Source organism: Lupinus angustifolius, chromosome LG16 (assembly GCF_001865875.1).
Source record: "Lupinus angustifolius cultivar Tanjil chromosome LG16, LupAngTanjil_v1.0, whole genome shotgun sequence".
NCBI classification, from domain to species: domain Eukaryota; kingdom Viridiplantae; phylum Streptophyta; class Magnoliopsida; order Fabales; family Fabaceae; genus Lupinus; species Lupinus angustifolius.
In genome coordinates, this window is record NC_032024.1 from 16906007 (window position 1) to 16978095 (window position 72089).

Here is a 72089-nt window from a genome sequence, read left to right on the forward strand (position 1 = left end):
AACATATTATTTTATTTTATTTTATTCTATTTTATTTTCTTTTCACATATTCTAACAAATTCAATTTTTCCATTTATTCAGTACAATTTTATCAAAATGATTCGGGATAGGTGTGCTCCTACAAATGTGTTTCCAAATCCGTTGCAGTCATTGAATGACGTCTATCACAACTGCAATGAGATGATGGAAGCATTTGCTCAACTAATTCCAACCGCCTTCTCCTCAACTACTTCTGAAGCTCCTCCTCCACAACAGTTCCAAATGCCTTTTGCACCTGAATATCAACAATATGATAGTCAAATCCAGACGGATACTTTTCCGCAGGCATACACTCAGACTCCTGCTCCTCAGCAACAACAACAACATTCGTTTGGGTTTGAACCTTACGGAGCAATGGGTGACTACTCATTTCCTCAATTAGCATCATCTTCACAATTTCAAGGAATGCCATCAATGTTTGGCACTACTTCAAATACTCCATTCTCGGCATTCAACTCTCAACAATATTATCAGCCGACAATGCCTTCACAAACAAACGATGACGATGAAGATGATGACGATAGTGAAGACGAAAATGAGGAGCAGCCACAACTGGTTAGAGGTGGAAGACAAAATCAATCGCAACAACAACAACAACAACTAAGAGTTCAACCACCTCGAAGGAGAAAGGCACCTGGATGTGGAACATCATCTCATAGACGTCATTAGGATTATTTTCCCGCTAATTATATGTTTTTGAAATTGAAACTTCAATTAATGAAATTTCCTTCTTTTTCGAATTCCATTTTTGTTATTACATTAAATTTAAATTAGAAATTATTCCAATTCCAAATTTCTTATTAAATTAATTTAAATTAATCATTTAACATTTTCAATTACCATACTAAAATACTAAAATAATCATTTAACTAAAATTACCATATTCAAATACATTTTTTTAATAAATTAATAAAAAAACAAATAACGTAAATGGCCCATGCAATCTCGTGTACCGGGTACACGACAGTGGAAGTCGTGTACCCTATCCACGATTTCAATGAGGAGAGAAATAAAAAAGGAAAATCGTGGATGTGAGCCACGACTTTCCTGTGAAATCGTGGCTTGGGTCCACGACTTTTCCAAACTCGTGGATGCCATCCACGAGTTTCATAAAAATCCCCCAATCCCATAATTAATTCAAAACATACACTAAAGCGGGGATAGTGTAGTCAAACTACACTATCCCCGTAATTTTTCCGCATCTAATCGGTGGATCTTCTTTTTGTTTCTCTGCCAAATCTCTCCACTCATCACTCTCTTCTTTTTTCATCTCAAACACATGAAACTTATCTCTCTCTTCATTCTTCATCTCAAACACACCAAACTCATCTCTCTCTTCTTTCTCCAAAAGTAATTGTGGTCAAACAATTATAAGGTAACAAATTTTATTTCAACATTTTTGTGCCATACGACTCTTCGCATTTTTCGTTTTGTGTCTAACTGTTATTTTGTTTTTATTTTTAGAAAAAAATATGCATTTTCATTTCTGTAAGTTATGTTTACTGTTTATCCTTAGTAGAAATGGATGCTCTGGATGGATTTTGCGTGGAGCTGGAAGGGCCACATGGGCCTCTGGCATGCTGCATTTTTTGTGCTGAGCAGCTTACACTGCAATATCCTGTTGTCCAGAAATCGGATGGTTCCAGGGGTTGGGGCAACATATGTACCTTTTCATCTAACTGCGGTAATTGATTTTGCAGTATAAAATGCATTGGAACACTGCACAAGGACTGAGTTGTTGTAGGAAGTCTAAACAACTCTTTTTTTACCATTTGATGAGTCTCCATAAGCTCTCACAAGTCTGGACGCTAAAGAAACCTGACGGACAACTGGCTTTATTTTTTTCTCTTACTGAGAACCGAATGTTCCATCCCTCTCGGATTGGTTTTCTATCACATTAATGTGTCTCTTTGTATTTTCTTCTTCATTATTCCCTTCATTAAGGGTTGTCTTAGTCATCATTTTTCTCACATTATATATCACAAGTTTCAATCTTTTCATCTAGCTTTCTCTAGGCATGTTATTTTTTCCCCTTATTCTTCTTCAACATTAAGGTCCGGAAGCAAAAGAAGAGTTGCAAGATGTTACACAGTTCATGGAAGCTCCAAAGATAGAAGATATAAATCATCTACCTACCAGTGGACCAACTTCAAGACTTAGTGTATGTATAGATTCAAGCTCAACTTGCATTTTCAGTTTTATTGATAGATTTTTTTTTTAATTTCTATCTTGGTTTTTCCTGATACTGATAGTGATATCTATATTTTGAACTGTTAATATTGGAGTCAATAGCCCTTGGTTTCCAGCATTACATTCTGGCAATAGGAACAACAGTCATAAATCCTTCTTTTCTTATGCCTTTATTGGGTGGAACTGATGTGAGCCATTCACACTTACATTTAAGTCATTTTGCTACTTCAACGGTTCAATTTGTAAATTAATTATACTGAAATTATTTGATATTGTTTTTTTTATGATTAGAATTTTTTATGTTCATAACATGAGCACGACCAATAGCTTCGGAAGCTGAAAACACATAAGAATAACAAGTTTTTAAATGAGATTATAACAAAATTATTCTACACATTGAAATAAACTTAATTTTAGTCAATACTTATTATGAATATATATTTATAACTCTTTGATCAAAATAACTCATAATGAATAAAATTCAAGTTGTATGGAATTATTACCAATTTGAAATAAAATTAAAATAACCTCTACATGTAAGCATATGAATTATTAAAACGTCCCTTTTATTTATTTCTTGAAGTGTTCTCATTGATATCTTCATTTCATTCGTTGTACTATTTTAAAGAGTTTAATATATGTGCACTGTCAGTGTAAAATTTTATACACTAATAACATATCATCTACTGTTGACTTAGATTACTTTTGTTTGACAGTCAATAATGACTAAAATATGAATGGTGAATGATATATTGATAGTGTAAAAAATAATTACACTGTCAGTGTACACATATAAATCCTATTTTAAAAATGTTATCTTTGTTTCCTTTTATTTATTTGTGTTCATTGTAATGGGGTTTTTTAAAATGTATGACATGTTACACAGTTCAATTTTCAATAAATGGTGACAATTTTTATTAGGAAAGTATGTACAATTATTCTTTAAAATATGTACATTAAATATCACATCTTTGTGTGTATTAAAAAATAATAGAAATATCATAACTTTAAATTTTGTATCAAAAAATGTATCTTACAGAAACTAGAAATGGAACTTCAAATTTTTCTAAAAGAATATAACTTTATATGTAAAAGGAATAATGTAAAAAATAGTAATAATAAGAAAGATAGATGTAAAATGCATAGTAACAATAGGAAACATAACTTTTAGAAAATGTTAATAATTTTTTATTATCTATTGGATTGTTAAAATTGTTGATATTAAAACTAATTTAAAACATACACATTTATGATAGTATAAATTCAGAATATTAAAAACAATAAATCCATATATATATATAACATAATGAACATCAATCTAAAATAAAACATAATCATTAAAAGATATATGCTATAAATATATACTTGATTAAATTTGTATGATACTTATATACAACATACAATATTATTTTATTGTATTCATTATTATATAATGACTAAATTTATATGGTACTCATATCCATATTATTTGGGGTAACGGGTAGCAAGTACCCCAAATAGTGCGAGTATTACATGTGTAAACATAATCAATCTAAAATAAAACATAATCATTATAGATCTATACTAATATTGCACGTGAAACATTCAAATATTTAAACATAATGAGCATCAATCTAAAATAAAGCATAACTACTTAAGAGATATGCTAAAAAAGACCTTATAAATTTTTTAGAAGTGCTTATAAACATAATCCAAAACTATAGTTTAGTATTTTTTTTTTTAGAAGTGCTTATACATGGAAACATGCATGTGAGGGACTAAAACTATAGTTTAGTATTTTTTATCTCCCATTTATGTTGCCCACGTCTTGGTTATCCTTCTAAGTATAAACTATTAGAATGTGGATTCACTTATTCTAAAAGTAAGTTTTTTAACTTACTCATCGTTCTAGCTATCAATTCTATGAACATATAATGATTTAATTTACTCATTAATTCAAACTATTGGTTTTTCCTATAATTAATGGCTAGAATGTGGAGTAAGTGGATCCCTCCCAAACTATTATTATAATATGAGAGGAATTGGGAGTACCTAGCTATGATGTCCTATATTTGGCACCAGAAAGCCTATTTGTTAGTATTTTTTAAATTGTCCTATTTTTATTTATCTATTAATTTAATCATGTTGTAGAATAATAGCATGCACAATGCACATTATATTTGTTCCATGATAAGTGTTCAATTACATTTAATTTCTAGATGAATAGGCTTGGGGTGGATATTCAAGTAAAAACAATCATAAAAACAATAGTAATGATAATATCGTAGATTAAATTAATTAGGAAGTGAAATTCCCTCATTATTTCATGACATCCTGCATTTATTCTCTTATCATAAAACATACTCAGGAAAAAAATGCACATATTATACAAATTTTAATATTGTACATATGCCATCAAAGATCAATATTAATATTGCACATGTAAATATTTATATATTTAAACAAAATGAACATCAATCTAAAATAAAACATAATCATTCTATAGATATGTTAAAAAAAGACCTCATAAATTTGACTTGATAAAAAAACCTAATATTGAGAGTAGTAACAATAGAAAATATAACATAAAAAATATTAATAATTTTCTATTATTAATATTGCATGTGTAAATATTGAAATGTTAAAATTATTTATAACATAAGTATAAACATAATCCCCAAAAAATATGGTTCACTATAAATGTATACTTGAATAAATTTATATAGGACTTATACAACCTTAGTTTATTGTATCCATTATTATGTAATGACTAAATTTATGTGGTACTTATACCCGCAGTATTTGGGGTAACGGGTACCCACAAGTATCTTTTCCTAAACTTATACTACATGATTATTGGATATTAACACTTCCAATTATTTGCGATTGAAGAGGTGAATAGTTAAGGCGGTGTTTATATCATAAAATCATATTTTCGATCATAAATATTAGGGTCTATTTTTTGTATAGAATTTGTTGCTTCTAGGTTGGAAACTTTAAAATTTGTTTAAGTGTATTATAGTATTTTTCTTTGGGAAACTGGTGAAATAAAAAGTAGTTTTTTCTATACGGTGTTATTATTTGCGTCTAATAAATATCCAACACAAAAGTTTTGAGAAAGTTAATCATTGGTTTCTACTACTATGAGAGGGTTTAGGTATATAATATACAAGTTTATGATATATTTTTTAATGCTACTGATTATTTGATGTTTGAGATTGTTGTTTAATGTGTTAATTGTATTTGTTATGAGTTTCTCTTATTTCCTGCTCTATATTCTAATGGTTTGGTAAGATTTGCTTAATGAAAATCTATGAAACACGGATTCGTCAAACACCTTCACGTGTCGGTGTTCGACACGGATACGTTCAGATTCGCGAAGGATACGTATCTATAGAGTATCCAAAAATTAAAATAAAATAAAATAAAATAAATAAATATTAAGACACGTATCCGATTCGTTTTCAATAAAATATATGATATATGGATTCGTTTTCAGTAAAGTATAGGATATATAGATTCGTTTCCAATAAAACATGACAAGATAGATTCGTTTCCAACAAAACATGATAAGATAGATTCGTTTTCAACAAAACATGATAAAATAGATTCGTTTCCAATAAAACATGATAAGATGGATTCATTTTCATTAAAATATGATAAGATATATTTGTTATGGAGGACAATGATTTTAGGATAGATTTGTTTTCATTAAAATAAGATAAGATAGATTTGTTATGGAGGGCAATGATTTTAAATTTCCATTATATTTTTTTACTTTGGATATTTTGATTTACACATATAATTTTATCATATTTTATGTATTTTTATTATTTTATACGCGTATCCCTGAACGTATCGTATCCTCTATTTTGGAAAAAATGTGTGTCAACGTATCAGATACGTATCGTACTCGACACACGTATCAGTATCCGTGCTTCATAGATGAAAATTATAACTAGAATACTTATTAAGGATAAGTATATTCAGAAATTGTACTTTATTTTTAAGTTAAAATTTATATTTTTTATGTTTATGTTTAGTGCTACTTCGAAAACTTATTCTTATTTTTTTTTTGCTACGTGGAAGCAGGATCAAAGTGATGTTATTGGATTTTATAGTGGTCCTTCCTAAGAAGATGAAGTATCTATGAGTGATGGACTGCATTCCATCACACACTTTTAACTAAATGATCAATTTTATTGGGATGTTACATATTACAATAAAAAATTATTTTTATGGCATCCTCTACTCCTCTTTATTTTAATTAACTCTCTTATCTACTTCAATAAGTAAGGGAGCCAAATACTATCATAAAACAACTACAGATATAGACTAATGAAGAATGTAAGAAATTCTTTGAAGTTTTAAAGCTATATTGTTGACACGTTTTAGTTATAAGGTTAAAGTCGTAATTTCTACATGTTTATTATTATTATTGTTATCTTGATAAATATAAATGTTAAAAGTTGTACTATTGGTGGAAGACACATACACATACAGCTATAAAATCGAGAAAGATTTAATGGATAAATCTTTTATTATTATTTTAAATTTTGAAAATTTAAAAGTTGTATCTTTGAGAGAAGACACACAGCTCCATGATCGTTAGACCTTATAGCTTCTAATTGTTTTATGTTTGAAGAGGTGAAGAGTTAACATCGTGTACAAGTGATAAAATCATATTTTGGATCAAGAACATTTATGATCTATTTTTGTGTATAATTTATTGGTTTTACACTAGGAACCTTATCGTTTATTTAAGTGTATTATGATATTTTTCTTAGGGATTTGGTGAAAGAAAGAGAGTAGTTTTTTCCCTGTATGGTGTTATTATTGCTATCGACAACTTGATGCTTGAGATTGTTATATATGAGGTTGCTCTTATTTCCAACTAAAAATACTGATGGTTGGGTGAATTTTGTTTAAGGAAAATGCTAACTAGAGCACATTAAGACATATTCCACCATGCTTATATTATTGATTTTTTATTTTGTACTTTTACCTATAGTTGGCTAACCAATACATTGAGAAAAACTCAAATGTGTAAAAGCCTCTTCATAGTTCATGCAATCATGTACTGTTTTTATAATACCTTTATATACTTTAGTTAGACTTATATTCTTGATTTGTTAGTTTGTACTTCTATAAATTGTATGGTTGACTATATAATATGGTTGATAACTTCAAATTGGATGCTTTAACATTTTATCACTTCAAATTATTGATCATGAGTTTTTATATACCTTTATAATCTACTATTTTTTCTTACATAGAGCTAAGATGGAGCGACCCGTGCGAATGCACGGGTATACTACTAGTACCAATTTAAAGGGAGGACAATTAAAATAAACAAGGTGTTTTATGGGGTGACCAAAATAAAAAGAATATTATTCTACTAAGAACAAAAACATATTTATAGTTTCCTTCATCCATATTTTCATCTCCTTTGTCAAACATATTTTCAAAAGTTAAAATTTTCTAAAAAAAACTTGGGAATATATGTTTTTGGACTATTTTAATTAGCATTTAGAACCAATTTTTGAAGTTATTATACAAATTGATTTGTTAAATATGTTAGGCACCAACAATATGTTAATCAAATTAAGTAACACTTTACTTGATCATCACCTATTATATAAGGTCAAAAAGCAATATTCAATTTTCAAAAAATAATAGTTGTTGAGAGAGTAATTAGGCATTCAAAGAAGATTTGTTCTTTATCTATAAAATAATGGAATACTCTTGTTTCACATTAAAAAAGGAATGTGTCATAAAAAACATATATATTTTTCTTTAACTTTTGAGAATTATTTAAAATGAGAGGTACCCCTTCACTTTTATATCTCAATTTCTCATTAAATACTGTGTTAATTTTTGGGTGTACATGGGAGGTGTTCCTCAACCTATAATTAAATCTTAGTCCTTTTTTATGTATTTAAATTATTAAAATGAATTTTATCTCTATTTGTTAAGAATGACATTCCATTGAGAGATATTAAACTAATGGAGTTAAATGAAGAATCACATAAGTAATGAAAACTTGGTTTATAAACTTTGCAGCACTTCAAATTATCTAAAATTCACTGAAGTATTCCAAACATGTAGGCATTTGCTTTGTAGTTATTAGAGTTGTGTATTAAATTTATGTAAATTACTAACTATCACCATGGTTATATAAGCTAAAGTTTCAGCAACAAAAAAAAAGTAGTTTTGCAAAAATTCAGCAAGGTTCAACTTTGTTTTTGCAACCAACAAAATAGTATACATATAAAATTATAGATAAATTAAATTCTTACTTAAACTTTAATGAGTATGATGACCCATGCCTTACACAAAGAATCCAATAATTTAAGGGGCAAATTGGGTTCACCATGTAACTATATATTTTGTTTTGAATGCCCTTCAAATTAAAGTTGCTTACAAAACTAGTAAAAATCTTCATTCACATGGCACCCATATTTTGAAATGGTTTCTATGTCAAATTTAATATTTTTTAAATACATTTGTCTATATATTTCTCAATTTTTATAATAACATTTTTCATATAATATCATATCTCTTATTGATATACTAACAATACGTTAGTCTAGTTGGCGTAAGGTTTCATTGAATCTCCAATATCAAAGATTTAATTCATATGAGCGACACTTGTTGAGAGGGGCCGTTAGAACCCAAATGCAATTAGTTCTTCTTAGTATCCATGCTTCCTAGGTCATGATAACTAAACTTCATCAACTAGAACAGATAATTGCTTGTATAATTCTATTTCACTAGTTTGTTGTAACAAAAAAATGTGATTAAAATGAATATAACATGAATTGCACCTAGGCCAAGGCCAAGCACATGTAGCATATGTGATTAGCTCAAGTGCTCAACCATAAAAATATTTATTAACTAATCTAAAAGTACATGCCCTGAATAGAAGGTACCCCTGTCCCATGAATCCAATCCCCTTTCAAGAATTCACCTACAGTGAACTTTTTAGCCTTATCCTTGTTAATAACCTTGTAACCAGGCCACTTGACCCTAGCATCTGTGCTAGCACCAGGTCCAGTGTTATTGAACTCAGCATAATACAATGTTTTTAGTGCAAAGTCACCAGCCCAAGGTGTCCACCCTTCAGGTTGAATGAAATCACCTATCTCAGATTCCATAACTATAGTCCTTGAGTATTCCTTCCAAGGCCTTCCAAGGTAGCTTCTTATTTGGTCCTTCACTGGAACCAATGTTTCATCCGCTTGGATCACACATTTTTGTAGAACAATGCCTGTGGTTTGTTGCTTGTCCATTCTTCCTTGTGCTGTCACCATGTTTTGTTGGTTGTCTAGTGGTTTTCTAACATTCATTATGCAATTCTGGAACACTACGGCCGCGTCGCCGAATATGAAATCAATGGTGCCTGAAATGACACAACTACGGTAGAATTGTCTGTGGGCTTGAGTGTATAGAGTGTCTTGGTAGCCCTCGAAGCGACAATTCGCGAATACTGCACGATCTGCTTGCACTCTAGCAGCCACTGCTTGATGCCCTTCTGGTCCAGCAGTGTTTCTGAATCCCATTGCTTTGCCTATGAATCCCTCTCCTAGTACCACTGCACCATGCATATATAGCAATAAGAGTTAAAATATATCAAACAACAGAACATAATCCATGTTTTCTGTTCTATCTTATGTCTATTTAATGCTACCTAAGCTTACCAAACATGATAGCCATGCTATAAGTATACACATATATATACATACACACACACATATATATATATATATATATATATATGTTAGTGATTTCAAAAGGGAGTTTTATACTTACCAAAAGTTGCAGTTTGGAAAGTCCTGACACCATCCCTGAAGTTTTTGCTACCAGTAATGATGCTCTTTTGTGATCCATCACCATAGAGGGTTAAATTTTGCATTTTCTTTGTTATTATCACAGTCTCATTATACACTCCTTCTTTAACAAAAACCACATAACGTCCTTCATACTTTTCAGGTATTTTTTCCAAAGCTTCAGAGATGGTTTTGAAGTCTCCACTGTCATCTTGTGCAACAGTGACATTAGGTGTAGGTTTATCATCAGCAGCCTTCAATATCCTTCTATCCTCATTGTGAAGCCATTTTGGAAACTTATCTTTGTCCAAAGGAGCAATAGGATCTTTGTCCAAATGACCAATAGGATCTTTGTCCAAAGGACCAAAAGGGGACTTAGGAATGTGTGGAAACAAACCGCCTTCAATACCAATAGTGTTAACTCTAGACACAATTGCAAGGGCATTGCTCACAAATTCTCTTGAATCCCTGAAGTGATTACTAAGAATTTTCTTCAATTTTGAGTTTTCAGGAAAACCATCAATGCATGTTTGTTGGAATGAGATAACAGCACTTAGCCAACTATTAAAATCAGGAGTCATTGTGGAAAATATATTGAAATCAATCTTTCCAATTTCATGCACAGAAGTATGCAAATCTTCCTTTGCATCATGAAGCAACTGCTTGCAATCTTCAAATGCTCCTTCCTCTTGTTCGGATTCAAGCTTCAAGTCGCGGCTCTTGTCTGAGGCCTTCGAAACAGCCTCAGCAGCAAATTTAAGATAGTTTTTGAGAATGTCTTTAGGGGTTGTGATTTTTGGTTCCTTTCCAATTAACTCACTTAGTGGCTCTTCACATTTATCCTTGTAAATTGCTGTGCTACATAGCAACTTTAGAACCCCATCAACTCCACATTTGACATCTAATGGGTTGCAACTAGGAACCAATGATGTTAAGGGAGGAACACATGTTTGAGAATGATGGGTTTGATCACATATTGGACCAACCGAATCATCTTCTCTTTCTACATTATGAGGTTCATGACATTGACCCAACAAAGCAAAACAACTCATTACTAACAATGATAGAAACATCATTTGATTAAAAGATTTTCCTCTTGATGCCATCTTTTGTTGCCTGAGATTGTTGTTATGTACAAAGCTAGAAACTTAACTAATAGATAGATATACAAATGTATGTATATAAAATCTTAAACAAATGTTTGCCTGCTATTGAGACATTTAACTAATGAACAATGTGGAAACTAAGTTTGGTTGCAAATAGAGTGAGACTTGTTTTTATTGTTATCATACCAATGAATTTAAAGGAGTGATGTTTCCATGGGAATGAAGGGTGCAGAAAATTAGTGGTTGAGAGTCATTCAAGCTTCATCAGTGCAAAAATAGAAGAAGGAAGTGTTGGTTGTGCTTTCATTATGCAGAATTTGTGGAATGAATAAGAGAGAGTAGAAACTGAAGATCACAAACTCCTTCCAATAAGGAAAATGTTTCTTTGATATTAACATAGGAACAATGGTCATATACTTATTTCTTCTTTAAATGGATATACATAAAAAGAAAAGGAATATAAAGCAGTTATAAATATTCAACACTATCTTTTGATTAAATGGTGTGACATAATATGAGTGTCATGAGTGTTTCTACTCTTCTATTTCTTTCTTGCATGTCCCCATTCTTATAAGATCTTTAGCATATTCTAAGACCAAAACTTTATGTTTGACTTATAATATGATATTTGTCATTACACTGCTGACTTTGCATATTGGCTCATTATAAATTTTGCTTGCACCAAATTGATTATGCAAAAGTAAGAATGAGTCAACATAATTTATGAAACACATATATATATATATATATATTAAAAATAACTAATTTAATTTATATTTAACATTTTTAAGACTATTTTAAAATTTTCAATTTTACGCACCAAATTGGTAGCTCTAATTTTTTTTAGTGGTAGCATTTTCATATAAATATCTCTCATAAAATCGACAGAGATGTCTTCCACTCTCATCTTCCCAAACTCATCATTATCAATGGGAGCAGTATTTAGTATTTACTACGGTTATCATGTCTGTGTGCATGGATTTGCATGAAGTCAAAACGATTCATAAAAATAGAACAAAAGTAATTAAAATTCAAAAGGAAATAAAATTACAAAAATGAAAAGTTTTAAATACAAAACGCTTAAGTCCTCTCCCACAAGCTCACATCAATTGTAACAATACTGGTCATTTAGCCTCTACAATGTGGACAAGGGTACTCTATCCTATAATTTTTTTGTCCTCATATCTCTAACAAATTAAACTTTATAAATAATAATAAAATATTTATTTCTGTTTTTTAATTTTTCTTTTTAATTGAATAAAACTTTTTAATTGGCTTGAGAGTTGAGACACAAATAAGAAATGTGATCCACATCCCTACCATGCAATACTTATGAGAGAGAATTTCCTTTCTTTTAATTTATTAAAAAAAATACATTTGAGTAAAAAACTGTTATTGCACCAATACCAATGATTAATAGGGGTTATAAATAAAAAATATATTATATATTTTGTATTAGAAATAACTAATTATTCATCTCTATTAGTAGGAAGATAGTTTTTTAAGTTAGTAACTAGTTAGTATAAATAGTAGGTTTACACGTGTATTGTTTTTACATTGAAGTAATAATATACATTCAATTCATTCCTTCTTCTTCTTTGGTGTGCTGTGTTACTTTCTTTTCTCCAACATTTTGGAGGTCGATTATTTTCCACATTTTCAAATATAATGGTCTAAGATATTTTTTTGCTTAATATAATAATATAGGATCTAAATCATTAAAAGAAATCTTAGAGTTATGACATGCCAGATTTTGTAATGTTTATTTGAAGATTCCGTAGTTTAATTAACAAAATTGATGTACAAAAGATATGATAGGAAAAAAACCTCTATGCACAAAGTATCAAATGAACGTGAATATCCTAAACTCGAATTCAAATTGTAATCCCTACTCAGTCAATATGTAATGATAATTTTAGTATAAAGATTATTTACCCTTTTTCCCATAAGATCATGAAGTGTTTCCATATCTAAAAATGTATTTCAGAAATTTTAATAGGCATATTAGCTTTGCTCACAAGGTAACTTTAAAGAATGGTATGGTTCCTAAAAATGTCTATAAATTTTATGTACATTATTACTAATTTTACCACCGTTATAAGAGTTAAAGTTTAAAAAATGTTTGCTCTCAAAAAAAAAGTCAGTAGCATTCAATTTTTATGTTCATAACTAACATAAGACCTAATAAGGTGGTTTGTGCTGAGATTTGAAGAAGCAAAAATTTGTATTGCTAAAATTTAAGAAATTGCATTAGAAAATTTTGGGCACAATATGTTGTTTTAAAAGATAAGATTTAGTTTCCTTGACATCAATTTGTACAGAGATACGATTTATCAGCTAGAACAAATATCTTTTTGTATAATTCTATGTAGTATGTACTTCAACATTTTGTGAAACATAGGTAGAATAAATTTTCATCAAAGTGATTAACACCAATTACAACAAGGCCAAGAACATGTAACATATGTTACTAGCGAACAAAGATCGGTTGTCCCAAATCTTATTACACATCAATGGCGATAAAACTAGAATAGAAAAAATAATAAAGGTTTAAAATTGTATGTTTTCATTGATGAGAGACAACCCATTTTTATTCTTTGTTAGCTACCATTCATCGAAAGCCAAGCCACGTGATATTAATTAATAGTACAAGCCTTGAATAGAAGGTACACCAGTGCCTTGGACCCAAGTACCTTTCAAGAATTGATCTACTGTGAACTTAGTAGCATCCTCCTTGTTAATAACCTTATAGCCAGGCCAATTGATCCTAGCTTTGGTGCTAGCACCAGGTCCAGTGTTATTGAACTCAGCATAATACAATGTTTCTAGTGCAAAGTCACCAGCCCAAGGTGTCCACCCATCAGGGTGAATGAAATCTTCTATCTCAGATTCCATAACAATGGTTCTTGAGAACTCTTTCCAAGGCCTTCCAAGGTAGCTTCTGATTTTATCCTTCACTGGAACCAACGTGTTATCAGCTTTGATAAGACATTTTTGAAGAACAGTGCCAGTGGTTTGTTGCTTGTCCATTCTTCCTTGAGCTGTGACCATGTTTTGTTGGTTGTCCATTGGTTTTCTAACATTCATGATGCAATTCTGGAACACAACGGCTGCATCGCCGAAGATGAAATCAATGGTGCCTGTGATGATGCAACTACGGTAGAATTGTCTGTGGGTTTGAGTATATAAAGTGTCTTGGTAGCCCTCGAATCGACAATTCGCGAAAACTGCGCGATCTGCTTGTACTCTAGCAGCCACTGCTTGATGGCCTTCTGGTCCAGCAGTGTTTCTGAATCCCATTGCTTTGCCTATAAATCCCTCTCCTAGTACCACTGCACCATACATGTATAGCAATTATAGTATAGAATATTAGTATCTATGTGCACCATGCATGTAATGTAAGTTTTTGTTGTGTGTGTGAATTATAAAGGGCATTCTATACTTACCAAAACTTGCAGTTAGGAAAGTACGGACACCATCCCTAAAGTTTTTGTTGCCAGTGATGATACTCTTTTGTGATCCTTCACCATAAAGGGTTATATTTTGCATTTTCTTTGTTATTGTCACAGTCTCATCATACACTCCTTCTTTAACAAAAACTACATAACGTCCCTTATATTTTTCAGGTATTTTTTCCAAAGCTTCAGAGATGGTTTTGAAATCTCCACTGCCATCTTTTGCAACAGTAACATTAGGTGTAGGTTTGTCATCAGCAGCCTTCAAAACCCTCCTATCCTCATGCTTAATCCATTCAGGGTAACCTTCTTTGTCCAAAGAAAAAACATGAGAATCATGATTCTCTGATAACAAACGACCACCAATTGATTGGAATGTAGAAAGTAATGATCCAACTTTTTTCACAATAGCAAGTGAGTTACTAATGAATTCCCTAGAATCTTGGAAGAGGGTATTAAGATCTTTCTTTAACTTTGAATTCTCAGGAAAACCATCAATACATGTTTGTTGATAAGAGATAACAGCACTTAGCCAGTTATTAAAATCAGGAGTTTTTGATGAAAATTTATTGAAATCAATCCTGCCAAGTTCTGATATAGAGGCTGCTAAATCTTCCTTAGCATCCTGAAACAATTGCTTACAATCTTCAAATGCACCTTTCTCTTCTTTAGACTCAAACTTCAATGTTTTGGTCTTGTTAAAAGCCTTACTAACCTCTTCATCAGCAAATTTAACATATAGTTTAAGAATATCCTTAGGGTGTGTGAGTTCAGGATCCTTCTTCACAGCCTCACTCAATGGCCCTTCACATTTTTGCTTATAATCTGCTGAACTACACACCATCTTCACAACCCTTTCAGAATGTGCAATATTGTTGTTGCTTTCAGGAGAAGGTTCATTTTGTTTCTGACCAAAACCATATTTTGTTGTAGCAACAAAGAATGCACAACCTATGAGACCAACAAGGAGAATGGCAGAAACAACACCAATGATGATTCTCTTCTTGGTCTTTTGTTTCTTCTCATTTTTACGCCTTTCAGTAATGAGTTCAAAATCCTGAAAGGCCATTTGTAAATTGTTCTAAGGCAGATATGAGAAACCTGCCTTAGTGTGCAAAGTTGAAAACAAGGCACGGAGAACAAAGAGATAGTTCCTCTTTCTCTCTTTTTTCTCTATGCATGGTTGCTTTCTTTTATTGTTTAGAACCTTTGCGGTTTGCATGGGGAAAAACAAGGAATAGTGGACATGCAACATTTTCGGTTTTTCTATTTTTAGAAAGTTTGTTTGTGAAGAATTCCAAATGAACATATTTTAGGTATTCATTTTCAACCTTATTTCATGTGAACTTATTATATCCTTTAACCAGCTTTTAATATCATTCTCTCATTTTTCTGAGGGTTTGACTTAGATTTCCCAAAAATAGAACATACTAGTAAATAAAACCAACCCATCATCTTATATGCAAGCCATGCTAAAATATTTAAAATTAGAACATTATTGTGCAAGAATATAACATTATTCTAAATAAAAAAATGGGTTTTCCTAATGCGTTTTTTATTGTCTTTAAGACTATTGGTTAAGAACAGCTAATATCTTTGAGAAAAATGTAGAAATAAATATATGAGAGGATATATAGATATAGAAAATGATTTGAATGTGAAGATACAAAGAAAATGGTTGAGTTTAATGAGGGATAGTAAAATCAGATACAGTCATACAGCATATTATATTGAAAGATGACAAAATGAATCAGAAAGAATAAAAGAAAGTAAAATACGTGAGTTGGTATGTCTTATATATTTTCCATTAACCTACTCATCAAAGAGGCTTTATTCCATAACAACAAAAAAAAGTGGCTTTATTCATGATTTGGTTTTGCTTTTCATTTTCCTCTTTCTTGGGGGTTGTTTATTCATCTTACTATTTTTATATCACCTTACATAATAAAAACTTGTTTCTCCTGATTCATAAGCATGTGTTCATGTGCAGGTACAATATAGAAAAACATTTAAAAATAAGTATTTCACTAACCACATTCATTTAAAAAAAAACTCTACAAACACAAGTTTCAATGTGAATTTGCACCTCTTTTGCACTGTGTCTAATTTCTCTTTTATCACTGAGATCCCTGATCTCTTTGGTAGTTGGTGTGAATCTATCAAGATGGTTTGGATTCAAGTGCTGCTACCATCCAAACAACCAAAAAATACTAATTCACTAGAGTGAAACATCATTACATCTTCACTTTTTATTTTTTTCTTCTTTTGATATAAAGAACAACTTCAATAATAGCTTTATATAAGTATAAAGAACCCATGATGAGAAAGTTCTATCTAACCACTCAACTCAATCCAGCAGTGAAGGTCACACCTGTGGAAGGTAACCATAGATTCCCTTCAATAAATTGTGCCACAGTGAAGTTACTAGCTAGACTAGAATCATTTAATATATGGTACCCTGTCCAATTCACTCTATTAAATAATCCAGCACTTGGTCCAAAATTCATGTACTCAGCATAGTACAATGTGTCCAAAAATAAATTACCATTCCATTCCAACCACCCTTCTGGTCTTATAACACTACTCAAATATGATTGCATGAAAATGGTACGTGAATATGTCTTCCATGGTCTACCTAGATAAGTTTGTGTAGTGTTAATAAATGGTACAAGGTCAGAATCTGCAGTTATGTTGCTGAATTGGATTGAGAAACCAGTTGGTTCATTAGGGTCTTTTCTACCTTGTGCTGTGATTGTGTTCTTTTGATTTGGCAACCCTTTTTTTGCTAGGATTTGACAGTTTTGAAACACTGCAGTTGCATCACCAAATATGAAATCAACAGTGCCACTTATTTTGCATTCTCTATAGAATTGGCGCATTGTGTGAGTATAGAGGCTATCTTGGTAACCAAAAATGCCACATTTGTAGAAAACTGAGAGGTCTGAGTCTGATCTTAGTGCTACTGCTTGATGCTTCTCTGGTCCTGCAGTGTTTTGGAAAGTGATGTCTCGTGCTATGAATCCTCTTCCACTGACAGCTTCACATGATTACATACATAAAGAAGGAAAAGAATGATGTTAACATGAGAAATTTTGTCAGATATGTCAGCTACTTAAGAAGACTTGAACTTGAAGCATTTTAAAGATTATAGTTGCGGCACATGCTCATTTAATTATCAGTTAGTTGCAGATTTGTGTTATGTTAGTTAATGCTAGGTACTAAGGCCCTACATAGTGTTGAAAGTAGAAGCTTTATTTAAGCATATTTTTAATACTCTGAAGTGATTCCTCATCAAAACAGATTTGGCCATTGCATTCATTTCATCATGCTTGTCCATTTAGAGTGAACAGTTATTGAAGACATGCACTATGTTGGTGATTAGTCCCTACCCACAGTTGAAATTAGACTTTTTTTTATTCTAGCAAGGGTATTTATTCTTTTACCCTTTTTTGGTAAGGGATTAATTCCTTTCGGGGTTCGTAGCTGCCCCTTCCAACAAATGTCGTTCCCAGGAATTGAACCATTGACCTTTTGATCATCATAAAGATCTAGCAGAGCCTTACACCACTGAACCAACATTTTTTTAGTTGAATACAGTAAAGTTAAAATAATGGTTGTTATCACTTCATATTTTTATGAGGTGTCCCAATCAGAATGTAAGTCTATAAAGTTTTTGTAATTTTGTCAACATATTACTAAAAGATAAAAATTGTATAAATATGTGATATTACACCACATCTCATCAAATAGAAGATTATAGTAACCACAACCAAAATTAATTAATTGTCACAATATATAATGATGTCATTCGATTTATCTACTCTCCACTTAGTAAGATTAAAAGTTAATTGTTGGATATGTTGAAGTGAAAATAAATAGATAGGTAAAAAGAGAAAGAGTAACATGCTCTTACCAAATGTAGCTGATCTAAAAGTGGTCCAACCATCAATAAAACTCCTATTACCAGAGATAACAGTTGCATCAGTACCATCTCCAATAATCATAATATTCCATTTCTTCTTCTTAATCTCAACATATTCATTATAAACACCCTTCTTAATATATATCACATATCTTTTCATACTATAATCAGGTGCTGCTAACACAGCATCCATCACATTAGTAAAATTTCCACTTCCATCTATAGCCACAACAGCATCAACAGCTACACCATTTGATTGGATCAGGTGTCTGTCACGTGGTTTTATCCAAGAAGGAAATTGGTCCTTGTTAAAGTGATGATCCTCTGTGGTTGGATGCACTTGTGCTAGGAGCTGCTTCACCAATGAGGTTACTTGGCCTAAACCAGCAGATACTAGACCTTTTACAATGCTGTTGGTTCCTTCAAATCCCTCCAAACATGTTTCTGGATTTGCAAGGACAGCACTTAACCATGTCCTTAAATCTGAACTAAGGTTTCCTGTACTGTTATGCTTCCCTACAACATTAGTAATATCAACTTCAGTACTCATATATGAATCAGGCTCATCTCCAATACTAAACCAAGATGATGGCACAAAATAATCAACCAATTTTGATTTTAACTTATTTTTTAATGAAATAAATTTAAAAATTAAGAAAATAATTTGCATTGTACTACTGGTCTCTTCCGTACTGGAGAGGAGGTTGACACCTGTTATATATATTACTTCTCTTCCTAACAAATAAAATTATTTTTATCTCCTATTTTTAAGTAAATGGAAATGTTTCCTGTACCCCATGCAGTAATATTTTTACTACACTTTTCAAGCTTATAGAATAGAGTACTTAATGTATGAATAAAAAATATACATTGTTTTTAAATGTGAGTGTAATAAAATAGCTCACAACAAAGTGAATTACCAATTATGGGGGAAGACCCAGTGTTTTCAATTTCCAAGAACAGAGGAAAAAACAGAGTAATAAAATATTGAAGGAACTCATAAATTAGATTAATGGGTACATAACATGATAGCAAAGATTCATAGTAGGATGCTTTTGCATAAGATTCATACATTTAACTGTTAAATGAATAATATAAAGTTTGTTAGAGAAAATTATAACAGAGAAAATTATTTGTGGTTGATTGGTTTCATAAGTGTTTGATAAGAAAGCAAATAGAATGGAGAATGGTACCTTTGGGATCTTGTGTAGCAGATTCAGACCAAGTGAGTTCATCAGATGACAAATCAAGCAAATCAAGGCAATCAGAAATAGCATGAGAAAGACGAAAATCTCCTAAGCCACTACTAAACTTGGACAAAATGGAAGAAACTTGTTTCAGAATATCAATAACTTCCCTCACTAACCCAACAAATTCAGAAGATGAAACTTTAAGACATGCTGATCCTGATAAATGAGTGGTTCCAATACTAGAACTCAATGGGGGGAAGAATCCAACAAAAAGCATAAGCATAAATATTAAGGTGATGAGAGGCATTTTGGAACAAGTGTAAGAGTGTGAAGCCATGACACAAACTACTATAGTATGGTGTTTGTTTGTCTAAGGAGAAGGGAAAGAAGATGAATATTTAAAGGGAAAAAAGAGAGAATAGAATGTGGAGTATTTGGTTTGTTAAGCAGGTGAGGGAATTTAAGAAGGTTGCTAAGTAAAATTTCTCACAGGGTCTGCATTGATTAATGGAAGAAAAATATACTTTACTTGGATACTAGTACTACTCTTATTATTTTAGCAAACATTTAATTAAAGTATAATTGCATTTTTGTGTAATTAGGATTTTCTTTATTACCGGAGAGAAAAATTCTTTTTCCTTTTGATTTTAAGTTGTATAAATATGTTTCATTATATATAAAAGGATGTAAATGTTACATCATGTTATTTTTTGCTGTTTTTTTTAGTATTTATATTTTATTACTCGAGATGATCTTATTCATTTTTGTCACTTATCTTTCTTTCATGTGACTTTAGTTTTTTCACTTTACTTTGATAATTTTAATCTCTAAATTTTCAGGTCTTATACTATATTTCAGGTCTACTACTACTCACCATAATATTTCAGGTTACAAACATACAATGCATATAGTAAGTTATTAAACTTTCCTTCCTTATTACAAAAACCAACCTTTAGTTGACAACTTATACAAAATGTTGCAACATAAAAAATTCATATCAATAATGTAAGATGACATTAGGTGAAAGATGACATTAGGTGGAAGATTCATCAACTTTTTTTGGAGTGGCATAACACACTCAAAATGTATAAAGATGTATTTATAAAACAGAAAAAGTTGTATACACTGATAGTGTAAGAGTTTTGTACATTATTATTGTATTATCTAACATTCATTTTCAATCATCATTAACTTTTCAGAAAAAATAATCCAAATAAATGGTAGATAATACACTAATTATATATATATCTTTGCACTGTCAGTGCATAAATTTAATCCTCTTATAAAAAGGAATGGGATGTGTCTAATATCCAGGTGTCTGTGGTAACTACGCATGTCACTCACTCTTACTATGTGTCTACCAAATCCAACGTGCAAATTCATGACCCATCTTTTCACCCACCAACACTCTTACATCTTCCAATAAAGTGGATTTGCTATCTGAATGTTGAATATCTATGTCTTCTCTATACTCAATTTATGAGGAATGTGTCTATATTGTTATCCCACTTAATTTATATGTTCAACTAAAAAATATCAATTATAAAAAAAATTATAAAAATATAAACTAATATTTATATATTATTTTATAAAGTTTAATCGATTAAGTATATAGAAATAGAATTCTTTTGTAACCAAGGATGTTTGTTCACTTATTTAAGATTAAAAGAGGTTAAATACATCTAAGTGTGTGACACGTGTTCTTTTTTATTTATAAAATTTATTAGAGTAATTACTTCTAACTCATAAATGCTACTACTTAAGCCTTATAATCATATTTCTACTTTGACATGTGAGAAAGGATTGATATCAGAAAATTGAGACTCAAAATACAACTGATAATTTAATAACTTATATTAGAGGGTCTATATAAGTGAAAATGGACGGCTCTATAAATTCTTTTATCTTCTGTCTTGTAATAAATAAATTTCCGATATATTTTATTATTTCACCATACAAGAAAAGAAAAGCTTGTTTTTTTATGCAAGCGACCATGCTTGTCATGTTCTTGGCAATTAGACAAAGGAATATGGCATAACATTAATATGTTGTTTTTCTTCTTATCCTTTTCCTAGTCCAATCCCTCTAGGCAGGCCAACATTTTGAATTTCATTACATGTTCCGGTATTCTGAGCAAATCAATTTCATTTAAATAATATAAAAATATTAATTTATGTTTTTATAATTTAATAACTTTTCTTTTTAATTCAATAATATATTTTCATTAAATTTGGACAAGAAAGTAAAACAGGAATTATGACAGTTAATTTTCATCCATTTTTTTAATAACTTTGGTGATCGATTCAGATTTTAAAGTTTGAAAATATAAAATTTAGACAAATTCTTCTCTCTCACATATCTCATGATATCCACCTACCCTATTTTGGTGTCTAAAGTGATATTATTAATTTTGTTTATACGTATCAAAATATATGCAAGTATCTTTCAATATTTTAAATTGTTTTATAGAGAATATCTAAAAGATATTTGGATATCGAAAGAATGTCATTACTATAAATGTTAATGTTATGTTTTAATTTTTTTTTTTTTTTGCATAAAACAAAAACACAATTTCATTACATGATCATTTATACTACTTATCAATATAATTTACTATTTTGATTATCTTTTTTCATTTCATACATCAATCGTATATTTAATTTTGACAATACACATTAAATTAATCCTTAAATATGATAGCTGCATTTTTTAAATATAAGAATTTGAGAGGAAATGTAAATTATAGGGACTGGATTGGATTTTTCTTATATTTAAATTTATCTATAGATAACCCCTTTTTGTTATCAAATGATTTGCTGTGGGGTGCTAACAAAATAATATTTGCTTTCGAAGTTATATTTCAATCCAAAATCTTAAGATAGCAAGTCCATATATATTTTCACTTCTATACTAATAGTGTTGTTCACTTAACTCAGGCTTCAAACAATCATATCAATGATCAGTACTATAACAATTAAATTTGTAAACTTAGCACAAGTTTATTTTTTTTTAAAACTGCATGACTACAAATCTTGCATTACTAAAATAAACTTATAAGATGTCATAGTTTTGGTAAATTAAAAGCCTGCCGTCCGAAGAAATAAATAAAGAGAACATGACAAATATATTGAGTCCTATTTTTTTATTCAGTTTTAACTGTCAAAATTTAATCCCTGCTGGTTTATATTTTCTAATTAGTCACATAGATGGAATTCATGTTCTTATGATATATTCTACATGTTTCTAACTATCCTCTATTATTTGGGACGACCATCTTAAACATAAGCTAATAAACATAGTGAATATAAATGTTAATCTATATATGTTAAGTTTTTTATATATAGAGTGTAATATCTACTCACACATGTTCTTTATTCATGTTTTTATGATATACTACATGTTTCTAACTCTCCTACACTCACACATGTTTATGTGATTTAGACGTTTTGCACTTGAATCAATATGGGTTGATAAATCAACTAAACTTTAATAGCAGTGTATTATTAACTTACGATATAAGATTATATGAAAGATATGGTATCTCAATCAATTTGCTATATTCCAGAAACATCAACGTCTGAATACTTTTGATTCTGAGGGAATTAAAGCACATCCTCATCCCAACGAAGAACAAACCTAAAGGGAAAAGGTCTCAACCAGAACATTTATGTTTGGGATGAGGATCTATAAAACACGCTTTGAAATTGTGTCGGTGTCTAATATGCTTTCATATTAGACATTTCATACACACTATTAGATGTTTTAAATTATATTTTAAAATTTCTGTTATTTTTAGTTACTTAATTTCGGTAATGGGATAATCAAATAAATGTTAACATTTTATTATACTCTATGATTTTATGCAAATTTTTAGAATATGTTTTTTCGTTTTTTATATAGAAAACGTTTTTTTGACAAAGTAGGGAGGAAAAATTGTGTAGGTATCTCCATTTTAACTCAAAATACTCACACTTTATGTTTATAACTCTTCCGACTAAGTTGACTTTTGAGATTTATTCAATTTTGAATTTGTGTTTATGTAATCTTATATTGATTTTATATCTTATAATTGTGTGTATATTATAGTTTTAAAAAAATTATTGCACCTGTGTCATATTATATCCAGATCATATATATCAATTTGGATTCACTGAAAATGCTGATAAAAGACTTTCGATAAAATCCCAAATATTGTTGGCCAATTTTGGACCTAATCAATTGTCATTAACCTTGCGAATATTTGACCAATATAAAATAAGTTACAAAATCACTAAATTGGAATTGAATGAATGTTATAATTGATCAATTATATTTAATATTTTTTTCCAAAATCACGGAAATCACTTATCATTAAAGGCAATCAATTCAATTCTTATATATGCTTCCTACATGTAGATGGTAGAGAAAGATTTGTTCATATCTATCCGTATCTTTAAAACTAAGACAATATTGATAATTAATTTTACAATTTTATCCTTATTTAATTAGTAAGAGAGATAATGAGTGAAAAAAATAACTATAATTATCACATAGAGGTGAAGGACAAATTAAACAAATGATACATAATTTAAAACAAATATAGACACCTTAGTTATATTTCTTAAGGGAAATGTTAATAAATGTCATAAACATTATTTAAGCAAGGGAAAATGAATTCTTACCTTGAAAAAAATGATGTTTTCACACTTCCAAACATGCTGGACTTAGTTTTTCAATATTAGTCTTCTTTTACATTTCTTAAATAAGATTATTAGGACATTTGTTAAAACAATCCATTTCTTAATATTTGCACTATAACCTTATTAAAAGAAGTGGAGGTGGTGTGTATTTTTATTATCCTTATTTTGTGCATATAATCAAAGTTATTAAGCAATTTTCAATCTTTTTTGCATATGCCTGCTTATGGTCCCAAATGCATCTTTGACAAAAGCAATAAAGACTAAAGCAAGTTCCTTTTCAGAAGTGCTAATGCTACAAATCCAAAACGCGTTTACAGCTTGCTTAAATGCCATTTTTTGCTTTAGGATCTCTAGATATATATTAATTATATACACTATTATATATGCTAAAGGAAAAAAGAAGAAAAAAAATACCAACTTTATAAAGAAGATAAAAACGCGGAATATAAGAAGATGGATGGGTGATGTGTCAGGCAAAATTCATTTCAAATTTTAATATTTATGTATTGACAATATAATAATCTTATATATATTATTTCATTGTTTATCACTCATGTCTTGATTATTATTAACTTTTAAATAAAAATAATACACATGAATAATACATGATGTATTTATTGTATAAAATTTGCAAATATTAAATTCTTAGTTTTATAAGGCAAGAATCTCTTGGAATCAAAATCAATGGGTGGCCATATATTGGTTTTGGACTGTGAAGAAGTTGGGCATTTTCAAAGGAAGAAACTTATTTGGGAGGTTAATTGGCCTTTCATGCGCATTTATGACAATCTTAATCAAGTTGGGCACGTATTCTATCTTCAAGAATGCTACACCTGACTTTCACAATAGTAAACGACAGTGCAAATTCTCCTTAACCAAGGTTTTGGGTTTGTGAATAAAGAAAATGTCTGTTAAGAGAGTTAGCCCACGTACCTGTGAATGTTTCTGACTCAGATAGGATTGCCTCCAGTGCGAGGATACCTGTAGGAAATAGAAAAACGATACTACAAATTATAATACTTTCATATAAAATTATGCTGCAAATTCTCGTCACCATGTATAAGACTCAATTAACTTCTTGGTAGAAATTGATCAGGAGTTGCAAATAATTTTATAATTAGTACTTTCATAGAGAAATATAAGCATTCATTTAAATAATTTATAATTAGATTAGGGTTGATAACACAAATAGACTATAGGTAGTTGGGTCGAAAGAGTTAAATTGGCGCTCCCATCTAGAACATAATTGTCACATATGAAGAAAATAGTTGTAAACAAATAAAATAAAATATTAATATCAGAAGGTTAGTTGGAATGTAAAACTTGTGAGACATTAAATCAGAAGATGTCTCATATTATGTTTAATTTGTTTAAACAGTTAAACGATCCGGTCAGACGAGTAATTTCATATAGAAATTTATAAATATATAGTTATGTATAAATGCGAAATTTTACATAACTAATAATTATATTAAAGTAACATTTCTATATCTTTTTTACAAAGTAAAACAAAACACTATACTAATGTTTCATTTTTAAAAGTGAACTATTTCGTTCAATTATTGGGTTATTCCGATTTAACTAAATTTAATAAGGTTAGATTATAATTTCTCCAGTTCAAAGTGTTCTAACCCCTCATTTGATTATGACTATAAATTAAAGTTGATTTTAAGTCTAGTCAGTGATCAACCTGTCCAGTTCAGTCCAGATCTCCCGATAGTAATATGAGTAGTTGAATTATTTTTTATATTTAAAAATAATTTTCCTAAGCAACATCTATCACAAAGATACAAACAACAAATATATAAAAGTATTTTTAGTATGGAGGTACATTTAATAATTATATCTAAGAACTTGTATTGTACTATGGTGGATTAAAATGAAATTAATTTATAAACATGACCATCTAAAACCGCGTGTTTAAATATTGCAGTCTATCTAATTTCCTATTTTTTTTGGTAATAGGTGATTGATCAGGACGGAATAAACATCATATTAATGAAGGTGCATCATCCATGTGCTTTTGTTTGCTTGCTTTATCACTGAAGTTTGGCTTGAACCACTAACACTAATGTCAACATTAATTGGGTTTACTCAGCTAAAAATAAACACATTGATTATGTGCAACTTTCTGTTCGTTAAATCGCAGTCCTAATATCCTACGGTATAGGAGTATTAATAATATAGAAATGAAAAATTAAAGTGCTAATACTATATATAGGGGTATTAGTATTACTAATAATCTAATGGGTTATGGTATCCATCACTCTTTAAGCATTCTAAAGAAGAAAACTCAATATTCAAAATATAGAATTATTATCTCATCATATATATTTGATTAAATATATTACAACACTTTTCAATATATAATTTATGGAGTTGAAAGTCTCGTGGAATTGAAAACCCTTTTGTATTATCGAGTTGATTAAATATTATCTCAGGACGAAGGTTTACAAACCTATATTAATATATAGAATAAGTTTCTTTTGTGACCTATAGAACTAATTTTAGATCAAAGTACAAATAAAAATCATTATATTTTCTATTTTTCGTTAATATCATTTATCCGAGACACGTTTTAGGACATCATTTGAGAGAGCAAATCGTTGTCTACTTCTATGGACATTTTTCTAGATTGTTTTATAATCTTTTTCAATCAGAGTCTCAACAGTGTTGAAGATTACTTACGGGACATGCATCTGTTGCATGATTTTCACAACACAACAAGGAAATGTCACCAAATAACATTTGTCATATTACAACCTTCTTAGTTAGCTTGCAACCGACCCTTGTTATGATAAAGAATTTCAAGTTACTTAATGAAGTGTGATTGTAAGAAGAGCCCCTACGTTTTTATTGGGTGGTGTGTTGGTAACTTAGTTTTTCTGTTTGTATCTGATAATTGTTGGGTTCTATAAAATAATGACACTGCTAATTATCTAAGAGAGACACTTCACCTTGAGGTCCACTTCACCTATCACCTACTTTTCTTTTTAATCAAAATCATATTTTCGAGTTATTTTTGGACCCAAATTTAAATTTTGGACCCCAAATTTTATCATACTTCCAATAATACATTTTTCTCCATTTGGGCTATTCCTCTAATCATACCCCTTTTCATCATCACTATAGTCTTCTCATATGAAAATTTATATGGCACTACACATCTTCACCAAGACCATACTCATTCTTGCTACAATTGAACAAAGTATTCTTAGAATTGAAACTTAACATTCCTATTTGAGACTATGGTAAATTGAAAATATAACATTCAGACATGTACTAGTCTAAATGTAAAAAATACATTTCGATAAGTACAGGCAAAATGTGTAATTTAATGTAAAAAGAGGAATGAGGGAATAAGTTTGTGGTAAATTAAATCAATGGTATTATGACACTATAAAAAACAAGGGGGACAAATTTACATTTTTGGGATCCAGAAAAATAATTCTATTTTCGAAAAAAGCTATTTACTTCATCAAGGTGCTTTCTTCCAAAGTCTAATTTCTTTAATAGTTCATTTGCCTATATCGTGTGAATGGATTAAGTTGGGCCTTTGGCATCATTTCATTAGACTCCCCAATGATAATACCTTTCTCGGCCTTTTGACTGAGATCTAGCTGTCTATTTATTTACACCAAATTTTTAATGAGAAAAAGATACATACAAATAATGTAAAAATTATTTATATTGTCATTATATTATTCATCATTTATATTTAATTATTATTGATAGACAATATATACGTATACATTGATGTTGCATATATATTACACTCGTTCTCAATACACACCAAATGTTTATGTAAAGGTGAAATATTTTCTCATAAATATTTAAAAATAATTAAAAACACATTTTAAATTGTACACATTATGAGAGGTCATACAATTTGGATTGAACATCTTCTATCTCAGAATCTATATCACTTCATGTACCACTGTTTGTGATTAGTCAGAAAAATACTTAATTATTAAATTTTTAACTTAAATACAATTTTTTTAACCAATCATAAAAGTGGCACATGGACTGACATACTCCATACAATTTGAGTGTCAAGATTGAACCATAACATTGTACAACCCTATGATTCAGATTTCATATATAGTTATGTACATTCTTGGAGGGTGTAAACAAATCTCTGCCTACTTATTTAGATAGTAAAATAACAGGATTTTACCATAATGAACAACTTGACTATTCCAATGTTTTAATTAATGTTACTCAAAATAGGGAGAAAAAAAATAATCATTTAGTTATATTTCATCAACCTTGAAGCCTACCCTATACTTTATAGTCCTCTAAGTGATATCCTTGAAGATGCTTCAAATGATTTCTCACTTCTTCAAAAATATATTTAGATATATTGCAGACATCATCACTCCAGCACTTCATATATAACTTGCTGTGAGATTTAGAGACTATGAAACTATCAATAACATTAGTTGTTGTTCCACCTCTTCCCAGTTCTTAACTTTGGTCACCAGAGGGTGCTTATCAACAGACTCATCTTTGCTCCATGGATACGAGTCTTCGTAATCGAAAAGTAGGACTCTAATTCCAGATTCAGCACACTCCATGGCATATCGTGGGTTATCATCAATAAGAACCTTAGCATTTAAAGACCTGTCAATAGTAGTGCATCAGGAATCTATCAAGAATAAAATATTGTAATCGCCAAGTTTGCAGCTCTAAATAGGAAAAAGAGATTTAGAAACTTATCCACTTCTGCAGTTTGTGAACCAGCTACAAAGAATGATAAAGACACAAAGATAGGAAAGAGAAGGGACCCGAATCCGAAAAAAAGAACACTGGGAAGCACAGTTTGGACAATTGAGCATCATCACAGTGCCCATTAAGAGTCCAAGATATTGAACATGGGCATTACGGTTTTAGGACAATCATAGAAATGCAGGTGAATGGGATTAAGGGGCATACCTACAAATCTCTGACTTTGGTCTTGATACCCCATCAAGAGCGAAGTGATTACCAAAGTGAATCTCATTGAACAGTCCTGGATAATTCTTCTCTATCCATTCAATTGTGTGATCTTTAATTACATTCTGCCGGGATCTGATCATTAGCATACAATAATAGCACCAGTTAGTCAATGCTGACAAGATTCCTTTACAGATTGAAGAAAGTTCAATATCAAATGCATACGTTACAACGGATAGGTTACAGTATCTTGATAACTTCTGAAGAGCCAACTGAGCACCTGGGAGAGGGTGAATCCCAGACTTAAAATACGGTGTCTTAAAGAACTCATGAACACGAACATCAGCTGCAGAACAAGATATTGACCTTCAATCAGTCCATTAGCCGTCATGAAGCATAAAATAATTTGTTAGGCATAAAACTTTTTTCTTATTAAAAACATTTGACCATCCCAACACACATTAGAAATCATTTTTTCCTTTTTATTTATTTACAATGAATGCTCCTAGTTGGCAATGTATTTTCTGGAAATACACAGCAAAAAATGAAGAAGTAATTTGAATTGAATAGTTCAAGGAATATGCATGTTACTTACTGATAGAACATGCCTTACCATAATATGCCAGCCATGAAAAGCAAATCTATTACAATTTATAGCAAATCTGATCTCAAGAAAGGTCACCCGTATTTCAAAACAAGAGACACTTCAATAAATTAGCATGATGAATATCAAACGAGAAGGAAATAACTTCTCTTCCGACAAACTTTCATAAAAAATGGAGCAACATTTTTTCTTCACAAAATGGAATACGAGTGAAACAGTCTGACAGATATGCAATTACCTTCATCACGCGAACAATTCCATATCTGTAACAGAAATGAAGGATGCATCAGATACCACATAAGTAGACGCACAAATACACAGCAATATGGTGGACTAAAGGGGTTGTAACAGAAAAAAAAGATGATCCTTTTATCATTGCCTTTTTAAATATAATAACACCAGTGCACAAGCCAGTTACAACAGATGCAAACAATCAACTAGTTGCAGCTCAAGGCAAAACAATTACAGAAGAATGATTCCGTAAAGTCTTTTTGATCAATCATTTCTAATTCTACATAAGTAAATAGATAGGCACAAATGAGCCTCTGGAAGAGCATGCAAGTTGCCATCATAGACAATATTTAATATTAAGAAGAAAAACAAATTTCACTTATCATGAAACTACAGAATTACCAAACCAACAAGTTATACCTTGAAGAACTCGTACACGTGATACTCAGAAACAGAATGCTCTGATGAATATCGATCTGCAATGAACTTGTTGATAGCCGATACAAAATTTCCTAATACTGCTCGTAAAGCAGTAGATGAAAAAACAGACATCAGAAACAAAGTGAACAATGGTAGAATTCAACTAAATACTAGCCAGTCTACGGTGAATTGGAAAGTCAAGAAAGAAATACAACTAATCTAATGTGGTAATCCACTACATGATATTGGCATCTATGAGATGTAGTGGACTATAATTTATATGCACCAGGAGTTGACGATCACATCAAAATAAACATGTGTTCATTCAAGCTAATAAGAATAACAACAAGGTTAATCTACTCAATAAAACAATGCAAGTAAAAATTCTTAGCATGCGCTTAGCCAAAAACTTAAGCATGTGCATACATACCCTCATCAACATCAACAGCAACAGCAAGTTTATGCGACAAACAATGATCACGAAAACAAAGAGATTGAGCAGGACTCCCATTCAGCAATCCATTTTCACCATTAACTGGAGCAGCATCACGGCCATCACCCCTAACAGATTTCTCCTGCTCTAAATCCATTAACATCGGGTGTCTAGGACGAGATGCAAAGCCACGAGGCCTAGCCTTTGCATTAACCATGATCCTATTAGTACCATTACTAATACTACCACTTGTATCAAAGCTACAACCTTTGATACTGAAATCAATGCTTCTGCTAGCACCAAAAACATTAGCAACAACCACATTATGAAGATATGGTAAAGATAGGTAGCTTCTACCACGACTATACGAAGAAAGAGGGTGCTGTGAAAAGGACTTGCTCAATTGAGTACAAGGATCATAGCCTATCAAATATGCCATGAGAGGATTATTGTAGCAATGATGCTGAAACAAGAAGCGTATAGGGTCTTCACTTCTCTTCAATCTAAACATAATAACACCAGAATCTTACTATTATATTCTAGCATCACTATTCACAAAAAATTGATGAAACAGATAAAATTGACAGCAAAAAAAGGCAAAATTCTTTTTTCAAAAAAGAATAAATCCCAAAACTAATTGGATGAAACACTGCAATCAATCATCAATAACCATCTCATTCGGAGACAAAAGGGTATCCTCCAATAACAACCGACATTAACCCTAGACATAAAGATAGTGAAATTCTACCCAATCTAGTTCTCGGGAAAGTGGGTCCAATGATTCAAATCTTGGTTCGCATTAGATCCAGTAAAAAATTGAACTTTGAAGGGGAAACGACGGAAAAGCTGAGAAAATTTCGCTGGGGTTACGAAGAATCTGAAGAAGATGCCAGAACCTTAAAATCAAATATGCATAAAATGAAAAAAATTAAGATCTTTGGATTATGGTTTTCCTTATATAGAATCATAGTAAGATATTTTCATGTATTTAGTATAATAAATGTAGACTTGGATTGAAACTCCTCTGACAGATTAGAATTTATATATTGTTCTTTAGAGAAAATTTAGAAAAGCAAAGTAATTGGTGGTTGAAGCGGAAATTAGGGCACCAATTTCGATTATCCTTCTCTCAACAACAAAAATGTATGGGTGAGGCATTTAGGATTTTAACACTTAAAATTATGGATGAACAAAGTCCGGTCCGACTCATAGACCTGTCTTAATCCGATGATTTAAGAATAAATTTGATATGTCCAAATAAATAAAAAATGACAAATCCGATTAAAATGGACAGACTCGTTACAAAAAAATACGAGTTCGGGTTTATGTCTGTGTCACCCGATCCGTCCCTTGTATATCAAGAATAGTTGAATAAATAATTATCAATATGTTCAGCTCACATAACTCAAATACCTATAAACTTACACAACATATCAACACAACTTATCATAACATCTTTAGTCTTTACTATGAACATCCATTTTGTCCCTAAAAAAAAATGTTCTTCAAAATTATTCAAAAAAAATGAATAAGTTAAATATATGCTTTTATTAAGGTTTGATTATCATTTACAATAAAGATTTGAGAGTATGTAATTTGAATCAAATCATATCAATTTGATTAAGCTGTACCTTGATAAGAAATAAATCTTTATTAGGGATTCAAAAAATAATAGATCAGAGATTGCATTAGGGAAAACAAATCATATCAAATTGATTGTATTGCAATATGAGTAATGTGAAGATTACAATTGTATTAAAAAAATAAGATTGTGATAGTTTTTAGTTTGAATAATACAATTTACGGTTTGTAGTTTATATACTGATGTATGAGAGATGTAGGTTTTAGTCGAGTTTACATAAATATTGTGATAATTTTTTATTATGCATAATTAAAGATTTGAGAAAAAATTATGTTTGTCATTTTGTCTTTTTCCAACCCAGACATGTTCATATCTTGACCCGTCTTATTTTGGACACGTCCCTCATGCGTCTCATCCTAATTAGGGACGGGTTCGAGTTTAAAAATTGACCCGATCAATATTTAGGGGCAAGTGATGGACAAACTTAATCCGTCCCATGTTCACCCCTACTTAAAATACACATTTATACTATGCTTATATTTATACTGCTTAATAAAGGAAAATACAAAATAATTATTCATGATGTAATTTATGTTTACCTATTTTACGGTTCATAATTTATAGTTTCATATTTCTATAAATATATTACTTAATAAAAGAAAAACACAAAATAATTGCTCATGATATAATTTGTGTTTACCGATTTTACTCTTCATAATATATAATTTCATATTTCTATAAATTATCACCATGTCAATGTAAATTAATGTTTTTTTATAAAATGTCTCGAAGTGAAAATGTCATAAAAGAAACAATGGTTAACTTCTGTAGTTTTTTAAGTGAATATGACAAATGTCATAAAAGAAATAATGGTGTTTTTCTTTTTGCTTTTATGAATATAAGGTACATATGAGGGTTGAAAGAGTATAACATTATACACTAAAATACTACCTACACTTTTTCCTCTCCTTTTTTATTATATATCATATTCGTCTAATCTTTAGGTATTTTTCTTTTCTATCTCACTTATTATATTTGACATTTATAATATATAGATTACACATTAAAAATAATTGGAAAGCGGATTGATAGATAGTCCTAGTATCTATTACAATGCTAGTTTATAATAAAAAGATTTCTTAGGGTAAAAACTAGTTAAATCATATGAAATCTCTTTTAAAAATGATTAGTTTGGCTTGAACAATTTTAATATTAATTATTTTTTAACTTCACAATTAAAATTTATGAACTGTTCCAATAGACCAATCAACTTGAATACTGGCTTTTCATATTTATACAAGACCTTTAGTTCTTAATAAGTTGTGTTTCAAATTTATTTCGAGATATTCGATTTTTCATCAATCTTAACAATGATTTTAAAAATGCTGAAAATATAAATTTGTATCGAAAAAATATTATTCTGCTTATAAAGTAGGTGAAAAAATATTTTTTTTAATACCAATTTTTCATTTTTAGGTTTCTTATATTTAACCAAATAAGAAAACTAAAAGTGGAGTCTGAATAGGAAATTTTCTTATCCTAACTATGGAACAGACTCTTGAATTAAAATAAATCAAACTTCAAACACATATTCTTATTTATACACTTTACCTATAATTTTATTTAAAAGGATGTATTTTTTTTGTAACGATTTACGTTTAAGTATTTAATTTTTATACTTTTATGGATGAGAAAACATGGTTATTAGATGATTTCTTAGTATTCTATTATGTTTATAAAACCTATGTTAACTTTTAAATTAGTACTCCACTTTCATTTACTTTTATATGTTTTCTTATATTAATTTTATATGTTCTATATTATTTTTTTAAAGAAATTAGTATTCTATGTCATATGGTATCTATACCATATAATATCATATATGCTTTATCTTCATAGGCCTAAGTAGTAATAATAATATCATCAGAAAAGTGCATAGAGAATGAGTTTTATACATTATATTTTTAAGAAAATAATAATATAAATAGAGAAAAAGATGTATACACCGACAGTGTAAGAGTTTTTTACACTGTCATTCTATTATATACCATTTATTTTCAATTATATTTAATTTTTTACAAAAAAATAATTCAAATAAAGGGTGAATAATACACTGATTGTGCATAATTCTTTATACTAACAATGCATCAATATTATACTCGTATAAATATTACTATAATAGTATTTTGTTGATTGTTTGCTTGTCCCTTTTGTCCGGCCAAATGATTTGTGAATTTGTGCCATTAAAAATGTAAAGTGGAAGGCTATTGAATGAATATGATGATGGCGGTGGGCTCAAGGATGCACCAAATTTGTAGGGTATGTCATGAAGGATGCACCAAATTTGTAGGGTATGTCATGCGATGTTAAAATATTGTAGGTGTTAAATATAATATTTTTTAGGAGAGACATACATTTACTTCAAGAGTAAGTTTATTTTAAACTTACTCTTCATCTTAATTCTAGGGAAATCCAATAATTTAAATTAGTAAGTAAATCTAAATTATTAGATATTCATAAAATAATAAAATTAAAAAACTCACTCTATTTTTTTTTATGGGGAATTGACAAATACTAGTACATATTATACTCCACTTTGTGTAGCCCAAATCAGATATGTTTCCAAAAACATATCAATTAAAATTTTAAATACCTATTATTATTATTATTTTTAATTAATTTTTATTGAGTGATACAATTTTTTTGGTATTATTAAGGATACTCTTCACTTTATGATAAGAAACTAATCCATTTTGGGGTGTAATATTCCTTTAAATATCCAACAAATATTGCTTTCATGAATTAAATTATTGACCTTTTAATCATCTTAGAAATCCAATAAAATTTTATATTATTATACAAATACCTTATTATATATGATATGAGATAATAAATATAATATATTATCCTTTATCTTTTATAATATACAAAAGTATTTGGAATTGATTGTGGAAGGTAATACTATAGTTACCACCACTCGAAACTTTTTATTAACCCAACTTAATCTACAAAATATCACATATTTGATTCACCTTGAAGTAAAGCTTTTTTTTCTTGGTATATGCCTTAAGTTAGGTTTTTTTATTAACAATGTAAAATGTTCCGAATCAAAATTTTTATAAGCCTATAAGTCATTGCAATATTATTTATATTTCAATACTCTTCTAAAGAAATGAGATATATAATAGTGTACTAGTGGAATAAAAACAAATATAAATTTAAAAGCGAGTTACCATCAAAAGAATAAAATCAATTTATACATTCAATTCATTACATTGAGATAGAAAATCTACATTATAATTAACAAAAAAAGAAGCAAAGAATTTATGGTGATGTGAATTTGTGCACAACACAGATAAAACTAAATACATAGAGATAACATGATAGTGAAAATGAAGCTTAATACCAGCATGATCATTGAATGTATTTCCATTTTTTGTGCACCCATAGAAGTGGTGGTTCTAGTTTCATGCACCCCAAGATCAACCATGATTTCAAAATGACAAGTACTTTGAGGTGGTGAAGGATTTATACTAGTAATAACTGATAAACCATTGAATTGACATGCATCTTTTCTCTGATCCATGGTCTGATAATACATGTTAAATGCATATGAAGCATTGCCCTTTGTGTCTAATCCACTACAAGATGAGCCAGGTGAAAGACTAGTGCAATCAGCATATGTGCATGCTTTGCTCAAACTATCTGCCAAACCAGGATCCATGGCATTTGCTTGTGCTGACATAACACACCATTGCTTTGGTAAATACTTGACACCTTTTGCAGCAACCAATGGCTTTCCACCACCCAAATTCAAAGGGTATTTCATGGATCCATCAAAGTTGAACATACCCCAATGTCTCTCAAAAGGGCCTGGCTCAATGCTCTTAGCATCCTCATCTATAAAACCAAATACATAAATATCTGGTGGTGTTGATCTCTTAGGAGTTCCTTGTCTTTTGATTATTCTGTTGATTAGGCCTTGATTGAACCTCTGAGCATTCTTTATGTTTGCATTGGCTGTTCCATCTGTTGGCCAACCAACTTCACCAATTATGACAGGCATTGAGCCAAAACCATTTTTTTCAAGAGCTGAAATGAGTGTGTCAAAGTTGGCATCTAAGACATTGGTATAACTTACGGAACCATCAACTACTGGGGCATTAGAGCCATCAAAGAAAGCAAACTCTTTAGGGAAGTTTGGATCAGCATCAAGGCTGAGAAAAGGGTAGATGTTAAAGGTAAGAGGAGCAGCACTTTGGTAAAGAAACTTGATTATGGAGATCATTTGATCTTGAATATCAGGCCTAAAGTTTCCTCCTGATGGAAGACCACTATCACTTTGGTACACATCTGCATTTAGAGGGGTAGTCACCTTCACTTGTCTGCCTAAGCCAGCTTTTATAAGGGCTGCTTGAATGTTTTGGATGGCTGGAAATGTAGCATTCACAAATCTACCATTGTATGTTTTTAGAAAAGCTTCATTACCCACAGCAACATGCCTGAGAATTTTACAAACACTTGTTAAAAATGTAATCCATTTGCAGTTTTTCAAACACACAAAGTTCTGGAATTATATCACAATGAGCATTTGAAGTTAAAGAAAGTGGAAAAGCTTTAAATTAAAGCATCTTAACCGACAAGGTGTTGGTCTAATAATGTAAGGTCTCACTAGATCTCAGATGAACTAAAATGTCAAATGTTCGATTCATAAAGTGACATTTGTTGAGAATAGTAGTCACACATCCCAAAAAAAATTAATTACTTATTCAAAAAGGGTGACGAAACCCTTGGTTATACCAAAAAAAGCCTATCGTTAGTAGGTTATGTGAATATTATTTAAGCTCAGGATAACACTTCGATCCCTTCTTTTTGGTGAAATCAAAATATCTCATTTTTAACTCTCTTATCCTACATTGTGTTTTATATATTTATGAGATATGTTAAACATATAACCAAATCCTTTTGTTTCACCCAGTGACTATCAAACACTGTCTTAAAGGTTTTATCCTTATCCATATACAGCATCCACCCTTAATAAATATATATGATATGAAAGGCTAATGCTATATATGTTTAAAAGTTATATAAATAATGAAACTTCTTGTTACCTTATATCGACCCCCATTTTGGATATATAATTGGAAACATTCTGGTTGACCCAAGCAATAGCAGCATTAACATTACTTGCAAGGGATTCTAACATGTCATTGGGTATACCAACCATGACCTGAATTCCAGAATTCCCAAGAGCCTTGAGTGCTCCAGGATCAGCTTCAAACAGCTTCACTTGTTTGAATCCATTGTCTTTCATCAGTTTCACAACTACTTGAGGTGGAAGAGGATGTGTTGAACGTAACCCCCAGTTGCATGCAAAACCAAAAGCACCCTTTACCAAACCTTGGCTTAGTATACAAAGTGTTAACAAAAAACATGTATTAAAACGTTGGAATCCCATTTTTTTGTCTTATTTTTTTGAGTTCTATATGACCCAACACACCCATTTATGTATATGAAGTTGATTATTCTCATGTACTTAAATTCATGTACCTCTATTGAGTAGAAAGTTACGTAAAGAATTGCATGAAGACTCAACAAATTAAAGCACTGGATTCTAAAACCCTTTGGACGAAACCAACGCATAAAGGTTTTTTTAACTGCGCACGTGGTTGGAGGAGAACAATGCAGCAAAGAAAGGTAGAATCAAACTAAAAGGCAACTCAAAATATTCATATGTAACATTTAAGGGTAGGTCTTTGCATACGAATGGCAAATTGTGCGGAATCTAGGCTGAGTTTTTGTTTACTCAACCCGAACCCAAATTCAGAACCCAAATCCAAGTATAATGCAGTTAAAAGTAATATTATCATCCCCGATTTTATCGAGTTTTGGGTAACTCAAACCCAACAAGAACCTATCTGAAACTTGTATTATACATACTAATAAGCTTATAATAGGGTTTCTTCACATTTGCAATTTTGTAATTTCACTTATGTCAATCAGATTCAAGGGTATGATTTTAGCTTTGCCAAACTCAGAAATTGAATTCGGGTAAAACCTAAATCTAGTCACAATAAACTTTCTCTGTTAAATTCAGATTGAGTTGTAAGCGCTATCCACCCATTTGATTTTCTTGGGTGTTCAAATAAGGAAATTGCATTAAAAAACTCAGAGCAGAATACATTTTCTCAATTCAATTTCTGTTAAGTCGTCCTATAACTATAGATCACCGAATTTCAAATGAGAATTTGTAGCTTAATTGGAAATATTTTACTTTTATAAAATAAAATTAAAATAAAGTGTTATTTTTATTTGTTGGTAAAAAGTGATTGAACTATAACATGGAGACATGAACTCAAGTGGCAGAAGATCCGGTTCCAAAAATATATAGACTGCTTTGTTTTAAAAATAATTGTGTTAACAAGTGTTTTAACTTTTAAGAGAAGAGGATCTAAACTCATTTTAAGAACATTATTTGAGGGAATACAAGATGAAAAATTATCTCTGGAAAACTAAATTTAACATATTATAATATGTGAAAATTCCATTTTCTAACAAAATTTATTTTTCACCTCCTTAAATAATATCTTTAACTTGTTAACATCCCTTTAAAAAACATATTCAATGACCCCTTTTCAAAAATTGAGCAAAAGGGTTAAAAAGTTCATTTTTTTCATCAGCTAAATTAGTATTTCCCATTAATTATTGCACGACATCAAATTAATGATCCCAACTATATGCAACTCATTAATTTTAATTAAATTCATACAGATTAAGACATGATCACTAAGTTGGATGTAATTGAGAATACTGGTGTGGGACCAAGCCAAATCAGGGATTCAAACCCTGGATAATTATACATATGATACCTAATCAAATGGCAAAAAAATTATTTAAACTTCTTAGTTGTTGGAGGATGATGCCAATGTATCAATAACAAAATAGCAACCTCTTGATATTTTTGTATGATTCATTAATTGAAGTATGACGCCACATTTGGCATCATTTGATATCAATCCTAGTGGTTGTAATAGTGGTTCATTGACCTGGTGGAGTTGCCATCTGAAATTTCTACTTTTCTTTTATATACCACTAACTCTGATGCTATATCTTGCTCATTACTTTAAGAAATGAATATTTTGCTATGTTCCACAAAATGGAAAAAGTTGTTACCTTTGTCTATTCATATAGTAAAAAGATTAATTCTTATAAATTCTATATTTCCATTTTCAGCTAACAAAAGTAGGATAATCACTCCATCATAAATCAAATCATTATTTAATTCAACACATAGTTACACCAGGGGCTAAACTAAAATAGTATAAGACACTGTTAATGAAAAAAGAAAATAGCTGAAGTCCTTATTCTTTTCACAATAAAGAGATAGTCTCATTGTCGTGATATCAATTAGCCTATTTTTCTCAAATATAATTGATTGCAATTCACAAGAACTATTACAAAATTTTAACAGATAGGCATTAATTCAAAATGCAATAGAGATTTGAGCAAAATATATATATGTTAGAAGTGAAAAATATCTCCAAGCTAATTCATGTCTTGATATCTACTTACTTAAGAAAAGACATGTCTAAATTCTATCTCGAATCTTATATCCGTTCAATAATAATGAAACAAAACTAACAATAACAAAACTTCTATGTTCCTTACTCAATTATTTCTTGCAGCACCCAACAAGGAGTGAAAACTGAACATATAATGAATGGCCTAAGCTATTATATTCATCTGTGCACAAATTAATACAAAAAAAAGCTAATTAACAAGGGAGAAGATCATCCCCAAAGAGATATAGAAGTCTCTCCACAGCCCAACTAGGCTGAATAGGAGGCACACAAGTAGAAGACTCAGATGATGAAAAACAACAAGGAGTTAACAAAGGTGCCCTACAAAGTGGACAAGTAGGGTTATGATTATCATGGTCATGTTCCAACCATGTATCTATGCATTCTTTGTGGAACACATGGTAACAATTCATAAGCTCTCTAACCTCATCTTCCATGTTAAGTTGGTTCAAACAAACAGCACATGTTGTGTCTAGTGTTTCTTCTGAGAGCTTCTTCACTATCTCACCGAAGGTTGTCAATAAGAGAGTGTTGTCTCTTATCACATGTGAAGACACACATGAAGATTCTGTTTCAGTTGTGGTGTGAGGAGAGTCACTGTTTCTATCTCTCATTAGTTTAAAAACCAAACACAAGATCCATCTTAGAAGTGCAATGATTAGAGCTGCTTCATATATGGCCTGACCTATTGTCAAACCAGAGATTATAGTGATTGTGTCTTCAGAATATGAACCCATTTGAAAGGCGTCAATGATGGAGTGAGTGAGAAAGAAGAATGAAGAGAGGAGAAAGAGAAAAGGGGGAAGTTTAGATGAGCTCAATGGCTTCAATATAAAGCCAATGTTGAGGAGGTGATGGTGGACAACTTTTTTTCTTTTTCTTTTACTTTCACTCTTCTACATTCTTTCTTGCTTTGCTTTTCAATCTATCAAATATTATTTTATTGTCAAATTAAAAGTTTATTTCTATACTAATAGATCCAATAAGATTACATTTGATCTCTAAGTATTGTATTAGACTAAAAATTAAATATTCGATTCTTAAAAATGATACTTATTAGCGATACTATAATAAATCCAAGATAGAATAATTACATATTTTTGGCTATACTCAAAAATAATGTTTGTCTACCGTCCTTTGTGATTAGGAATGAAGGGTTCACCGACTAGTTATTGAGACTCTTCCGCGTGTAAGCATTAGTATATGTGAAGGGCCAATGTGAGGGTGGGGATACCCATGAATAAACAAATTTGATCAGAGGCCTAATTGAAATTGATACAGTTGGATCATCAGATTTCATAATGGATCTTCAGATTCTTTTATTGAGGTTTCCTTTTGTTTTTAGTTGAATTTCATTGTATTCAATCGATTTTTTTAATGGTACATAATTCTGCAATGCAATTTAACAAGCACCAAGTGGTGAGAAGAAAATATATTATATCCACTAATTTTAATGTAACAAAATCAACCCAAGGGCACTGTTGTGTGCACTCCAATGTAATTCAGCCCCATGTTTGACTACTTTAACTTAATACTATAAAAATCAACAAGGTGTTGATTTAGTGATATAAAACCTTATTTGATCTCCCAAATAATCAAAAGGTTAAGAATTCAATTTTTAGGAGCGACACTTGTCTAGAGAGACAGTCACACACTCAAAAAAGATTAGTTCCTTACCCAAAAGGTGATGGATTACCGTAGTGCCAAAAGCTTATTCGACAAAAACTCTTAGCCCCATAAACTATTGTGTGACATCAATTATGGACCTGATTATGATTGTGATACAGTGGTTAGAATAATGAGGTTTGTTAGGTGAAAGATAAAGTGATAATTCCAGTCATGCTACAATGTCCCATACTTTTTTCACAATATCTAAAAAAACGTCATTGATTCACAATGACCCCACTGCATGTGTTGATTCCTAACATCCTAGTCAGATCCAACATATGCACACTACACCATTTCCCTAAGTTGGTTTAACATGTACCATGAAGTCATGAACACAATAAAGAAGAATGGGTGGTGGGGTGAGGGTGATGGAAAACAGCACATAGATGAAGATCACTATGACTTATCCCTTGCAATAGAAAGGAAAAAAGATGGAAAAAGAGAGATAAAAGGCAAAGAAAAAAGATATGACCGTGCCATAAAACAAGATTTTCTCATGTCACCATTCCAAAGTCACTTTTAGTTTATATTTATCTTCCCCATAATATCATCATCAAAATGAGAAAAAGAGAAAAGATCAGAGAAGCATACTAAAAAATGCCCTTATGTCATACACCAAACAAGTTTACAACCTGGATACTGCCTAAGTTGCTTAGCTGCAAAGATGTATCTTATTAATGTCTGAATCCTCAGTTTTACTCCCGGTCTGTCGCATTATATAGAAGCTGAAAACTTCTGTTCTGCTAACAAGGAACTTTTAGAAATTGTAAATATTTCAAGCTTTCTTTGCAGCATCAGTTACAATACAAATACATGTAAGAGATTATTCAAATGCTTTGGTCCATTGCTCCACCTTCTTCCATCTTCTTTCGCATTTTGTACTGTAAGGTTGCTGGAGCACAATCTAAAGGTGTTTCATCTGAACAAGAAGAGTTTGTAAGGATTTGAATTCAACAATTTCACTGCTTATTTTTCTTTAGTTGTCTCTTTGCAAAAGAACAACAGGAATAATCATATTGTAAATGAATGTATACTACGAAGGAAAAGGATTAATTACCTTGTGCATTTTTGTATTCCAGGCTTGCCCCGGAGTCCATGAGAGTGAAAACTATATCAGTTTGATTGAAGACAGCAGCCTACAGAGAATATTAAACAAGTGATCATTTTAATATTAAGAAAAGCAGAATTGTATTCATGCATGCACAAGCATGAGTACAAACAACGAAACTGTGTAAGCACACTCAGATTGAGAGAGGTACCAAATGCAATAAAGAAAGTCCTTGCTTGTCTCGGTAATTTGCATCCACACCCTGAACAGTTTAGAATCCATGAATATTACTTTCAAAAAATTAACTACCAAGGCTAAGTGTGTCATTTGAAAGGTAAAAACCTGATTAAGAAGTTTCTTCACAGCAGCAACATCGCCATTTTTTATTGCTTCTCTTAAACCCTGAGAGCATCTCATTCAATTCAGTACACACCTTTCAAAGCGCAAGATCTTTTTGCACAATGAAATATAAGAAATTGTTTAAATCTAAACAATAAAAAACATTTACCTCTCCATTAGCTTCATAATCAGTCTGGGGTCTGTTTGAGGTACCACTAGTTACATTACCAAGGTTAAATGTAGAACTGAAATTTTTGGATCATAAACTATCAAATAATGATATCATAAAGCACTCAATAGCAAGATTAAGTAATGAATTAGCAATGACCAATTTATGAACTTAGACATCAGGAGAATCATAATTGCTTGACTAATGTACCATATCTCAAAGCAATTTCTGCATGCTAAAATAAACCAGAAATTCCTGATGAAGCTACAATGTCACTTCATTTCCCCTGTTCACAAGAAGGAACAGAAGACTAACATGATGAACCAACAAGGTGTATTTGGCTGGAGCATAATTCCAGAATCTTTAGACAGAAATCCCCTCAATTTTTTTGTGGGAAATGTTTGTTTTCTGAACTTATGGGTTTCAGGCTTTCAGCTAATGGGAATGGGACTAGCTCAAAACATACATTTTAACAACAAAAACATATATAACCAGTCGCTACCTGAACTTGCTAGTTGAACTGGAGCCTCTATTTTTTGGAACAGTATCTGTCTTCTTAGTTTTAGGATTTGATGGAGCTGTAACGACGGGTGTAGATTTCTTCTGCTGCAGAAGATTTTGAAAAAACATTGATGAGTTTTTCGGTTGCACCAAAAAATGGTACCTGACGTTGATAATAAAAATTATTACCTGCTGGGGGAGTGAATCAGATGAAGGGGCAATAACTTCACAAATGCAAAGAGGCATTCCACACTTACACTCTTTAACGCTTGATACAGTCTGATTATTCTCTGCATTTGGTTTGGTTTTTGAATCGACATTCGCATCAATGTCTAATTTAGAAATTGCATGTGTTACCCTGTTTACTCCATCGGAAGAAGCCTGTGGTACACCCTTTTCAGATCTGTACCAAGAAAAGATGTAAAATATAGATGATCACTAGATATAATTGATCATATGTAAAAAATAGCAATGTTACAACAAGAAAGGAAAAAGAAAAGTAAAATAAGGCTAAATAGACAAATAAGAAGAGAAACAGAGAGTGCTAGTTAAAAAATGTCTGTCAGCAACAACATCTTACAAGTTACCGGGAAATGAAAGGGCTTAACCTTATAAAAAAGGCAACAACACCCTTCTGTAGTTTACACCATTTAGGTCATCAAGAATAACAAAAATTAATATTATATTATTTATAAAAAAAACTAACACCAAGAAATAAGATATTGTTTATGTTACAACAGAAATAGGGATGTGCATTGGCAATCCTAAATGGTCAGTGGGTTAACAATCTGAAAGTTTCTCCAGCCACACACAAGAAACACAGATGCATACTAATTAAAATTGTATTGCCAATATAACCTTTTGGAAGATTACGTTTCTGGTCTACTTGGTGTGAATCACATTGTCTTTTTAAAGGGGTTTTGCTTCAATGAAGTGTTCTTAGTTCTCTCTTGATTGTTGTTTCTTCCCCCCCCCCCTCTTTTTCAAGGAGGTTAACTCTTCGTAATATTTTTCTCCCAGCCTTAATGAATGTCTTCATTTTATAAAATAAAAAATCCATGTAACTTTCTGATTGAACATTTTTCCACATAGCTCAAAATACAAATACACCACAAAAAAGAAACAAAATACTATTCGAGGAATGCTTGAGATGGAGAGTGTTTATAAGATAAAAAGATCCGCAATATTCACTCGGAATTACTAGTTATGAAGGTTTAACTTATCAACATGTTCATATGGCATTGACCAGTCTTATGAACCAAAGTGTGCTTGATTTCATGGATTTGATCCCTATTCCATCCCTTTTTCAGGCATGAAGGCTTCTCATTAGCCAAATTACAAAAAAGCTTACAAAGGTTGACCTTAAGGGCTTAACCTTATATTTAAACAGTCTCTAAGCTCTTTCTATGAGAAGAATGCATTGAACTTGCATCTGACTATATAAAACAAGGTATTCCATATACTATGATTTGAAATAGCTCACAAGTTACAAGTGCACCTCCTCATATTTTCCTTCTCTAAGTGGTAACTACATAATTTTTTTAAAGTAAAAATAGTAAGATAGTGAGAATCAATCTGGCTTTGAACATTAAATTTTCAGTTTTTTTATATTTCTTTCTGAAATACCATATAACGTCATAGTTTAACATGACCTGCACTACGAGGTCATTCTATAATGCGGAGATTTCGGCCTCATCTAAGTGAGAAGAACTTGGTCCAATTAATCAATTTCACATTGAGTACTATCCCATGCTCAAACATTGGATCAGGATGCAACCTAAATATGCAGTGACCCCTAGACATTGTACATGAGAAAGAATCTTCAGCACTTAGTTCTTACATTTTACTTAAATATATCGCAAGGTCCACCATGGAATAGACACATAAGAAAAAGAATTCTTAACTCATCTTAACATAATTAACTTGCTTTTAGTATGAACACATAAAAATATCCAGTTTTGTAGCCAAATGATGATCCAAAAAAATATAACATGCTGTGAAGTTAATGAGGAAGTAATTTACCGTGAATTGTTGAAACAATCAGCACATACTCGGACATTTGAGTAAATGCCAAATTGTGGTAAAGCCTACAAAGAAAGTTTGTCACTCTTGAAGTTCATCAAGGATAACACTTATCTAATTTTCTAAACCAGAAGTAAAAACATTGTACCATTTGATCTGATGAATGTTCATTGCACAATGTTCTCCCACAGCGCCGACAGTGATGCTGCGTACACATCATACAAAAGCAATCATTATCAACTGAATTGCATGTAAAAAATTATTAGTTATTACAATAAAAAATTTAAGTGACACTAGCAGAATGTAGCTACACACACAAACACTCAAAGAAGTGCCTCACTAACTTGAAGCTAAGCAGCTTTATAACATGCATAGATTTTTTATCTTTTTTATACAAAAAAGTTTATGATTTATGATAGATCATTAATACGTCGTTCAATCCATGTAGCCGATCCCACCTACTGGGATTAAGGCTTGGTTGTTGTTGTTGTTGTTGTTGTTGTTGTTGTTTATATAAAAAAAGTTCAGCAGAGTTGGGTATTGGGGCATTACAAGAGTCACAAGTCAGGGCAAGCCTCACAGCTCAGAGAGCGCTTACAAAGGATCCATCAACAAGTTCCTTACATCGGAAACGGATTTGAACTGACACCCTTGTGGAGTATGGACCGAATCGTTACCATATACCAACTAGACCAACCTTCGGTCGTGCACATGCCAAGATTGTAAAATTCACCAACACAGAACTATTATGAATGGGAAATTAAAGAAGTATTAAGAAGCAAGTAGTGTAAAATTCGAGCAATTTCAGAAATAATGGTTGTGCATGTTAAATAAGAAGTTTAATCAAAATTGTTTGCAATTAATGAAAAAGTGGTATTGTCAAATTTGTTTGCGTTTAACAAAATTGCACATCTAAATGTCCTAGTACTGCACACATCAATACTACATTCAAACACAATCCAGACATGACTGCATTCAATTGATGATGAAGTCAAATCATAGTATAACAGGATCACACGCAATATTAAAGATCCCCAAATAATTATATTGAAACCAAAGTTTGGAACTTTAGAAGGACTTATAAGAATGCAAAGAAAAATAAATAAATAAAACCCAAAATTGGAATCTATTTGCATAATAAGACAAAAAATATGATAAATCTGATGTGGGGGTTAGAATCTAACGTACCCTTCTTCTGAAAGTGTTGAAACTGCAATTACAGACAACACATCGCGGTGCTTCTTGGAAAGGAGGAGGTTCTGTTGTTGACATGATCGATCGATCGCCAAAAAATGAAAATTAGGGTTTCTTATGTATTCCTTCAAATTTTTAATCTTTTTCGTCTCAGATACTCAATCACTTCGTTTCTCCAATTGAGGAACTACCATTTTTTGTTGCAGAGCAGAGACAATGAATGATCTCTGATTAATTTTTATTAAAATTACAACCAGAAATTAAATTAAATTATCCTACAAAAAGAAAACAATGTTGGCACTTTAGGCCCAAAACAGAGAACATTTATTTATCTACTTATAGGAAGTAAATTTTTTCATATCTTAACTAATTTAAATCATTTAATTTTTTTTAGAATTAATTACTTAAACATGGTTTAAGTTTTTTAAATTTAAATAAGTGAATCTCTCCATAAAAAAATAATTCATAAATTAATAATAATAAATAGTATAATGATATATGCACAAATAATTTAAGAGTTTTTCATATTATTATTTATCATTCATATTTATTGAAAATAAATAATAGATAATATATTGAATGTGTATAATTTTATTGTGATGGGTTGAAAGCAATGTTATTAAAACCAGTTCGGACCAGCTGGTTCGACCGGAGAACCGGCCAACCAGTCACATAACCGGTACGAAACAAGTGTTATGCTGGCTAAACATCAAAACGGGTGTAAACCGGAGAAAATTCGGTAAACCATGTCAAAACCAGTGAATTGGCCGGAATTTGATTGAACGAACCGGAATTTGATTGAATCGGTCCGTTCATACATGTAATTTTAAAGAACCCCACATAGGCTAGTATAAGTGCTTCTTAGTGCTTCTTACCTCACCATTTTCATTCAGTTGTTTTTATCTGTTTTATATATTTTAATTTTTTATAATTGTTTGCAGGTATCTGGTTTGAATTGGAGAAGTTTATTTTTATCCTTTTGTTTTATAATTTGAAAAAACCAAGGCAGAATGATATTGTGCCCTGTATTTCAGCAGTTAAATGTGTGAAAGAACATTTGGTTTGGTGTATGAAAAATGATATTTGTTGTAGATCAATTAAATTTAGAAGATGATGATGCATAACTCACCCCGGTGGAGAATGTGAACCTAGTTGAAGACAACGTTAGTCAAGCTTTGGACTTAAATGGTGAAGAAATGGAACCTCAATATGAAACAATTTTGACTCCTTGGTATTAAAGTTTTAAATATATAATATGTTTTGTAGTCTGAGTTATGAACTTGCGTCATATGTTTCGAGTTTGTTAAGTAAGACAAGTACTTGTGGATTACTATTTGTATTTGTAATTTAGACTTTGGATTTATTAAAGTTGTTTATTTATGAGAATTCTTACTTTGACTATAAATATGGATTATAAATTTGAATATCTACATATTAAATAATTTATGTTACATGTTTATACATATATATATAAGCATGTATGTCCGGTTTAACCGATTTAATCTCATGCGGTTTAATTACTGAACCATTGGTTGAACCACTAAACCACTAAACCAGTATCATCACCGGTTTGATGACCGGTCCGGTTTTAATAACATTGGTTGAAAACAAATTATTGTAATCAGAAAATTAATAATTAATGATAGTCTATTTTATTTATCAACCATATTTTAAAGATTTTTTGTGTGTTTTAATATAGTATTATTTACTTTCAACGTGTAACTAATTTTCCTTCTTCCCAATTTTCTTATATTAATGTGTTGTTCAATATCTAAAATAAGCTCATTTTTTATTACACTTGTATTGTTTTGCAGTACCCATGAAGCAAGCATCTTCTATCCTCTTTGATCATATTGTTGATACAAAAATGAAGATTAAAGGATAAAAAAGAAATTTAATTTCTAAGTTGATTCTATAGAGTCTCTTTAGCCATAGCTTCTTTATCCACCCTCATTACATTCATGTGAACGAAAAGGAAAACAAGGTCTCATCAGACAAAGAATCCTAGTTGATCTATACAAGTTTATTGGACTAACAGTGCAAATAAATAACAAATCAAAGATGCACAAAAAATACATCAACTAAGAGTAAGGTATGGTACTTTCAAATCATCAGCTTATTTAAATTTAGCAAGTAAATAACTAACTTATATTTAGAGAGTATAAGTTAGGTACAATTTTACTTTTTAACATGAGGAAGAATTTTCACTATGCAGGAGGTTGATACAGAAACAAATGTAACATGCAAACATGCAACATGTAGTATGTTACCCTTTTACATATAAGTATATAATATATAATATGTGTCTGTGAGAGTAATTTATGCTCTATCAAGTGACTGTTTATTGAAAGACAATTACTTGTATGTTATTTGCTTGGAGTTTCTGGTGTCTCAAAAAGTATGTCACTTCATATATTACTTGTTGTAATTTGGTCAAAAAAACATTTAATTATTAAAATTTTAATTTAAATATATTTTCTCAACCAATAATAGACACATTGACTAACACATTTTTGTAAACAACATATGTGTTTGGGTTATTTGTGTAATTGTGAACACCCATGTTTGTCCGGCTCAGAAAAAATCCAAACACTTTTTAAATAAAAATAATAAATTAACTTCACTTTTATTTATTTCAGAATTTTTAATAAATAAAAATAATAAAAATATTTTTGTGAACATTTATAGTTATTTTCGAAATTATTTAAATATAACAAAACAAAATAAAATTAAGTCCCTAAATCTAAATGATTAGGTTAACTAAAAAATCAAAATAATAATAAACAAATGAAGTTCCTAAATCTAAATGATTAGGTTAACTAAAAATTCAAAATAATAATAAACAAATGAAGTTCTTAAGTCTAAGTGATTTGGTTAACCGAAAATTCAAAAAATAATAGTAGATAAATTAATTTTCTTAGAGTTCCTGAACCAAATGTTCAAAACTAAAATAAATTGAGAAAACGATTTTAGTAAATAAAAATTTTGAATTACGAATGGGCCACCACGAGCCCATACTCTTTTTCTAAAAAAGAGAGAGAAAAAATGTTTTTATTTATTTATTTTAATTTTTCGAAAATTTTAATGTATGACAAATAATTAAATTTATTTTTGTCCATATTTTATAAATTTTTTGGAACAATTTAAATAATTAAATAATCAAAGCTAACAACTTAATTTAAATTTGAAAAAAGAATAACAGAAAATTATTAAAATAATAAGAAAAGATAGAGTCAAACTAGTCTATTAAGATTCCTAAAATTAAGTGATTAAATTTATTTGAATATGAAATTTTGTTAACTGAAGTTTTGAGATTCTGTGTTTGAAAGTTCACTATAGATAGAGGTCATGGTGAACATAAAAACTATACTGGAAACACTATAAAAAAGCTCGACCAAAAAAAGTTGCTGTGAGAAAGAGAAAAAACATTTTTGTATTCTAGAATGATCCAGTGCAGGCGGGGACACGGTGTTCCCGTGCACTCGCCCTAGTTTTGAGTCTCGCTAGTTGGATTTGCTTACTTTCGCGTTGACTACTGTCCAACCAATCAAGGGACGAAACACATCCTAACTATGGTGCAACCGGTTGCACCGACTCATTTGTCCCAGAGAACGCGTGATCGTCTGCGTGCACGCCCAAGCTCCACTGTCGTGCAACCCCAAAGTCATCCACTCACTTGCCGCCACGTGTCCAGACGCGTCACACCAACATCTCCTGATTCACTCACCTGCCGCCACGTGTCCAAGAGATTACCAAGTGTCACGCGCTAGTCTCACCCTCACACTGCAAATTCTCATTCATTTATAAGTAGGTAGGCTTTTTTATCTAATTTATTCTCTTCTTCACTAGTTTCATATCATAATAACATTATCCAATACATATATTGTTTTTATCAATACTATGATTTTACTAAACATAAACTACAAAAAACAGTGGCTCATATTTAAATAATTTTCTGAGATAAATAATAAATGGTTAAATAGTAGAGAAATTATTTTTTATGCATTTCTTAATTAACCGAATTTTATTATGATTACTTTGACGGTTTATAAAAATTCTTTTTTTATAATTAATTAAATTTATTATTTTTAAATTTCACGAAAAAATAAAAAATAATTATTGATAAAAGTTATTTGAATTAATAAAAGGCATCTAAACATGGTAAAGTTAGTAAAACAAAAAATCATTTTCACATATGTAAAAATTAAGCAAACCTTTTTTTGATAATTAATAAAAATCATTATCTATAAATAATTTGGAGAGACTAATAATTTTTTTTAACATTTTTATAGAACATAACAAACAAGCTCCTTTCAAAAGGAATAAAATGATTTTGAAATTTAATCAAAGATTGAGAGAAGATCGTCGTGAAGGTCTCTTTCTTCTCAAATCATCTTCGAACGGTCGCGCTATGCCGCTCCTTTTCAATCGATTAAATCTCAAAATAAATTAAATTATATTTTCTTGATTAAACAAACAACAAAAATTAACCAAATAAAAATATTTTTTTTCAATAATAAACAAAACTTGCAAAATATATATTTTTGACAAAAAAACATATTTTCTCTAATATACATAACCAATAAACCGTTTTCTACTTAAAGAACTACGTAATTCTAGATTCCCTTTACAAGGATACATAGGACCACAATGAATCTTGTCAAGCACAATAATAAAAAATACTAATTTTTTCTTCTTAATAATTGATTAATTAATCTAACAATTTAATAAAAATAATAATAATAACGTCATATATTTTAATGAAGGGTACCACTTAAGGTGGGCGGGTAGAGTGTTAATATCTTCCATACCTTGTAACCGACTCCTGAACCTGGATATCAAAGATCCAAAAGTCCAAGGTAATTGGGCTTAAAAGATTTTTCTACATTTTTAACTATAAAATGTAGTGACGACTCTAAATAAGTCGTGCAACAAAAAATCGGGGCGCAACAACTGCCGACTTTGTTGGAGATTTTTTTGAGAGAGTTCGGCCCTTAATCAATAAAATGTGTGACTCTTTATTTACCATTATTATTATTTTTTATTTGGTTGATTAATTAATTTCCAATAATATTGCATGCTTAATTATTAATTATATGTATAAATATGAATTATATGCTTAATTTTAATTGTATGTATAAATATGAAAATTGCTTGCTTAATTATTAATATGAATTATATGCTCAATTTTAATTGTATGTATAAATATGAAATTACATGCTTAATTATTAATTGTATGTATAAATATGAGAATTACATACTTAATTATTAATTATATGTTATAAATATGAAAATTGCATGTTTAATTAATAGTTGTATGAATTATATACTTAATTATTAGTTGTATGTATAAATATATATTATACGCTTAGTTATTAATTGTATGAATTGTATGCTTAATTAGTAATTATATGTTGTATGTATAAATATTAAGTGCATGTTTTATATATTATTTTTGTTATTGGGTGATATACCATGTACACATTTTAGGCACACATATGTCATACACTCGAGTATTAGTGATACCTTTTTGGATAGAATGGACACTAGCCTCGCTGGTCATGGTCTTTGCCGCTTCTAAGTGTTGGTGATGTGGATCACCCATATTGTTACCTCTTATTATGAGTTAGCTGCTCGAGCTGTTCTCCTATTTCTAACATCATAATATTTGAGTTTCTCTATTTGAGAGATACAATATAAGCACCTTTATAGGGAGTCTAAAACTTGTCAAGGGCGTCCATTGTATGTTAGAACCTTGTCCTAAGACGTTATAGTTGTTGTGAATTTTGTGATGTGTAATGTTTGTATTGTAACACATTGTTTGGAATTTTGTCATGTAAAATAAAAATCACGCAAAATATCGCACCCTTGAGGAGAATTCATATTCCCCTGACAAGGAGATTATCATAAAAATAAATATGACAATTTATTTTGGCCCTAAGCTAGTTTGAACGATAAAAATAAAAGAAATATAATTTAAAAAATATATATATACATGTTCAAATTATAATAATGGCTTAACCACACCCAAGATATGGTCCATTACCCTGAGGGGCATGTATTTTGTATTTTTAGACATTTTATTCATCATGCATTAATAAAAAAATATATCATTTAAAAAATTCATTCATGGATGTATAAACATAAAAATACATATTTAAACATTCACTCAATTATCTATTCATTTATGCATTCAAAAAATAAAAATCTTCATTGGTTGACTTATGCATTCAAAAATAAAAATCTTCATTGATTGACTTATGCATTCATTCACGCATTTAAAAATAATTTTTTATTGATTGACTTATACGTACATTCATACATACAGAGATATATGAAAATTGATCACCCACTACTTATGCATGCATTTATTCATTATAAATACATACACTAATAGTATATCATTCAAAAAAATCATTTCATCCATGCATACGCTAACTCAAAACAAAAAACTATCATTCATAATAATTCATTCATGCATACATTATTTTAATTTGCTATCCATATATGTATTTTAAAAAAATAAAAAAAATACATCATTCATATATTCTCTTATTTATTCACATATTCATCCATTCACTCATGCATAAAAAAATAATTTTATACATTCATTCATGTAAAATAATACATATAACTCAAACATTTATTTATTTATTTATTACTCATACACGCATTCAAAATGAAAAAGAAAATACATCATTTAAACATTCATTGACTTATGCCTTCATATATTCATTAAAAAGAGTATATTACTCATATATTCATTCATGCAATCAAAAATAATAATTCATTCATTCAAAAATAAATTTTTTTGATTAACTTATTCATTCATTCATCACATTAAAAAAACATCTTCATTAAGTGACTTATGTATTTATTCATTCATTCAATTATTCATGCATACATTATTCATACACTCTTCTACTTATTCATTTATTAATTCAAGCTTACATGCATTTAAAAAAAATACAATGATCATACATTCATCTAATTTTATTCATTCTTTCAATCATTCTAAAAAATTTCATTCATGTATTAAAAAAGAAAAGTAATCATTTATTGACTTAGACATTCATTCATACATAAAAAATTATTAAGCATTCATTCACTTATGTATACATGTAATTTAAAAAATAAACACATTACTCATACATACATTCACTTATGCATATATTCATAAAAAATAAAAATAAAAAATTCAAAATATTATATTTCACGCACTACCATATCATACATTTTAATTCCGTTGCATTCATTGTCACAAACCTTCTCATCTTATCATAAAAATAAAAATATATTTCATACATCTTCACATGGTCTTCATGCATTCAAAGTCATATACATCATAAATTGTATTTTCTAAGAGTCTCATGCACTAAAGAGAAAATTACATGCATTCCATAGTTGCATCTCATGTGTTTTCATGTGAATTTGCATTCTCATATCATTCATACATCCAAAATAAATCCAATGCATCCTCATATGCACATCATGCATATCAATGTATTATGAGCTCAAAATTAGCGTACTTGCATTTCATGCACCATTTCAAGTTATAGGTTGCATTTCAATACATGTAAAAAATGTTCACTTCATGCATATCATGCATTAATAAGACATCATTTTTCTACATGAATTTCACGATCTCATTGCTAAGGGCACTCATCAATTGAAGAATAGTTTTAAGAACAATACTGTTAGGCTTGACTGAAAGCAATCAATATTGAAACTGAAGACATTTAAGAAGATAGAGAACTTCCAGTTTGTGGTTGAGTCCAAACTCGTTAGTGCATTATCTTCAACCCCAACAAAGTTGAAGACCAATTTGAAAAATTCTCTTAACTTGAGGACCATATTCAAGGTTAAACCATTCAAACATTCACTTAGAAAGATTTACTTTCAAATGCATATATTTTTAACAAGTATATACTGATGCGTTGATCATGCAAATTTCAACATCTCATACATCACCCTATCATCTCACACTATACTCTACCAATCATATTTCCCTGAAAAAGAGAAGATATAACCCAAATAAAATTAATCTATGCATTAATATGAGATATTTGATTAAAAAAAATGATTCAAAAATAAAATGGAGGATGATGCAAATGTAAGAACCAAAAAATGATTTACATCTTCAAGCAAATTTTTCTAATGGTACAAGGCATTTTTTGTAATTCCTAACATCATGGGGATATCCTTAGTCAACCCATTTGAGCCTAAACATAATGAAAGGAGATAATTTTTTGAATAACCCTCAATATTTCAATAGCCCGGGGAGGATAGTTTTTCAATAGTTTTCCTTGACATTCAATTATTAAAGAAAAATATTGTCTTACATCAATCATGTGATCGAAGGATAAGAAAATACAAAGAACGTTCCTTGCTAAAAAAACAAAAAAGAAAAGAAAAAAAAGTCCGCTGAGAATCCTCAATTATTATCTCAAGCAAAAGTTAGGGCAAAAGTGCAATATCAATAATCACAAAAGGATCCCTTCATGAAAAATTATTGCCTTAATCATAGTTCATCCTTATCAAAACCTGAAAAATTCTCTTAATAGTTGAATGTCATGTTTGAAAAATGTTGAAAATAGATAAAGAAGAAAGATAAATGGTGGGTATAGGAAACACAAGTTTTGCGCCTTATATCCTTTTTTTTTTTGAAAATCCTAGCCAAACCATGGTACAACCTTAAAAAGACCTTATCAATGACTTATTTGCCTAAGATGTGCATTATGACCAAAAAATACTGACTCCATAAATCTCGTAAAATTTTGATAAAATATTTCATCTTTAATGCATAAGTTAAAATTCATTATCACCATCATCATATCTACACAAATTAAATATCATCAACCACAATCAAATCTCAACCATTTATCCTTCATAACTTCACCATCACTCATAAGCAAAAGACAAATTTAATTCTATGATAGCCATCATCACATCTACCATTAGCCAAACCTAAATTGAATTCTATCATCACCATCACCACCATATCTACCCAAGCCAAACCCAAATTTAATTTTATCATCACTCATAGCCCAAACACTCACCAAAATTTACATGATCATTGTTTTAGAAAAAGTTATGCATGAAATAAAGAACACTAAAAGCAAAGGAAAACTAGAAGCCTCTCAAAATAGGGCAAGTTTTAAGATGATTCATGCTCTAAAGCCTTATATTGTAGTCCAAGTTCGTCAGATCATTTTGAATAGAAGAATGACTTAGATTAGCTCACATTGGGGAGTGGAAAGTTACAAGAAGCCCAAACTAGGGCCATTTTTAGAGTTGAACTCATTTTCTTACGAAAGTTTATAAAAATCCTAAAACTGGGGTAATAGTGAAGTAACTTTTCTTGACTCCAAATTGATTCAATCAAAATAAGCTAAAATGCCTCAAGTAAGAAGAAAGATCTTAACTTGTCATCTTCAAAGACACCTTCAACAACGACTCACACATATCTTCTACTTCCTATCAATTCAAGTCGCCACATCGGGGATATTCACACAAAAAAAGAGTGTTAGGTTGAAAACCCATATGGGCAACCTAAAAAAGGTGAGTGGTCCGAAGTTGAAAACCTACAAAGGCGACTTGAGATCGTAATAAAATGAGAGAATTCCCGTTAGATGCCTACATATGGTATTCTAGGCGAAAATTAGGGAAAATTAAATGAAAACCCCAAGTTGAAGACTTGCTATTGCATATCATCAATCACCCAAACTGTGGCAACTTTTTGGAGAATCTAAGTTGTAGCCTCCTGAGTGAAGACAAATGTTCATAACATGCCCAATGGGGCAATTTTTATTGTTACAAAAAACATCAACACTTTCGAGAAAAACTCTAAGCAAGCCTACACTACAACAAAATAACTAGGTTTAGTCATTGTCCTCAAGGCCATACCGGGGCAGGTTTATGGATCACCTTAACGGGAATACATCTTCAAGTAAACTGAGGCATATTTTGATGAAAGGAAACTATGGTACCAATCAACATCAGGCAATAAGGACCACTTCAGTCGAGTCTACATAGAATATTTGTGACGAGGTCTTACTCCTCATTCCATTCAAACAAAATATATAGTACTCATATCATACATGACATACATACAGTAAAGCATAACTATACCATCAATGCATAGTCACATTCATACACCAATCATTATTGCACAAAAAAAAATGACATAACCATTCATTGCATATAACCTAGCATTCAAATATGCATCTCTATATTATTCTTCTAATAAGCACAAACAAACAAAACAGTGCATTGCATATAACCAAACATTCAAACATGTATCCCTACAATATTCTTCCAATAAGTGTAAACAAATAATTACATTGCATATAACCAAACATTCAAACATGCATCTCTACATCATTCATCTCATAAACATAAACAACCAAACCAAAAATTACATATCATACATCTCAACGTACATTCATACATAATGTCTACATTAACAACCGGTGCGGAACATTACGTTCTGCAAGTGAATTTTCTAGCTTCACACCAAAACCTCCATTATGGCAACACGGGTGCTTCAACAAATCCCTCATTCTTTATGGCAGCATGGGTGCCTCAACAAATCCCTGATTCGTTATGGCAGCACGAGTGCCTCAGCAAATCCGTGAATCATTTTTGGCAGCATGAGTGCCTCAGCAAATCCCTGATTCTTTATGGCAGCACGAGTGCCTCAGTAAATTCCTGATTCTTTATGGCAGCATGAGTGCCTCAGCAAATTCCCGATTTGTTATGGCAGCATGGGTGCCTCATCAAATCCCTCAATCATTTTTGGCAGCATGGGTGCCTCAGTAAATTTGTGATTCTTTATGGCAGCACGGGTGCCTCGGTAAATCCCTGAATCATTTTGGCAGCACAGGTGCCTCAGCAAATTCCTCAATCATTTTGGCAGCACGGGTGCCTCATCAAATCCCTGAATCATTTTGGTAGCATGCGTGCCTCAGCAAATCCCTGAATCATTTCGGCAAGCGCGAGAACTACCTCACCAAATCCCTAGTCCATCACGACAAACACGGGAACTCCCTAAACAAATCCCTGGTCCATCACAGCAAGAGCGCGGACTGCATCAACAAATCCCCTGGTCCATCACGGCAAGCGCGGGAACTGCCTCAACAAATCCATGGTCCATCACGGCAAACGCAAGAACTACCTCAACAAATCTCTGGTCCATCATGGCAATCGCGTGAACTGCCTCAACAAATCCCTGATCCACCAGTAGAGCATCGATTTGCTTCATCAACATTCAGTACCTTCCTAGTGGCCTTTTTCTAAGCCTTAACAAAAATAGCTTTCATTTCTTTACTGGTAACTTACCATGATATCTCTCAAACCTTGATTTGCTTGCTATCAGGTAAGTAACAAGTAAATATGGGGCAGCTATGAACACCCATTTTTGTCCGGCCCAGAAAAAGTCCAAAAACTTTTTAAATAAAAATAATAAATTAAGTTCATTTTTATTTATTTCGGAATTTTTAATGAATAAAACTATTTTTATGAACTTTTATAATTATTTTTGATATTATTTAAAGATATCAAAACAAAATAAAATCAAGTTCCTAAATCTAAATGATTAGGTTAACTAAAAATTCAAAATAATAATAAACAAATGAAGTTCTTAAATCTAAATGATTACGTTAACTAAAACTTCAAAATAATAATAAACAAATGAAGTTCCTAAATTTAAGTGATTGAGTTAACTGAAAATTCAAAAATAATAGTAGATCAATTAATGTTATTAGAATTTCTGAACCCAAGTGGTTAGGTTAACCAAATGTTCAAAACTAAAATAAATTAAGAAAACGATTTTAGTAAATAAAATTTTTGAATTAGGAATGGACCAGCATGAGCTCATACTCTTTTTCTAAAAAGAGAGAGAACATGTTTTTTTTTATTTATTTATTTTAACTTTTAGAAATTTTTAACGTATGGGAAATAATTAAATTTATTTTTGTCCATATTTTATAAAATTTTTGAAACAATTTAAATAATTAAATAATCAAATCGAACAACCTAATTTAAATTTGAAAAAAGAATAACATAAAATCATTAAAATAATATGAAAAGATAGAGGCAATCAAGTCTGTTAAGATTCATAAAATTAAGAGATTAAATTTATTCGAATTTGAAATTTTGTTAACAAAAAATTTGGGATTCGGTGGTTGAAAGTTCACTATAAATAGAGGTAATGGTCAACATAAAAGATACATTGGAAACTAGAGCTATCAAAACGGGCTACCCATAAGGGTTCGGGCCGAGCTAAAAAGTTTGGATACAATTTATGCATATCAAATGGTAGCCCAAACCCGCATAAACTAAAAAATAATTCTTTTAAATTTTTTAATATATTTAATCTATTCAAAAAAATGTGTATCATTTGATATTAACGTATAACTTTTCTTAACATATTTGTCATGCCAAATGCAACCAAACTTATAGATTTAATGCATTGTGTTTGAGTTAAGATGTGATGTTCAGTCCACGTGTATGATTTTTAACATAACTCTTTTATTAAATCTCTCATTTCAATTGGACTCTCACTCTCTAACACAATATAATTTGTAACTTCTTTAATATATAAACATTTGATACTAATAAAAATATTATCTTTTATATGTTCTTTATCAACACTTTCATTGTAAAATATTATATTAAATTTGGTGGTGTGGAGTTCTCCATGATAAACAATTTATGTTGATTTTAGTTTTGTTATAAACATTATTTTCTTTATTATATTTTTGTGGTAAAGTTAAATGTAATTAAATGCATAATAACATAATACTTATTATCTATTTTTTATTATAAGTTGTTTTGTAAAATTTCATGTAGTGCTTATTATCAAGCCAAAAGTCTCAAAAAAGATTAAAACATATAAGTAAAACGGGTAGCCTTAACCCGCATGAGCTAAAAAGCCCGAATTTAATAAAAAATACCTAAAATGATTTTCGGGCTTTGGTGGATCGGCCTGATCAGGCCCACTCATTTTGATAGCTTTAGTGGAAACACTAAAAAAAAGCTCTTGCCAAAAATAGGTTGTTGTGAGAAAGAGAAAAAAACAATTTTTTATTCTAGAGTGATCCAGTGCAGGCGGAAACACGCTGTTCCCGTGCACTTGCCCCAGGTTTGAGTCTCGCCTGTTGGATTTGCTTACTTTCACGTTGACTACTGTCCAACCAATCAAGGGACGTCCTAACTACGGTGCCACTGGTTGCACCAGATCATTTGTCCTTGAGAATGCGTGATCGTCTGCGTGCGCGCCCACGCGCCACTGACATACAGCCCCAAAGCCATCGACTCACCTGCCACCACGTGTTCAGACGCGTCTCCTTATGTACCACACGCTAGTCTCACCCTCACAGTGCAGATTCTCATTCATTTATAAGTAGGTAGGCTTTTTTTTTATCTAATTTATTCTCTTCTCCACTAGTTTCATATTATAATAACATTATCCAATACATATATTCTTTTTAACAATACTATGATTCTACTAAACATAAACTAAAAAAAAAAAAAAGAGTGGCTCATATTTAAATAATTTTCTCGGATAAATAATAAATGGTTAAATAGTAGAGAAATTATTTTTTATGCGTTCCTTATTTAACCGAATTTTATTATGATAACTTTGACGATTTATAATTTTTTTTATAATTAATTAAATTTATTATTTTTAAACATTTCATGGAAAAAAATTATTGATAAAAGTTATTTGAATTTATAAAAGGCATCTAAACATGGTAAAGTTAGTAACTATGAAGCACAGATTCGCCAAATACCCTCGCGTGTCGGTGTCCGACACAGATATGCTCAGATTCATGAAGGATACGTATCCATAGAGTATCCAAAAAAAAAATTAAAAAAAAAAAATATCAAGACACGTATCAGATTCGTTTTCAAAAATATCAAGACACGTATCGGATTCGTTTTCAATAAAATATAGGATATATAGATTCGTTTTTATGATAAGATAGATTTGTTTTCAATAAACACTCACTTATTTAAAGGTCACATCATACCAACTTACCATCACACCACATTGACCCTTGAATAACTAGTACTTTCCGATCCATAACATCGCCGGTCGGTGCTTAGTGTTACTGCCTCTACCGCCATAGGTATGTTGTGAAGAGCAAACAAAAAAAACTTACCTTTCTTACTTTTATTTTTGCTTAGTATGTTTATAAAGAGAAGAGGATGTGTGAGTATTAATTTATTTCTTAACAGGGAAGAGAAGAAAGAGGGTAGGAGAGAAGAAGAGGATTTACACTTATAATTTTATCATATTTTATGTATTTTTTATTAATTTATATGCATATCCATGAACGTATCGTATCCTACATTTTAGAAAAAATACGTGTCGACGTATCGGATACATATCGTATCCGATACACGTATCCGTATATGTGCTTCATAGGTTAGTAAAACAAAAAATCATTTTCATATATCTACCAATTAAGCAAACCTTTTTATGATAATTAATAAAAATCCTTTTCTATAAATAATTTGGAGAGAATAATTTTTTTAACATTTTTATAGAACATAAAAAACAAGCTCGTTTCAAAAGGAATAAAATGATTTTGAAATTTAATCAAAGATGGAGAGAAGGTTACACTGGAGGCATATTTCTTCTTAAATTATCTTCGAACGGTCGCGCTACACGGCTTCTTTTCAATCGATTAAATCTCAAAATCAATTAAATTATATTTTCTTGATTAAACAAACAACAAAAATTAACCAAATAAAAATATATTTTCTCAATAATAAACAAAACTTGCAAAATAGATATTATTGACAAAAAAATACATTTTCTTTAATACACATAACCAATAAACCGTTTTCTACTTAAAGAACTACGTAACTTTGATTCCCCTTATAGGGATACGTATGACCATGATTAATCTTGTGAGGCACAATAATAAAAATAACTAATTTTTTATTCTCAATAATTAATTAATTAACCAGACAATTTAATAAAAATAATAATAATAACGTCATATATTTTAATGAATGGTACCGTTTAAGGCGGGCGGATAGGGTGTTAATACATTCTCTATCTTGTAACCGACATCCGAACCTGGATATCAAATATCCAAAAGCCCAGTGTAATTGAGCTTAAAAAAAATTTCTACATTTTTAACTATAAAATATAATGGCAACTCTAAATAAGTCGTGCAACTGAAAATCGAGCAGCACACTCTCCCTTTCTTTTACTCACAAAGCTCACCTAGATATTTAGATTTCAAGTGGTCCCTATCCAAGTTTTGGTTGTGACGTGCAAGAAACAGGAACAGCCAAGTTTCTATAAAAAGAATATAAAAAATTGAAAAAGAATTCAAGCACAAAAAACACATGTTCTTTTGTTAAGAAAATTATCGTCAATGATTTGATGGAGACCATAGGGAATGGGATTATCACACAACTAATATAATCAATAATAGCATCTTCCTTTTGAAAACTTTCCAATATATTAAAAATATTTAACCGAACTATCCCACTTGTATTTTCCTCATATACCATACAATACTATATTATATACCTTTCTGGTGAGTTACCTGAACTATTCTCAACCATGGTTGTTTTTGCTGCACAAGTTCCTGTTATAGAGAGTAGTGGTGACAGTAATGTTGATGGAACTAGTGGTAACATGGGTGATGATGCCTCAGTCTTGCATTCCTTTGCTAACTGGTGTGTCTCTCTATTTCTATGCATATACTTTATCTAGCTTATTTTTCCATCTTTTTTCTTTTTTATATAGTGAATTTGGTGTAACGTATCGTTATTGTTGCATAGTAACTACGAGGTTACAAGATCAAATTCTGGAAACATTATTTCTGCTTGCAGGATAAGAGTTGCATATATCTATTGTTCTCGAGCCTCACTAAATAGGAGACTCGTGCGCTTAGTTGTCCTTTTTTTCTTTCTTATGACCAATTTTCCATATAGTAGGACATATTATTTAGGGAAAGGTTTCTGATTTTGTTGTACGCTAACCAAGCCAAGGATTAATGATAAACTATGGTTTCCATAACAGCTTATGGATTTGGATTCAGTGGCTTCTATTTACAGCAAGAGTTATAGATTAGACTTGTTTATGGATTAGGAAGAAAAAATTAAAGACATGGACTTGAGTTCTGAATTTTTAATGTTCTATGCTTTGAGAACCTTTTAATTAGAATCATCTTTTGGGATTATGTCCATTATGAACCTGAGAAAGTCATTACCCATGACTTAACACTTCAATTCATTTATCTGCTGAGCTTTGAACCAGTGGCTTCACCCTTTTTGTTTGATTTTACTAACTTTTTAAATATCTGAAGGTTTTTGCTAGGAAAAGAGTTACATGATCTACCTTTTCAAGTCCAACAAAAAAAACTTACTATGAAGACATAATCTTGATCATGTGAAAAGAACACAAGAAACTTGTCAATGGTTATGGTTTTATTAAAAATCTAAACAAGCAATATAGGTTCTACAATCTACACTTCCACCCTTGTTATTATAAGTCAAAACTTAACGTGAATGAAATCAAACTTTGGTTGGTAGTCACATAGATAAAACACTCTACAATGGTCACCATTAGGAAGGAGATTTAGTGCACAAATCAATTAAGCTCAAGAGAGATGAAAAATCTTTTTTTGACATAATCCCCTTAAATGGCCTACACCCTTGCTTCTGTTTAGGTGGAAGGCTTCTGCATGGATCACCATCACCTTTTTGTTTTTTGTTACAAGGGAAGAGAGGAATGAGTGTTCTGTTGAAGAATGGAATGATAGTTTGAGTATTGGCATAAAACAAAACTGAGTGTCCTTCTGTGTTTTCTTTGGTTCCACACTTTTAGTGAACCAAAACGTCTCACTTTTTAACCCTTCTATTCTGTTGTATTTTAAGTTCGGTTCGGTCCTGTTCAAGCATGTCTATCGAACGTTAAGACTAACTAGGGAGTACAGACTGAATCCTATAAAGTGTCTAGCCACTTGGCTACAAAACATGGTCATCATCGCCTTCATGGATCAGTAGATCACCTTTAAGTTCCGCCTATTTGTTGTTGATTCATGATGTTGTTGCGTCTCGATTTTCGGCTGCATGACTTATTTAGAGTCGCCACTATATTTTATAGTTAAAAATTTAGAAAAATCTCTTAAGCCCAATTACCTCGGGCTTTTGAATTTTTGATATCCAGGCTCGGGAGTCGGTTACAAGGTAAGGAATGTATTAACATCATACCCGTCTGCCTTAAACGGTACCATTCATTAAAATACATGACTTTATAATAATTATTATTATATTTATTGAATTGTCTGATTAATTAACTAATTATTAGAAAGAAAAAATTATTTATTTTTATTATTGTGACAGACAAGATTGACTTCAGTCCTTTGTATCCCTATTAAGGGAATCAAGACTTACGTAGTTCTTTAAGTAGAAAACGGTTTGTTGGTTGAATGTATTTTAATTAAAGAAAATATATTTTTTAGTCAAAAATATTTATTTTGCAAGTTTTATTTATTATTGAAAAGAGTTTTGATTTGGTTAATTTTTGTTACTTATTTATTTGAGAAAATAGAGTTTAATTGATTTTGAGATTTAATCGATTGAAAAGAAATGGCGTAGCGCGACCTTTCAAAAATGATTTGAGAAGAAAGATGCCTCATTTCATAAGCATTTATACTTAATATACTTAAGTATATGTATTTGTACAAAAATAAATTTTTTTACAAATGATAATTTTAATTACACTAAAAAGTTATGGTTATTTGTTAGTTTGCACAAATTTCTATTTCAATTTCATAAAAAGAATTTGTTGATAATTAACTATGTTAAAGGAATTTTTTTGATTTTTTTTGTTATTACTATATGTTCATCAAAAAAGTTATTAACATTTACTTTTGTTTTTATGGTTGAATTTATGTTTGATAAAAAAAAGATTACATTTTTATTTGTCAAATGATGTTTATTTTATAGTGTATAAGTAGAAACAACAAATAAATAAATAAATTAATAAAGAAGATGTTAGGATTCCATGAAATAAAGGATAGAATAGGGAGTCATGTATCACGTTGTGATTCACCATGCTAGGAGACCTCCACGTTGATACTTATTATTGGTTAGGAGAGAGGAACCATGGAAACCCAAAGTGTACTTGACCATGCTTGATCCCACGCCTACATAGGGGTCTGAATCTGCTACAGGTGGGTGTAGCTACAGAGGTGCATAAGGATTGGCGGAAGACTCTGGTTAACGTGGAAGTCAACCAATCCAACGGTGAGGAGTACATATACACACCCCTTCCACTCCTCTCAATCACACTGGATTATATGCATTTGACAGATTTTTTTTCTCTCTCTGCACAAACTACGATGAAGCTTTTTGAGTGTGTATTTCTTGCTTTTTTAGAGTTTCTTAGAATGCTTTTTTTGAAAATTTTCTTTGCTTTTTGGGATGGCTTTTTTTGATACTTTTGGGATGATTTCTTGGATGCTTTTTGGAATTGTTTGAATGGTTTCTTCGATGCTTTTAGAATTTATTTCTTGGATGCTTTTTGGAATTTTTGGGAATGTTGGAATGGTGGAAAATGATTCTTTTGAGAATGTTGGAATAGTTGGAAAAAAACCCTAAACCTAGACTAGGTTATTTATATGGAAAAATAACACTAACCTAACCTAGACTTAAGCGAACTAATTTATCATTAATTTCAAATCATATTATTTTTAGGGATTACAATCTTATCTCAAAAATTCAGATTTGACCAAGTTTTTATTATAAACGTAATTCCAAGAACATTTCACTCGGTTATTATTTATTTATTTTTATAAATTCGAATTAAAATAATAAAAATCAATAAAAAATAGTTTTAAGCATCTTTTATTTATTTTACATTGTAATTTCGAAAAATGAAAATAATTAATAAAAATCATTTTTAAGTTAATTTCACTTTGAATTTTGGTTAACCTAATCCCTTAGATTTAGGAACCTTAACAAAATTGATTAGTTTTATTATCTTTTGAATTTTTGGTTAACCTAATCACTTAGATTTAGGAACCTAACTAACATTGGTTTAGTTTTATTATTTTTGAATTTTGGTTAACCTAATAACTTAGATTTAAGAACCTTAACAAAATTGATTTGACTTTTCCTATTTGATATTATTTGTTTAATTTTTTTTGAAAAACGTTTTGAGCTTTTTCTGGACCTGACAAAAATGGTGTTTACAGCTGCAACTCTTTACTTGTTGCTTACTTGATAACAAGCAAATCGAGATTTGAGAGATATCATGGTAAGTAACCAGTAAAGAAGTAAATGTTATTTTGTCGAGGATCAGAAAAAGGCCTTTAGTAAGGTACCGAATTTTGATAACGAAGATCAATGCTCTATTGGTGGACCACTAATTTGTTGAGGTAGTTCTTGCGCTTATCGTGATGGACCAGAGATTTGTTGAGGCAGTTCTCGCGCTTGCCGTGATGGACCAGGGATTTGTTGAGGTAGTTCTCGCGCTTGCCGTGATGGATCAGGGATTTGTTGAGGGAGTTCCTGTGCTTGCCGTGATGGACCAGGGATTTGTTGAGGCAGTTCTCGCGCTTGCCGTGATGGACCAGGGATTTGTTGAGGCAATTCCCGCGTTTGTCGTGATAAACTAGGGATTTGTTGAGGCACTCATGCTGCCATAATGATCCAGGGATTTGCTGAGGCACTCGTGCTGCCAAAATGATTCAGGGATTTGCTGAGGCACCCGTGCTGCTAAAATGATTCAGTGATTTGCTGAGGCACTTGTGCTGCCAAAATGATTCAGAGATTTCCTGAGGCACACGTGCTGCCATAAAGAATCAGAGATTTGCTGAGGCACCTATGCTGTCATAAAGAATCAGGGATTTGCTGAGGCACGCATGCTAGCATAAAGAATCAGGAATTTGTTGAGGCACTCATGTTGGCATAAAGAATCAGGGATTTGATGAGGCACCCATGCTGTTATAAAGATTCAGGGATTTGCTGAGGCACCCATGTTGAGGCACCCTTGTTGCCATAAGAAGGTTTTTTTGTGAAGTTAGAAAATTCATTTGCGGAATTTAATGTTCTGCACCGACTATTAATGCAGACATTGTGTATAAATGTATTTTAAGATGTATGATATCAATTTTTGGTTTGTTTGTTTATGTTTATTAGAGGAATGATGTAGAGATGCATGATTGAATGTTTGGTTATATGAAATGCAATTATTTGTTTACGCTTATTTGAAGAATAGTGTAGGGATGCATGTTTGAATGCTTGGTTATATGTGATGCACTGATTTGTTTGTTTGTTTGTTTGTGCTTATTAGAAAAATAATGTAGGGATGCATGTATGAATGCCTAGTTATATGCAATGAATGATTATGCCATATTTTTTTTGTTTTTGTTTGTGCTATAATGATTGGTATATGAATGTGACTATGCATTGATAAGTATAGTTATGCTTTAATGCACGACATGTATGATACGAGTACTATATATTTTGTTTGAAAGGAATGAGGAGTAAGACCCATGCACAAATGTTTTAATGCATCACTTATATACAGAACTCATCAACCTTTGTAGACTCGACTGAAGTAGTCCTTGTTGCTTGATGTTGATTGGTACCATAGTTTTCTTTCATCAAAATATGCCCCAGTTTATTTGAAGATGTATTTTCCTAAAGGTGATCCATAAACCGCCCCGATATGGCCTTTAGGAAAATGACTAAACCTAGCTATTTTGCTCCAGTGTATGCTTGTATAGAATTTTTCTCGAAGGTGTTGATTTTTTTTGTAATAACAAAATTGCCTCAGTGTGCCTGTTTATCTTCACCTAGGAGGCTACGACTTAGATTCTCCAAAAGGCTGCCCCAGTTTGGGTGATTAAGGATTCGTGGTGGTAAATTTTCACCTTGAGGTGTTCAATTAATTTTCCCTAATTTTTGCCCGGAATACCTTATATAGACATCTTTCGGGAATTCTCTCATTTTATTATGATTCAAAGTCGCCCTTGCCGTTTTCGACTTAGGATCACTCTCCTTTTCCTAGGTTGCTCATGTGAGTTTTCAACCTAACACTCTTTTTTTCTTTCTTTTTTTGTTTTTGTGAATACCCCTGATGTGGCAACTTGAATTGATATGAAGTGGAAAACATGTGTGAGTCGTTGTTAAAGGTGTCTTTGAAGATGATAACTTAAGATCTTTCTCCTTACTTGAGGTATTTTGACTTATTTTGATCGAATCAATTTGGAGTCCAGAAAAGTCACTTCACTATTGCCCCAGTTTTGGGCTTTTTATAAACTTTCACAAGAAAATGAGATCAACTCCAAAACTTGCCCCAGTTTGGCCTTCTTGTTACTTTATACTCCCCAATGTGAGCTAATCCGAGTCATTCTTCTATTCAAAATGATCTGGCAAACTTAGACTGTAAGGCTTTAGAGCATGAATCATCTTAAAACCTGCCCAAGTTTAAGAGGCTTCCAGTTTTCCTTTGCTTTTAGTGCTCTTTATTTCGTGCATAACTTTTTGACAACAGTGATCACACAAACTTTGGTAAGTGTTTGGGCTATGAGAGGTGATATGTGGTGATGACAAAATTTAATTTGGGTTTGGCTTGGATAGAAATGGTGGTGATGATGATGATAAAATTCAATTTGGGTTTGGCTAATAGTAGATGTGATGGTGGCTATGATAGAATTGAATTTGTCTTTGAGTTATGAGTGATAGTAAAGTTATGAAGGATAGATGATTGAGATTTGATTATGGTTGATGATATTTAATTTGTGTTTAGGCTTGTGTTGATATGATGATGGTGATAATAAATTTTAACTTATGCATTAAAGACGAGATATTTTATCAAAAAATTTATGAGATTTGTAGAGTCAGCATTTTTTTGTCATGATGCACATCTTAGACAAATAAGTCATCGACAAGGTCTTTTTAAGCTTGTAACGTGGTTTGGTTAGGGTTTTCAAGAAAAAGATATAAAGCTCAAAACTTGTGTTTCCTCTACCCACATTTCACCTTTCTTTTTATCCTATTTTCAACATTTTTCAAACATGACATTCAACTATTAAGAAATTTTTTCAGGTTTTGATAAAGATGACCTATGATTAAGGCGACAATTTTTTTATGAAGGGTTCCTTTTGTTATCATTGATATTGCACTTTTGCCCTAATTTTTTCATTAGATATTAATTGAGGATTCTCAGCGGACTTTTTTACTTCTTTTTTTTGTTTTTTTGTTTTTAGCAAGGAACGTTTTTTTGTATTTTCTTATCCCTCGGTCACATGATTGATGTAAAAGAATATTTTTATTTAATAATTGAATGTCACGGAAAACTGTTGAAAAGCTACCCTCCCCGAGCTGTTGAAATATTGAGGATTATTCAAAAATTATCACCTTTCATGATGTCCGGGCTCAAATGGGGTGACTAGGGATATCTCCAAGATGTTTAGGAATTACAAAGAAATGTCTTGTATCATTAGAAAAATTTGCTTGAAGATGTATATCATTTTTTTTTTTATATTTGCACCATTCTCCATTTTATTTTATTTTAAATCAAATATCTCACAGTAATGCATAGATTAATTTTATTTGGGTTTATTTGGTTATGTGTTCTTTGGATACATATGGTGAGTGAAGTTAGTACGGTGAGGTATAAGATAGTGAAATTTGTATGATCAATGCATTAGTATATACTTATTAAAAAGATATGCATTTGAAAGTAAATCTTTCCGAATGAAAGCATGAATGTTTTAACTTTGACTGGGGTTCTCAAGTGAGGAGAAGTTTCAAATTGTTCTCCAATTTAGCTGGGGTTGAAGATAATGCACTATCGAGTATGGAATCAACCACAAATTGAGAGTTCTCTATCTTCTTGAATGTCTTCAGTTTCAATATTGATTGCTTTCAGTCAAGTCGAATAGTATTGTTCTTAAAACCAATATGTAATTGATGAGTGTCCTTAGCAGTGTAATCATGAAATGCATGCAGAAAAATGATTTCTTATTAATACACGATATGCATGAGGTGAATATTTTTTCTCTTATCATGTTACTTGGAATTGAGATGCAACTTATTACTCAAAATGATGAATGAAATGTAAGTGATGTCGACCTTGAGCTATACTTAAAAATGACGATGCATTTCATTTATACTTTGATGTATGAATGATGTGAGACTAGTATTTTTAAAGCATATGACACATGCATGTGGTTGATTTTTGAATGTATGAAGGCTATGAGAAGGTGTATGAAATGTTTTTTATGATGAGATGACATGATTTATTACAATAAATGCAATGGTATGGTGAAGTATGAGATTAAAATGTATGATATAGTAATGCATGAAGTAAAATGTTTTGAATGATTTTTTTTTGTTGAGGAATGTATGCATAAATGAGTGTATGTTTGAGTAATGTGTTTATTTTTTTAAATTGAATGTATACACGAGTGAATGAATGATTAAGTCAATGAATGAATTTTTTTTAGAATGATTGAGTGCATGAATAAAATGTATATGAATGTATGATTATTGTATTTTTATTTTTTTAAATGAGTGTATGAATGAATGTATAATTTAATTAATTATTTTTTAGAATGCGTTAAGCATGAATTAATGAATGAATAATTAAAAGAATGTATGAATAATATATGCATAGATAATTGAATGAATGAATAAATACATAAGTCACTTAATGGAGAATTTTTTAATGTGATGAACAAATGAATAAGTTAATCGAATTTTTTATTTTGAACGAATGAATTTTCCTTTTGATTGTATGAATGAATGAATGTGTGAATAATGTACTTTTTTTAATGAATATATGAAGGCATAAATCAATGAGTGTTTAAATGATGTATTTTATTTTTTCATTTCGAGTGCGTGAATGAAATGAATCAATGAAGAAATAAGTGTTTGAGTTATATGTATTATTTTATATGAACGAATGCATGAATTGTTTTTTGATGCCTGAGTGAATGAATGAATATGTGAATAAATAAGAGAATGTATGAATGATGTATTTTTTATTTTGTTTAAAATACATATATGAATAGCTAATTAAAAGAATTTATAGTAATGTATACATGCATGAATGAATTATTGTGAATGATAGTTTTTTTGAGTTAGTGTATGCATAGATGAAATGAATTTTTTTGAATGATATGTTTTTTAATGCATGTATTTATGATGAATGAATATGCATGCATAAGTAATGGATGATGAATTTTCATATATGTATGTATGAATGTATGTATAAGTCAATCAATAAAAAATTTCTTTTTGAATGCATGAATGAATGCATTGTCAATCAATAGGAATTTTTATTTTTGAATGTATAAGTCAATCAATTGATATTTTTATTTTTCGAATGCATAAATGAATGGATAATTGAGTGAATGTTTGAATATGTAATTTTTATGTTTATGCATCCATGAATGAATTTTTTGAATGATGTGTTTTTATTAATGTATGATGAATGAAATGTTTAAAAATGCAAAATGTACGCCCCTTAAGGTAAGGGTGGAAACATGTCAGGCCGCCTATCAGGGGCTTATTACCTGGCCTATAACAGGCTAGGCCAGACCAGGCTTTTTTCATTAACAGGTCAGGCTCAGGCTTTCTAAAAAGCCTATTTAGCTTAACAGGCCAGACTTTAGGCCACCTAAAAGACCTATTAAGCCTAACAGGCCGGCCTATTTAATTATATTATATATGAATGTTGAATTTATACTATTTTAATATAAATAATAGCCTATTTCATGACCATATTGTATAATAGACCTTGAATTTTTTTTTAAACAAAGTAACAGCCCAGGCCCAGACTCCTATATGCTATATAGGCTGGGTCTGTTTAAGGCAAAGTCTGGTCTGGCCTGGCCTGGCCTGTTTCCACCCTTACCTTAGGGTAATATACCTTATCTTGGGGGTGGTTTAGTCATCATTATGATTGAACATGTATATATATA

General features: G+C 30.7%; 7 protein-coding genes across 14 annotated transcripts in view; 1 reads left to right on the plus strand and 6 right to left on the minus strand.

Moving 5' to 3' along the window:
- Positions 8964 to 15776, minus strand: LOC109329988 (putative pectinesterase/pectinesterase inhibitor 45). 4 transcript variants are annotated; one of them, XM_019563928.1, is made up of 3 exons: positions 14861 to 15776; positions 10021 to 10291; positions 8986 to 9802 (listed from the first exon to the last, which is right to left on the minus strand). In XM_019563928.1, exons 1-3 carry the CDS (start codon positions 15665 to 15667, stop codon positions 9111 to 9113), a joined length of 1770 nt encoding a protein of 589 aa, XP_019419473.1. In that variant the 5' UTR covers positions 15668 to 15776; the 3' UTR covers positions 8986 to 9110. The 4 variants fall into 4 exon arrangements, with proteins under 4 accessions (XP_019419470.1, XP_019419473.1, XP_019419472.1 ...); XM_019563926.1 differs by lacking the exons at positions 8986 to 9802; positions 10021 to 10291 and adding exons at positions 13534 to 13642; positions 13752 to 14475 and having other exon boundaries at positions 14590 to 15773; XM_019563925.1 differs by lacking the exon at positions 14861 to 15776 and having other exon boundaries at positions 8964 to 9802; positions 10021 to 11305.
- On the minus strand, positions 16789 to 20185 carry LOC109329989 (pectinesterase/pectinesterase inhibitor PPE8B-like). Its single transcript, XM_019563929.1, has 3 exons — positions 19714 to 20185; positions 18512 to 19036; positions 16789 to 17635 (listed from the first exon to the last, which is right to left on the minus strand). The coding sequence occupies exons 1-3, from the start codon at positions 20045 to 20047 to the stop codon at positions 16941 to 16943; spliced, it is 1554 nt and encodes a 517-aa protein (XP_019419474.1). The 5' UTR covers positions 20048 to 20185; the 3' UTR covers positions 16789 to 16940.
- On the minus strand, positions 28427 to 32161 carry LOC109330282. 2 transcript variants are annotated; one of them, XM_019564425.1, is made up of 7 exons: positions 31010 to 32161; positions 30580 to 30677; positions 30167 to 30191; positions 29550 to 29670; positions 29325 to 29459; positions 28799 to 29012; positions 28427 to 28679 (listed from the first exon to the last, which is right to left on the minus strand). In XM_019564425.1, exons 1-6 carry the CDS (start codon positions 31521 to 31523, stop codon positions 28808 to 28810), a joined length of 1098 nt encoding a protein of 365 aa, XP_019419970.1. In that variant the 5' UTR covers positions 31524 to 32161; the 3' UTR covers positions 28427 to 28679; positions 28799 to 28807. The 2 variants fall into 2 exon arrangements, with proteins under 2 accessions (XP_019419970.1, XP_019419969.1); XM_019564424.1 differs by having other exon boundaries at positions 28427 to 29012; positions 31010 to 32160.
- LOC109328975 (glucan endo-1,3-beta-glucosidase 5-like) lies at positions 35847 to 38224 on the minus strand. The gene is made up of 2 exons (XM_019562627.1): positions 37706 to 38224; positions 35847 to 37096 (listed from the first exon to the last, which is right to left on the minus strand). Exons 1-2 carry the CDS (start codon positions 38050 to 38052, stop codon positions 35956 to 35958), a joined length of 1488 nt encoding a protein of 495 aa, XP_019418172.1. The 5' UTR covers positions 38053 to 38224; the 3' UTR covers positions 35847 to 35955.
- LOC109329478 (probable E3 ubiquitin-protein ligase RHA4A) lies at positions 40265 to 41046 on the minus strand. Its single transcript, XM_019563158.1, has one exon. The coding sequence runs from the start codon at positions 40909 to 40911 to the stop codon at positions 40369 to 40371; it is 543 nt and encodes a 180-aa protein (XP_019418703.1). The 5' UTR covers positions 40912 to 41046; the 3' UTR covers positions 40265 to 40368.
- LOC109330252 (vacuolar protein sorting-associated protein 27) lies at positions 42317 to 47375 on the minus strand. 3 transcript variants are annotated; one of them, XM_019564373.1, is made up of 10 exons: positions 47110 to 47375; positions 46070 to 46126; positions 45922 to 45986; positions 44089 to 44302; positions 43901 to 43998; positions 43399 to 43474; positions 43233 to 43292; positions 43102 to 43152; positions 42900 to 42978; positions 42317 to 42761 (listed from the first exon to the last, which is right to left on the minus strand). In XM_019564373.1, the coding sequence occupies exons 1-10, from the start codon at positions 47191 to 47193 to the stop codon at positions 42670 to 42672; spliced, it is 876 nt and encodes a 291-aa protein (XP_019419918.1). In that variant the 5' UTR covers positions 47194 to 47375; the 3' UTR covers positions 42317 to 42669. The 3 variants fall into 3 exon arrangements, with proteins under 3 accessions (XP_019419918.1, XP_019419915.1, XP_019419916.1); XM_019564370.1 differs by having other exon boundaries at positions 43901 to 44004; XM_019564371.1 differs by having other exon boundaries at positions 43901 to 44001; positions 47110 to 47372.
- LOC109328912 (protein TIFY 3-like) overlaps positions 62610 to 72089 on the plus strand; it is a 13810-nt gene continuing 4330 nt past the window's right edge. The window contains exons 1-2 of one of the 2 annotated variants that reach the window (XM_019562554.1): positions 62610 to 62662; positions 62697 to 62820. In XM_019562554.1, the coding sequence (XP_019418099.1) occupies positions 62705 to 62820 (116 nt within the window). In that variant the 5' untranslated portion in view covers positions 62610 to 62662; positions 62697 to 62704. Of the gene's footprint in view, positions 62663 to 62691; positions 62821 to 72089 lie in introns of both variants that reach the window. The other variant, XM_019562553.1, reaches the window with a different exon arrangement.

Coding starts and splice junctions, on each gene's coding strand:
- LOC109330282 (XM_019564425.1), bottom strand. CDS start 31,523: ATGTTTAGATTGAAGAGAAGTGAAGACCCTATACGCTTCTTGTTTCAG. Junction 30,678..31,009: donor TGCTGTTGATGTTGATGAGG/GTATGTATGCAC, acceptor CTTTACGAGCAG/TATTAGGAAATTTTGTATCG. Junction 29,013..29,324: donor CCAAAGTCAGAGATTTGTAG/GTATGCCCCTTA, acceptor TACTATTGACAG/GTCTTTAAATGCTAAGGTTC.
- LOC109330252 (XM_019564370.1), bottom strand. CDS start 47,193: ATGTCAACAACAGAACCTCCTCCTTTCCAAGAAGCACCGCGATGTGTT. Junction 43,293..43,398: donor ATTATGAAGCTAATGGAGAG/GTAAATGTTTTT, acceptor AGATGCTCTCAG/GGTTTAAGAGAAGCAATAAA. Junction 43,153..43,232: donor TGAAGAAACTTCTTAATCAG/GTTTTTACCTTT, acceptor TAAACTGTTCAG/GGTGTGGATGCAAATTACCG.
- LOC109329988 (XM_019563925.1), bottom strand. CDS start 11,143: ATGGCATCAAGAGGAAAATCTTTTAATCAAATGATGTTTCTATCATTG. Junction 9,803..10,020: donor TTTCCAAACTGCAACTTTTG/GTAAGTATAAAA, acceptor TGCATGGTGCAG/TGGTACTAGGAGAGGGATTC.
- LOC109328975 (XM_019562627.1), bottom strand. CDS start 38,052: ATGGGATTCCAACGTTTTAATACATGTTTTTTGTTAACACTTTGTATA. Junction 37,097..37,705: donor AAAATGGGGGTCGATATAAG/GTAACAAGAAGT, acceptor TAAAATTCTCAG/GCATGTTGCTGTGGGTAATG.
- LOC109329989 (XM_019563929.1), bottom strand. CDS start 20,047: ATGGCTTCACACTCTTACACTTGTTCCAAAATGCCTCTCATCACCTTA. Junction 19,037..19,713: donor TGCTACACAAGATCCCAAAG/GTACCATTCTCC, acceptor CTAATGTTGTAG/GGAAGCATAACAGTACAGGA. Junction 17,636..18,511: donor TTTTAGATCAGCTACATTTG/GTAAGAGCATGT, acceptor AATCATGTGAAG/CTGTCAGTGGAAGAGGATTC.
- LOC109329478 (XM_019563158.1), bottom strand. CDS start 40,911: ATGGGTTCATATTCTGAAGACACAATCACTATAATCTCTGGTTTGACA.